Source organism: Vicia villosa, linkage group LG7 (assembly GCF_029867415.1).
Source record: "Vicia villosa cultivar HV-30 ecotype Madison, WI linkage group LG7, Vvil1.0, whole genome shotgun sequence".
NCBI lineage: Eukaryota > Viridiplantae > Streptophyta > Magnoliopsida > Fabales > Fabaceae > Vicia > Vicia villosa.
The window spans coordinates 63,433,344-63,505,432 of record NC_081186.1 but is presented as its reverse complement, the minus strand read 5'-3'; the positions used below and the strand labels follow the sequence as shown (position 1 = coordinate 63,505,432).

The window sequence follows — 72,089 nt, the reverse complement described above, 5'->3', positions numbered from 1 at the left end:
AAGATGGGACTTCTGAGCTGCCTGAACAAGAATATGCTGAGGCTACTTCTGAGTCAGACTCAGATGAGGAAATGGAAGATGCACGAGCTGAAGATCTCCCAGAAGATCACCCTGCTGAGATTGCTGTCCCTTTTGGCAGAAATTCAGGTGCCTCTTCTTCTGGTGAAACCTCAGCCCTGATGGAGACCTTGGAAACTCTTCATCAGAATCAAGCTATGCTGGCTTCTCGTTTGGATGCGCAAGAAACAGCCAATGCTGAGTTTCGCTCCTTCATGGCAAGGCAAGCTACAAGCACTGACGGGATTCATGATGTTCTGGCGCGGATTTTGCGTAGGCTAGGATCTTAGTCCTTTGGTCTTTGTAGTTGTCTTTCCTTGTTGCATCTGTTTTCCTGCATTCCTCTCCTGTAACCCTTCTTGTTGATTATCAATGAAAAACTTGTTTTTACATTCCAGTGTTTTATTTGTCGTTTTATACATCTGAATCTTTTAGAATATTCTTTTTGATGTTATGACAAAAAGGGGGAGAAGATAAATGATAAATGATTTGATTAATCTATCAGTTGCTGGGTAAAACTCCCACACATTTACTAACAAGAACTGCAAGTTCTATATGGTTTAAGTGTTTTGCAGGTATAAAGAAGTGAAGAAAATCTTCAAAGCAAACACAAGAAGCAAAACCATAAGAAGCGTTATTCTGTAAAAAGGAATAAGCTTATGGAAACTGAAGCAAGCTGAGTGCTGTCAAGCTTCAGAATCAGAAGCACTGAGAATAGAATTTGATCCAAAATTTGTCTATTTGCTTTGACAAAATTCTATTTGCTCTGATACATTTTATGTTCTGACTCGTTCATGCTGACTTTTGTCGTTTAGTTTTTGTTCTGTAACATTTCAGGATGTAGAGATGCTCTGATGATGCTCTGGTACATTCAACAATGTTCTGATACAAATCTAGCATGAAGTGATGTTGGAAGAAATTCAAAGCTCTGAAGCTGTCCTAAATGGAAGCAGAAATCAGAAGCTGTGAATGTTCTGAAGATCAAAGAAATTCAAGTTCTGAAGCTGTCCTAGATGGAAGCAGGAATCAGAAGCTGGGAATGTTCTGAAGATCAAAGAAATTCAAGTTCTGAAGCTGTCCTGAATGGAAGCAGGAATCAGAAGCTGTGAGTGTTCTAGGGATCTAAAGAAATTCAAGTTCTGAAGCTGTCCAATGGAAGCAGAAGTCAGAAGCTATGAATTCTCTGAAGACAGAAGCTTATGTGATCGTCTCTACCGAAATAATCAGGGAAGTCTTTTATTAAAGTTCTTCGAGTATTTATTTCAGGGGGAGATTATTTATCTCAGGGGGAGATTGTTAATCTCAGGGGGAGACATATTCACATGCTTATGCTATAGCTGTGTAATTTGTCTTTTGCCGTCTGTTCTTTCTGATCGCAAATTCATATCATTTATATATGTTTTTGTCATCATCAAAAAGGGGGAGATTGTTAGAACAAGATTTGTTCTGATCAATTATCTTAGTTTTGATGATAACAATAATATGAATTTTGCTTAAGATAATATGGTACTCTAATCCAATGCAATTTCCTTTTCAGGAAATATATAAAGAGTATGCATAATTCAGCGCTCAGAAGCTTTGACTCAGAAGGTTCAGCATGCAACATCAGAACATGGTCTGGCAGGACATCAGAAGATGGTCGAAGCAGAATCAGAACATGGATCTATGGAAGCATCAGAAGAACATGAGATCAGAAGCACTGAAGTTCTGATGGTATCACGCTCAGAAGCACTTCAAGGTCAGAAGATCAGAAGATGCTTTGCACCAAGCTGTTTGACTCTGATGATATTCAAACGTTGTATTCACAAACATCAGATCAGAAGAAAGTACAAGTGGCAGGCTACGCTGACTGACAAAAGGAACGTTAGAAGCTATTAAAGGCAACGTCAGTAGACACAATGTGAACAAGGCTCGAGGTAGTTGACAAAAGCGTATAACATTAAATGCGATGCTGTACGGAACACGCAAAGCATTAAATGCACTCAACGGTCATCTTCTCAAACGCCTATATATATGAAGTTCTGATGAGAAGCAAGGTTAACCAACTCTGAACAAAATTATTCTGAAAACCTTGCTGAAACTCTGTTCAAATCAAAACTCAGAATCTTCATCTTCATCAAAGCTCACTACATTGCTGTTGTAATATATTAGTGAGATTAAGCTTAAACGTTAAGAGAAATATCACAGTTTGTGATTATAGCTTTTAAGAAGCATTGTAATACTCTTAGAAAGATTACATTAAGTTGTAAGTAACTAGAGTGATCGTGTTGATCAGAATACTCTAGGAAGTCTTAGCTTGTGTCTAAGCAGTTGTAATTAGAGTGATCACGTGGTGGTCAGGATACTCTAAGAAAGTCTTAGCTTGTGTCTAAGCAGTTGTTCCTGGAGTGATCAGGTTGTGATCAAGATACTCTAGAAGACTTAGTTGCGGACTAAGTGGAAAACCATTGTAATCCGTGCGATTAGTGGATTAAATCCTCAGTTGAGGTAAATCATCTCTGCGGGGGTGGACTGGAGTAGTTTAGTTAACAACGAACCAGGATAAAAATAATTGTGCAATTTATTTTTATCTGTCAAGTTTTTAAAGCTACACTTATTCAAACCCCCCCTTTCTAAGTGTTTTTCTATCCTTCACATGGATCTATGGAAGCATCAGAAGAACATGAGATCAGAAGCAAAGAAGTTCTGATGGTATCACGCTCAGAAGCACTTCAAGTCAGAAGATCAGAAGATGCTATGCACCAAGCTGTTTGACTCTGATGATATTCAAACGTTGTATTCACAAACATCAGATCAGAAGAAAGTACAAGTGGCAGGCTACGCTGACTGACAAAAGGAACGTTAAAAGCTACTAAAGGCTACGTCAGTAGACACAGCGTGAACAAGGCTCGAGGTAGTTGACAAAAGCGTATAACATTAAATGCGATGCTGTACGGAACACGCAAAGCATTAAATGCACTCAACGGTCATCTTCTCAAACGCCTATATATATGAAGTTCTGATGAGAAGCAAGGTTAACGATTCTGCACCTAAACAACGCCTATCAACTTGCTGAAACTCTGTACAAATCAAAGCTCAGAATCTTCATCTTCATCAAAGCTCACTACATTGCTGCTGTAATATATTAGTGAGATTAAGCTTAAACGTTAAGAGAAATATCACAGTTTGTGATTATAGCTTTTAAGAAGCATTGTAATACTCTTAGAAAGATTACATTAAGTTGTAAGTAACTAGAGTGATCGTGTTGATCAGAATACTCTAGGAAGTCTTAGCTTGTGTCTAAGCAGTTGTAATTAGAGTGATCACGTGGTGGTCAGGATACTCTAAGAAAGTCTTAGCTTGTGTCTAAGCAGTTGTTCCTGGAGTGATCAGGTTGTGATCAGGATACTCTAGAAGACTTAGTTGCGGACTAAGTGGAAAACCATTGTAATCCGTGCGATTAGTGGATTAAATCCTCAGTTGAGGTAAATCATCTCTGCGGGGGTGGACTGGAGTAGTTTAGTTAACAACGAACCAGGATAAAAATAACTGTGCAATTTATTTTTATCTGTCAAGTTTTTAAAGCTACACTTATTCAAACCCCCCCTTTCTAAGTGTTTTTCTATCCTTCAAGATTGTATGTTATTCTCCATGGAAGTTGTGTGTAGAGATGTTAGGGTTTATGAACAAATGCATGAATTTATGATTTGAAATGTGTTTTAATTGATGTTTCATGATGTTATGATGTTAGAAGATCCATAATATGTGTTATATTTGTGTTTATAACATGTATTCTATTGTTTTTCGTGATAATTGGTGTTTTCCAAGTTGATTGGGTTGAGTTTAGGGGTTTTGGGATGGGTTTCGTATGCTGTTTTCTGTGTTTGGGATTTTCTGAAATTTGCCAGTTCGCGCCGCAAACTATTGTTCGAGCCGCGAACTGCCTGGCAGAAACTCAGGAAAAATTGGATTCACTCAGTTCGCTCCGCGAACTTTGTTGGCGCCGCGAACCCTGTTTTGCAGAACTTTTTCTAAACTTTGAAATGATGTAACTTTTGATCCGTAACTCCGTTTTATGCGCCGTTCGAAGCGTTAGAAAGCTAACGCAATGAACTATACCATGATGTAATGAAATGATCCATATTATATAGTTTCATATTATGTTTATTAGGATTAAGTGATGAACTATGTTGTGTTAACAAATGAAGTATGCTCTTTGCGATGAATTGACATAATTGTGTTGTAGTATAACTTGATGTATGTTTTCTTATGATGATACAATTTTGTTGAGATGATGATAAGTACCTTCCTTATGATGAATGAAATAATGATGTATGTGATGATATGCGTGATTAATAAAGATGTTGTATGCTATATGCGATTAATTGTGTGTATTTTGATATGTATGAGTCGACGATGATGCCATGTGATGAATTAAGAATATATATGTCTTTATTAGGAAGTTGAATATAACGTGTTATGATGATTACTTGAATTAAGGAATATGAAGAATTTGTTGATGTTTGTTGATGTTTGTTGTTGTTGTGCAGTACAATGAATTGTTGTTGTTGTAACATGATGAATCGTTGTTATTGTTGTAACATGTTGATGTTTGTTGTTGTTGTGCAATATAATGAATTGTTATTGTTGTAACATGATGAATTGTTGTTGTTGTTGTAACATGTTGATGTTTGTTGTTGTTGTGCAATATGTTGAATTGTTATTGTTGCTATAACATGATGAACTTGTCGTTGTTGTTGTAGACCCTATGGTCACTATTGATAAGTTATATTATGTTGATAAGAATGAAGTTGAATAGATGTTGTATGTCGATATGATGTGATGATGTGATTGAGATGTGGTAAATTACTATGATACGGTTATTGCCATAGAACCTTGGCATTGAATTGATGTTGTTTAGTTGATGTGGTTATGTTGTTTAAGTTGATTATGTCGTTCAAGATGATTACGTAGTTTAAGTTGATTAAGTGGTTTAAGTTGTGTTTGTGGATGTGCATCATTTGAGTCGCATCCATTGCATTGTTTGAGACGGCCCTTGTGGCAAATGTTTGAGACGGCCCTTGTGGCAAATGTTTGAGACGGCCCAATGGCAAACTGTTTGAGACGGGAGTTTTACTTCAATGGTACCACATGCATATGCATAAGTTTGAGTCACATTTGAGTCGCATTTGAATTGCATTTGAATTGTGTTTGGATTGTTGAGATGATGAGGTGTTTGTTGTGACGTGATAATGATATGTTTGTTGTGACGTATTTGATATCATACTTGTATATTTGAATATGTGATTAATGACCTCGTTTCCGTTTTGAGAGTTGTATTATATTGATAAGTTGTTTTGCGGTGAAACTTGTTGTAAGATGTTATGTGATGTGAAGTGGTGAAATTATGTATGATCTATATCTCATATATTATTTATCATGCATTCCTTTATATTGTAAGATATCTCACCCCTTTGCTGATATTTCCCCTACCATGGGAAATGGGCAGGTACTCAAGATTAGCCGTGGTTGTTCGAGTTCGTTTATGTGAAGTCTTTATGTTGCTTTATGGCAAGTCGAGTTGGTGTCCATTGCTCTGATACGTAGCACTCTGGGGGGATTAGTCGTTATTATATGATTATTGTATTCCATGATGACATTTGTGTTGAGATGAATTTAAAGGTGTTTATAAGTTTAAGTTGTAAGTGGTGAATGAAGTTTTGTTCCGAATGCTATGTATCTTTATTAAATACAATATAAGTATGTTTGTTTGGCTAAGTCGAATTGTGACATCCCATCGTTTGATGAATAATTTTAAATGCACTCTGATTTTCGCTTATAATTGCGGGGTAGATTTGGGGTGTTACAAAAGGAAATAAGAAAATTTCAAGATTCCATCATCCAATGTGGTTGCTGCTGCTCCTACTACCATTGATTATGGTTTTGATTATGTATATCCATCAGAGACCACTTCTCAAATATCTGATATTGCAGAGCAGCTCCAAAAGCTTCTTGTTACTCAGTCACATGCCATGTTTGTCTCCTCTAATAAAGGTTTGAACTCTTCTTGTTTGTCAGATATATCTCCTTCCATATGGATTATTGACTCTAGAGCATCACATCATATGTCATATATATGATGCAAATCATTTGTGTCCTTGAATACTACATCATCAATGTCAATTACGACTGCTGATGGCACTAATATGCCTTTAGCAGGCATTGGTTCTGTCTCCACATCTAATTTTTTCATTTTTTGATGTTTATTATATTCCTAACCTCACTTTGAGTCTTGTTTCGGTTAGTCAATTGTGTGATTCTGGTTACTCAGTTATGTTTTCTTCCACTTCTTGTTGTGTGTAGGATCCTCATTCCGGGAGGCTGATTGGAACAGGCCGTAGACAAGGGGAACTTTATGCTTTGGATGAGTTGAGAATCTTAGATACTACAGCCTTAACCTCTACTTCCACAACTGGTTTATTATCCTCTTTTCGTTTGAATTCTTCGTCTTCTAGTTTTTATTTATGGCATTATCGTCTTAGACATGTCTCTGCTTCTAGATTAAAGTATTTGGCTTCTACTAGAGCTTTGTGAAAGTTACAAACCAGTGATATCTCATATTATTGTGATTGTAAACTTGCTAAATTTCCAGCTTTACCATTTAGTAAAAGTGTTTCCATTTCATATGCATTGTTTGACTTAATTCACTCTGATGTATGGGGTCCATCACCACTTCTTACTAAGGGTGGATCTAGATATTATGTTTCGTTTATTGATGACTATACTCGTTATTGTTTGTTTATCTTATGAAAAATCATTCTGAATTTTTTGACATTTATTGTATGTTTCGTGTTATGGTTAAGACTCAGCATAATGTTGTTATAAAGTGCTTTCGTTGTGATTTAGGTGGTAAATATATCTCTAATAAATTCTCTGAATTGGTTGCTTTTGATGGTATGATTCATCAAACATCCTGTAGTGATACACCTCAATAGAATGGAGTTGCTGAAAGGAAACACTGTTGCATTATTGAGACTGCTCGTTCTCTTTTATTGCCTGCTTTGTTTCCTAGTGAGTTTTGGGGGTGAAGTTGTTTTTATTGCTCTTCATGTTATTAATAGAATTCCATCGTATTTCACATCAGGTTTGTCTCCCATTGAAAAATTGTATAACTCCATCCCTGATTATTCCTCTTTGAAAATGTTTGGTTCTACTTGTTTTGTTCTTCGCCCACAAGTAGAACGTAGAAAGTTGTCTTCTTGTTCTGCTATATGTATTTTTCTTGGTTATGGGGATGGCCAAAAGGTTTATCATTGTTATGATCCTGATGCAAAGAAATTGTATGTTTCTCGTCATATTGTTTTCCTTAAACACATTCGTTTTAACTCACTTTCTGATGATTCTTATATTACTAGTAGTTCAAAACTTACACACATCGATCCTTTTGGTTATAATGATAATGTTTCTAGTGATTGTAATTTTGAGAATTGTAGGACTGATACTATTGTTACTTCATATACTGACTTCCCTCTTGTCCCCGCGGCTACCTAAGAACCTCCTATGACTGTTGATCCTCTGACTCCCCGTTATCCCTCTCGTGATTGTAAGTCTACTCAATTGGTTGATTTTGTCTATTCTACTTTCTCTGCTTCGTTTACTTATTTTATAACATCTATCCATAGTCTGTCTGAGCCTTCTTCATATAAAGAGACTATTCTTGACCCTCTCTGGCAGCAGGCTATGATAGAAGAACCTTCTACTTTGCACAAAACATATACTTGGGAATTAGTACCTCTTCCTCCTGGAAAACGTGTTATTGGGTTTCGTTGGATATACAAGATCAAAACTAAGTCTGGTGGGTCAGTTGAGCGCTACAAAGCACGCCTTATTGCTAAGGGATTCTCTCAACAATATGGTAAAAACTTTTGCTCATGTTGCTAAGATGACTACTATTCACACTCATATTACAGTAGCTGAAATTCTGGACTCAGACACGCGATGTCGAACAGGATGTCACGACATTACTATCTGAATGCTTTTAAACAAATGAACAAGAAGTAAACAGAATAACAACACAAGAAAGTTGTTAACCCAGTTCGGTGCAATCACACCTACATCTGGGGGCTACCAAGCCAGGGAGGAAGTCCACTATAAGTAATATCAATTAAAGGTAATACAGATCAAGATTACTCCTTTCACTTAATATCTACCCAATGCAACTTCAATCTAAAACTACTTAGATCAGAGATCCTACTCACTCCCCCTCAATCACAGCAATGATGAAAAACACTCAACGAATAACAAAAGAAGACACACTTCAAGGACACAACTTGATCTTGCTTAAAAGCTTTAATCAAGTACAATAGTACTCTTGCTTAAAAGCTTCGAGTACTTCTTACAACTCAAACCAAAACACCTAGACCAAGACAATCATCATGATGATTGTTTGGCTTACAAGAAGGCTAGAACGCAAAAACTTAAAACAAAGAACTCTTAAAGCTTCTCAATACAAAAACCCTAATCTGGTCTGCAGCTTCTTCGTAAAATATATAGCCTTCAAAAAACGCAGCAGCTGGGCCTTGGATCCAAATTAGTTTTAAACCTAATAAAACTAATTTCCATAAATCAAGGAACTAAAAATAATAACCATCAAATACGTCCTTGAATCAGATCAGAATCCAACATTTCCAAATAAAGCGCATAGGATCTTATCAGATCACATAACCATAAATAGTAACAGAAAAGAACGTAACAGCTACGAATGTCATGACATCGGCCTTGACATCAGGTAAAGACCTGCATAAGAAAAACTTCACAACAGTAGAATGCATGTCATGACACCAGATTTGACATGATAGAAACACAATGAGTTTTACCAAAAATTACAGCCAATCAACAACATCTACAAACTCCCCCTTTGGCAAATTATTGGCTAAAACACTAATTGATGTACCCAAATAGATATCAGAGCATACACGGCAGCCAACAACAGAAAAATAAATTCTGTAAGCAAACAACAGCCAGCTTGATTAATCACCAGAAATCCAGAAAATATCTATTTAATCAACTGTTACAGAATACCACTTGTCATTGTCAAGGAGAACCAGGAAACAACCAAAATATAAGAAAACAACAATACAACCATATCCATCAACCAAAAAGATCAACAACAACAAAAAAAAACCAAAACCACCAAAACAACCATTACTCCCCCTTTTTAGCCACAAAAGGAGCCAAACACAAACAGAATCAGAGCTAATCATCAGACCCATCATTGTCTTCATCACTAGAGCCACCAGTATTGTCATCACTTGAGCTACTAGTCTCTTCATCAGCATCACTACTCCCAGTATCCTCAGAGCCCTCACCATCCTCAGCCTCTTCCTCAGCCCCACTATCAGCACCTTTGTCTTCATCCATATTGTCACCATCCCTTCCACCAGCAAGATCATCATCTGTAGACTGCTCAAGACTTTGGATGAGCTTTTCAAGCTTCATCTTCCTGTTGTCCAACTCCTTACAAGTCTCTTTCAGCTCAGCAATAAGAAGGGCTTTGTTCACAGACTTGTTGGGTTGTGATGTCCCAGCAGATGTCATGTCATCAGACCTCTGGAGCAGCTTGTAGTGAAAAGACAAAGCACTCTCCCTCTTACATACAGAATCTTTACTTTTCAGAATTCCAGGGTGTTGCTTGAGGATTATCCCACATATCAGGGATGGGAATGCAATGGGGAGCTTGGTAGCAGAGGTACCAGCATGCCTCATAGTTTGATCAAATATGTAGGTCCCATAGTCAAATTTTGTCTTGGTTCCCACAGCATAAATGAATTTACCTAGGCCAACAGCAATGGTAGAAGTGTGATTGGTAGGCACCCAGTTTGCAGCACCAATTTTGTGCAGCAAGGCATACCTGCCATTCAAAAGACTAGCAGACAATTTACTCTTTATGGGCCATTTCTTGACCTTACCACCAGTGATAACATTGCATACTTCATTGTCAGTTACTTCAAGCTCAGGTTGAGCCTCAGCATCTCTACCTAGATATAGGTTGATAACAGCAGGGGAAAAATCTATACACTTTCTTCTAACATACACCTTATGAAAATCATCAGTTCTTCCATCACCACAATCTTGAGACAAATTCGCAATAAATTCCTTCACAAGCATTTCATAGCACTTTGAAAAACGAGTAACAGTCTTAATCAAACCTGCAGACTTGATGAGCTTCATGACCTCTTGACAATCCAGAGCATCATTTGCTAATTCTCTTTCTAGAGCCAGCCTTCTTTGATAAACAAACTTCCACTGGATGGCATTTGAAGCATAGTGCAAGTAAATGTTGTCCAAGGGAACATCACGAACCTTTGTGGAGGATTTTGTGACAGCAATCTTCTTCTTTGATGGGATGTCAGGGACATCACTTAAGACATCGTCTTTAGGGGCAGAAACACTTCTTTCCTTCCTCTTCTTCACAGCAATATTGCTCCCAGTGGTTGAAGGTTCAGCAAGGACCTTCTTGATCTTCTTTATAGTGACCTTCTTTTGATGAGTAACTTGAGGTTTGGAGAAATCTTGATCACAAACCTGTTTGCCCTTACGAGTCTTGACTCTATGAGAGATGCTAGAGATGAGCTCATCATTAGCAATGTCAATAGAATCATCCAGATCATCCAGATTCACCACATCATGCACAGTAGGGCCTTCATTAAGAGTTTCTTTAGAAGGTGCAACAGGAACCTCTTCAGCTTTCTCAGGTTCAAGAATCTCAGCATCTTTAGTACCAGATGTTTCAACATTGATAGCTTCAGATGTCTCAACATCTTTGGCACCAGGGGTCTCATCATTGTTATCAACAGATGTCTCAACATCATCCTGATCTTTGCTAGCATCATCTTGATCATCTTGATCATCTTTGCTGTTCTCAGAGGCAGGAATTTGGGTTAGAGGAACAGATATTCCATCAACCTTGTGCCCTTCATTCAAGATTCTTGTGACAATACCTGCGATCGCATTGTGAACATAAGCAGAGCCCTCTCTACCCTGAGCAGAAAAGGTTTCTGGAACAGATCCACCAGTTGATTTTCTTGCATGCATCTTTCTTGGTAGACTACGAACAGGATCGGTAGCAGGAACAGTGTTCAATGGCACAACATTCAACACAACATCTTGATCACTCACCACATTTGGTGCCCTAGATCCTGATGCTGTTCCAGAGGGAGGAGACGATTTCTTTGAGGGAGAACTCTGAGACATGTTGAGAGAAAATGGAATGCTGGGGAAAGGTTTGTGAATGCAACGACACAGAGAGGTAGCGTGAGTGCTGAAGATAGGTTTTGGGGGAATGGAAATCGTTTGGACAAATTGTAAAAGAGGGGGAAAATACACTTTAATGTGTAATGATAGCAAATATTTGGAGAGAGAAATAATGTTGGCCCCACACCCGGTTAATTGCTATAATCCTTCACAAAGACAAATGCCTAGTTTACTTCTTAGATTTTCAAATTGATTTGCATCCAAGGCTTTTGTGAAAATGTCAGCCAGTTGAAGATTTGTAGCAACATGTTCCAAGGCAATTATTTTATCCTCAACAAGATCTCTAATGTAGTGGTGTCTAATATCAATGTGCTTGGTCCTGCTATGCTGAATGGGATTCTTTGAAATGTTAATGGCACTTAAGTTGTCACAATATAATGTCATGACATCTTGTGTGACATTGTATTTTGTTAACATTTGTTTCATCCAAACAAGCTGAGAGCAACTACTTCCTGCTGCAATGTATTCTGCCTCTGCAGTGGATAAAGACACACAATTTTGTTTCTTGCTGAACCATGAAATAAGATTATTCCCCAAGAAGAAACATCCTCCTGAAGTACTTTTTCTGTCATCAGCACTTCCAGCCCAATCTGCATCACAATATCCAGTGAGAATAGGTTCACACCCATGAGAGTAGAGCATTCCATACTCACAAGTACCATTCACATATTTCAGGATCCTCTTGACTTGGTTGATATGACTGATCTTCGGATCTGCTTGATACCTAGCACACACCCCAACAGCAAAAGCAATAGCAGGTCTACTGGCTGTGAGATACAGCAGGCTTCCTATCATGCTTCTGTATAAACTTTGATCAACACTAGTTCCCTTTTCATCTTTGGACAATTTTAAGTGAGTAGGAGCTGGTGTTCTTTTGTGAGTAGCATTTTCCATTCCAAACTTTTTGACAATGTTTTTAGCATCTTACTCTGAGAGAGAAAGATTGAGTCTTCCATCTGTTTAACTTGCAGCCCAAGAAAATAAGTTAATTCTCCAACTAGGCTCATTTCAAATTCTGATTGCATCTGATCAACAAAATGTCTAGTCATCTTGTCTGACATCCCACCAAACACAATATCATCCACATACATTTGAGCAATCAGGATCTTTCCTCCTTCATCTTTAACAAAAAGAGTTTTATCTATCCCTCCTTTCCTGTACCCATTACTAGTAAGAAACTCAGTTAGTCTCTCATACCAAGCTCTAGGGGCTTGTTTCAGGCCATAAAGAGCTTTTCTTAGTTTGTACACATAGTCAGGATGGTTTGGATCAGCAAAACCTTTAGGTTGCTCCACATAAACTTCCTCACTCAAGTATCCATTCAAGAAAGCACTCTTCACATCCATCTGGTATAGTTTGAATTTTAGAATACAAGCAACTCCTAGCAGTAATCTAATTGACTCAAGTCTAGCAACAGGAGCAAAGGTTTCATCAAAGTCAATTCCTTCAACTTGAGTGTATCCTTGAGCAACTAGCCTTGCTTTGTTTCTGATAACAGTTCCCAGTTCATCTGACTTGTTCTTGTAAACCCATTTTGTTCCAATGACATTAGTACCTTTAGGTCTTGGTACCAGCTCCCATACTTCATTCCTTTCAAACTGGCCTAGTTCTTCCTGCATGGCATTAATCCAGAACTCATCTGTTAATGCTTCCTTAACATTCTTAGGTTCAATTTTTGACACAAAACAAGAGTTTGAAACTAGTTCTCTTGACCTTGTAGTAACTCCACTGTTGAGATCTCCTATAATAAGTTCACTAGGATGATCTTTTTGAACTCTTATAGATGGACTCTTGTTAGGAGGTTCAGTCTCAGACTCTGTGATAGTAGGACTGCAATCATCTTCTCTTGTAGATCCTTCAGCTGTAATATCCCAGAATGTTCCGACATCTTCTGTGACATCTGCTTGATTGTGGACATCATCAACCACAACATTTATGGACTCCATTATTACTATGGTTCTTGAGTTGAACACTCTATAGGCTCTACTGTTTGTAGAGTAGCCCAGAAAGATCCCTTCATCACTCTTGGAATCCATCTTCCTTCTGTGATCTCTATCAGCAAGAATGTAACACTTACTACCAAACACATGGAAGTATTTGACAGTGGGTTTTCTTCCCTTCCAGATCTCATATAGGGTGGTAGAGGTTCCTTTTCTTAAGGTAACTCTATTATGGACATAACAAGCAGTATTCATGGCTTCAGCCCAGAAGTAGATAGGAAGATTCTTAGCATGGATCATAGCTCTGGCTGATTCTTGAATGGTTCTATTTTTTCTTTCAACAACCCCATTTTGCTGTGGAGTAATAGGGGATGAAAATTCATGATGTATTCCTTCAGAGGAGCAGAAATCAGCAAACTTTTGATTCTCAAATTCCTTTCCATGATCACTTATAATTCTCACAACACCATTTTCTTTTTCTCTTTGAACTCTTTGACACAGGTCCTTGAAAACATCAAACACATCTGACTTTTCTCTGATGAAGTTTACCCAAGTGTATCTGGAGTAGTCATCCACAACCACATAAGCATATTTCTTTCCTCCAAGACTTTCCATTTGCATTGGTCCCATCAAGTCCATATGGAGCAGTTCAAGAACTCTGGAAGTGGTCAGATGTGTAACCTTTGGATGTGACATCCTGGTTTGTTTTCCTACCTGACATTCACCACATATTCTTCCTTCATCAATTTGTAGCTTAGGAATTCCTCTCACAGCTTCCAGAGAAATAATCCTTTTCATACCTCTTAGATGAAGGTGGCCAAGTTTTTGGTGCCACAGCTTTGCTTCTTCTTCTTTAGAACATACAGTTGAGTAGCTGGATTCATGGGACACCCACAAGTAGCAGTTATCTTTGGATCTGACTCCCCTCATTACTACTTCCTTTTCTTCATTAGTAACCACACACTCAGCTTTAGTGAAGTTGACTTGGTATCCTTGGTCACAGAGTTGACTGATGCTTATGAGGTTAGCAGTCAGGCCCTTGACCAACAAAACACCTTCTAAATTTGGCACTCCTGAACAGTCTAGTTTTCCAACTCCTTTGATTTCTCCTTTAGCTCCATCACCAAAGGTTACATAGCTAGTAGAGTGATTCTTGATATCAACAAGCAGATTCTTGATTCCAGTCATGTGTCTGGAACATCCACTGTCAAAATACCAATCTTCTTTGGCTGAAACTCTAAGAGATGTATGGGCTATTAAAGCCATATTTTTAGGTTTCCATTGTTGCTTCTGGATGGGCATGATCTGCTTAGGTTTGTAGTAAGGAGCTTGATCTGGGTATCCATATAATCTGAAGCAAAAGGGCTTAATGTGTCCAAATCTTCCACAGTAATGACATCTCCATCTTTGAAACTTTCTCTTCATTTTACTTTTGTCTTGATGTTGAGTCACATGTTTTGACATTGGTTTCAACATCTCAGTTTCAGGTTTAGCTCTGCTACTATCTTGGGAATGTTTCTTTGCACCAACAAATCCTATACCAGACATATCTCCTGAACTTTTTCCAATCTGCAAAATCTCCTCCAACATATCCGAGCCACTGTTCAACATTTTTACAGATTTTGACATCTGATCAAGTTTGGATTGTAACATGATAATTTCACTGTTTAGTTCAGATATAGTTTTACTAAGTCCTTTGTTATCAGCCTCCAACTGAACTATGTATTTCTTCTACTTTTCACCTTGTTGACAAACTTCAGCACTTCTGATACACAGCTTTCTGTAGGAGGCTGCCAGTTCTTCAAAGGTTAGCTCATCTTCACTAGAGTCTTCATCAGAATTACAAACCCCAGTAAGGGCTGTGACATGTTTGGCTGATTCTTCTTCAAAGTCACTCTCAGAATCTTCATCAGACCAGGAGACTGACAATCCTTTCTTTTGTTTCTTGAGATAAGTAGGACATTCAGCTCTAATATGTCCATACCCTTCACATCCATGACATTGAATCCCTTTGCTGTGATTGTACTTTTCTTCTGGTTTTGCTCTTCTGCCAGAGTCATAAGATCTACTGGTGTCAGATGAGATGTTCTTGGCATTAGGTCTTGGCTTCTGATCCATTCTTCTCATTATTTTGTTGAATTGTTTACCAAGCATAGCTATAGATTCAGATAGATTCTCTTCTCTACTTTCCTCTGCTTCTTCTTGAGAGTTGGACACAAAAGCTATGCTTTTGTTTTTCTTTTCAGAATTGTCACTGATCCCCATCTCAAAGGTTTGAAGAGATCCAATTAACTCTTCTACCTTCATTTTGCTGATGTCCTGTGCCTCTTCTATAGCTGTAACTTTCATATCAAATCTCTTAGGTAGGGATCTAAGGATTTTTCTCACCAGCTTTTCATCAGACATTTTCTCTCCCAAAGCTCCTGAGGTATTAGCAATATCAAGTATATTCATATGAAAATCCTGAATACTTTCATCATCTCTCATCCTTAGATTTTCAAACTTCGTAGTTAGCAGTTGAAGTCTTGACATCTTCACTTTGGAGGTGCCCTCATGAGTAGTCTTGAGGGTATCCCAGACATCTTTGGCTAGTTCACAATGATGTACTAGTCTGAATATATTCCTGTTAATTCCATTGAATAAAGCATTTAAAGCTTTAGAGTTGGCAAGCGCCAATGCCTCCTCATCTTTGTCCCATTCTTCCTCTGGTTTAAGAGTTTTCTTGCCATCTTTATCAGTAATGACAGGATGTTCCCATCCTTTGTTTACAGCTCTCCATGCTTTACTATCCATGGATTTCAGAAAAGTCACCATGCGAGGTTTCCAATAATCATAATTGGAACCATCCAGAATGGGTGGTCTAATCACAAATCCACCACCTTCTTTGTCCATAGTACCAGAAAATACTGTCCCTAGATCTCACCCAGTAAAAACAGGCAGGGTGCCTGCTCTGATACCAATTGAAATTCTGGACTCAGACACGCGATGTCGAACAGGATGTCACGACATTACTATCTGAATGCTTTTAAACAAATGAACAAGAAGTAAACAGAATAGCAACACAAGAAAGTTGTTAACCCAGTTCGGTGCAATCACACCTACATCTGGGGGCTACCAAGCCAGGGAGGAAGTCCACTATAAGTAATATCAATTAAAGGTAATACAGATCAAGATTACTCCTTTCACTTAATATCTACCCAATGCAAATTCAATCTAAAACTACTTAGATCAGAGATCCTACTCACTCCCCCTCAATCACAGCAGTGATGAAAAACACTCAACGAATAACAAAAGAAGACACACTTCAAGGACACAACTTGATCTTGCTTAAAAGCTTTAATCAAGTACAATAGTACTCTTGCTTAAAAGCTTCGAGTACTTCTTACAACTCAAACCAAAACACCTAGACCAAGACAATCATCATGATGATTGTTTGGCTTACAAGAAGGCTAGAACGCAAAAACTTAAAACAAAGAACTCTTAAAGCTTCTCAATACAAAAACCCTAATCTGGTCTGCAGCTTCTTCGTAAAATATATAGCCTTCAAAAAACGCAGCAGCTGGGCCTTGGATCCAAATTAGTTTTAAACCTAATAAAACTAATTTCCATAAATCAAGGAACTAAAAATAATAACCATCAAAGACGTCCTTGAATCAGATCAGAATCCAACATTTCCAAATAAAGCGCATAGGATCTTATCAGATCACATAACCATAAATAGTAACAGAAAAGAACGTAACAGCTACGAATGTCATGACATCGGCCTTGACATCAGGTAAAGACCTGCATAAGAAAAACTTCACAACAGTAGAATGCATGTCATGACACCAGATTTGACATGATAGAAACACAATGAGTTTTACCAAAAATTACAGCCAATCAACAACATCTACAGTAGCATTTGTTCATCAGTGGCATATTTCTCAAATGGATGTTAAAAATGCATTTTTTAAATGGTGATCTTCAGGAGGAAGTTTATATGGTATCCCCACAAGATGTTTCTCATAATCAAGGGGAAGTGTGTAAGTTGAAGAAGGCATTATATGGTCTGAAACAAGCTCCACGAGCATGGTTTGAGAAGTTTACCATTGTGATTACATCTATTGACTTTCACTCTAGTGATTATGATTCTGCTTTGTTTGTCAATACTACTTATCATTTTCGTATTTTACTCTCACTATATGTTGATGATATGATTATTACAGGTGATGATATGGATGGAATTAATGATTTGAAATTGGAGTTAGCAAAACAGATTGAGATGAAGAACCTAGGCATTTTGCGCTACTTCTTGGGCATTAAAGTTGCCTACTCTCCTAGAGGCTATCTTCTCTCCCAATCTAAGTATATTGCTAATATTCTTGAACAGACTTGTCTTTCTGATACTAGAATAACATATAGTCCTCTAGATTTGAATGTGAAATATGTTCCATCTGATGGTATTCCTCTGTCAGATCCCACTTTATATCGTTATTTAGTTGGCATCATGGTATATCTTATGATTACTAGGTATATCCACGGAAAGAACATAAATATTTTGGTTCCCTAAGTATATCTACCATTAGAATTTATAATTGACAAAAAATGACTATATTGCAATGTTAAATAATGCATACATAACACTGTGAAACTACAAAACACATCGAAAGAACTATCGTCGGCTAAATCTATTGGCGGTTCCAACTTTGACTTTTCCTTATTCGCTTCCTTCTCGATGTTGTTTAATCTTTCGAATCTGTGCATCCTATCAACAAAAAGATCTGGCCACATATCGGCATCTTTGGAATAATGAAGCACCCAATTCGGTAATGTAGGTGATATGAGGCATCCCGGTTTCAAGTAAACTTGCACAAAGTGACTTGATTTTGAAAGCCATTCAATACACATGATGCGATCATTTGGATTTGTAGTGGTGCAGTGCGGAGGGGGGAAATGTTTCCGAAAAACCATAATGCGTCAAGTCAATGCACACCCTATCATACACGCATGCAATATTTTCATCCATTTTGACACTGGTGAATAAACGTCCAACCAAGGACCAAGAGCTTTGTTAACCACTTCAAATTTAACTTCGTCGCCATATAACCGCGTGTACGAGTTTTTATGTGTCTTGAACTCTTGGATAAGTTAATGATGGAAAAGCGTATGGCTATCCTCTCCATTACCATGCAACGTCGAGACAGCCCGGTAACTGCAATTACCGTCCTCCGCAACATTGATGATCCATTCGATGTATTTGTGCATAAAAGCCGACATCTCATCGATGAATGATATTTTCGGTGGAATGGGCATCTCTTCGGTGATTGGAATTTTCGGCAGAATAGGTATCGAAGGATGTTTGCTTATGCGAGCTCCTTTGTTTGAAATTTTTGAGTTTTTTAAGATTTTGGAGTCGGTGAGTCGGGAAAAAGTTTATCGATGTGTTCACAATATGAGTCGAGTTGTCATTCGGTGTAGGTATAAAGAAAGAACTGATTATATAATTTCCTAGTGAAGAGTATTTCAAAGGATGATCCTCATTGGTCTAATTAATGTATTTTTAATAAAGAAAGAACTGATTATATAATTTCCTCTTATCATATTGATGAGTAACTATGAAGTAATAATTTGAGTGACATAAATCAGCATTGGAGAGATATTATGGAAAAGATATTGTTTAGCAGGATTTCATATAAAGGTAGAGAACTCATGTAAAGGCATACTGGTATAGAGGTTATAATTTCATATGTATAGAGGTAAAGAAATATGTTAAGGTATACATGTATAGATCAAATAGGCAGAGATCAAATAACGCTAATTCAAATGCATGTATACATGTATAGATATATGTAGAAGCAACCTTGAAGAAATGGAGCAATTTAATAGTGAACTACATAAAACAATTTAATATATTTTGATGAGTTTATATATGAGACCTTTTTCATTATCCGGCGTAAATCATGTGCCAAGAGCCCAATCTCTAGGTATGCACTATTTTTCCCAGAAGATAAACGAACCAAGTTTGCCGTCATGCTCTATTTCAATTTCTATTTTATACCTAGCCAGCATAAAATGAAAATTACACATGTACTCATAAAGATGAGGAAGAAAAAGATGATTACATAATTCTGAATTAATTACAGAAGGAAGAATTGATTACAGAAGGTAAGGTATATGACATACTTGGTTATAGGTGGAGCATTAGACTCCGAACAGTCGCAAAACCAGAGTTCACCAGAGTTCACCAAGTGACTTGTTAGTTTTATTATAAGTGCAAAACCAGAGCATTAGACTCCGATTAGCCTTGAATTGTTTAGTCATTCCAATGGTGTTGCAGTATGATTCTTATAAACAAAACATCAGAACCATGGGTATGTTTTATTTCCTATAAAATCAAAATCAATTGCTAAGTATTGATGCAGACTTCAGTAAGACAGATCATCTCTTCAATTGACTTTATGTCTTTATGAAATGAGAAAGATTTGTCATCAAAAGGCATTTGTGAACCAGATTGTATCGTTAGTGTTTGTGAAGCAACCGGGAATGGGTTCCCCGCGTCAAACCTGTTAAGAAATGTCAGAAACCTTCTATTAATATAATTGTGACAAACATGGAAAAATATAATGCACAATAAAATACAAATTCTAAGTAACACACTTGTTCTTGAACTCAACGACTTGGGGATGTTCAAAATTGATCAGTAGCTTGGATCCATTCCAAGCATTGGAAAGATTAAGTTTGTCACAACTTAAGAGCACAACTGAAAACAACTTAAAAGATGGTACTGAGTACAATTCCAAATAGTGTGAAAATAATAGACAAGGTTAGTATAAAAAAGATCAGTCAATACCAACTTAAAAGTACATCCTGAAAAGAATGTATTTTTAATATTTCACAACTTCATAGCACAACTCAAACCAAATTAAAAGCCTGTTCTGAATTAGTTCCAAATAGTATGAAAATAATCATGAAAACAACTAAAAGCTAAAATGAAAAGTACTTACAAACTGGGACTCAAAACAGTTCAAAATAATTCCCAAATAAACATCAAAACAACATCAGAGTTGAACCATGAAAAGAAAAAAAAAGGTAAGCGCAATAATGAAAATAACTTTAAAACTGGTTCTCTTCCCAGTTTCAAAAGGATCACCAAACCAACTTAAAAGCAAAAGTGAAAATAACATACAAATTTGCACTCAAAAAACTTCAAAATAGCTTCAAAGAGAAGCATCAAAACAACATAATAGTGAAAATATAACGAAGTGATGCTAATGTTAATGAGAATCCACAGTAGAATATAGGGAATTCACACAATATCCTCAGTTAAAGTACTCAGACAAAACTAATGATTTTGTAATATATTGAAAAACTACAACAATTTCATAGTTCCAACCACTATTAGATAAGTAGATCAAACTTGAGAAATACTCCCCACACCCAAATCTTGAAGCACATCATCATATCATTTAAGAGCTTGTTGTTATCAAATGACAAACAATAATTAGCCCACACACTCTTACTGCAAATAAATTACAACAATTTCAATCATAAAAATAAAAATTTCAATAAGCAAATATCACCAAGAAGGAAACACTCATAGAGTCGCATATGAAGATGTAAAACGGAAGAACTCGAAAGGGATGAAGAATGATGTTACCTTACGGCTGAGAAAACTGAATCGGCGGTGGTATTTTGCTCTAGAGGGTTTATGCGACGAGGAAGAAGTCTGATGGGATGAAGAATGAAATGAAAGTGATATTGGTTAAGGTATGAAAATCCGTGCCTCTGATGAGTCTGGAAATACGTCGAGCTTGATGAAGGGTTTGCGGAGGTTACCGGATCAGAGAGAGAGAGAGAGAGAGATGAACATTGGTTTTGTTAGGGTTGAGGGAGGTAAAGAGAGACGAGAATAGAGGAAGAGAGAGATAGGTACACAACTTTCAAAATTCAAAATGAGCGGAAGAAATTGTTTGCCCGATTAAAAGACCAAATTGTGAAACCCAATGGATATTAGGAAGAATTCAATAGGAATATTGGAAGAGGAGTGCCACTTGGAGGAATGAAAAAATGTAATTGGTGGAAATAAAATTTTGATTTAGCAAATTACAATAAAGGACTTTTTTAAAGTGTTGCACCCCAATTTTTGAACTCTGAGATCTCATTATTTTCTAAGTGTTATGATCATTATCATTATCATTTATCATCATGCATATTTTATTTACTAACAAAAAAAATATAAAAAAAAAAAGAAAAAAAGTTTGTTGCTTGTGTTTTAAAGACAGGAGAATGATCCAAAGAAAGTTGAAGAAATTAGGGTTTTGAGGCCCAAAAGAGGTTCAACATTCTCTCAAGATTCAAAGGTTCCTTCAATCAATATTCAAGTCCAAGGATGGCTCGTTTTAAGGCATACAACTCTCAAGATCGCCCGAAGCGCCAAATTAGGGTTTTGACCTAATTTCACCAAAGGATTGACTTTTAATCAGGAGATGATTCCAAGATTCAAAATATGATTCAAAGTCCTTCAAATCAACATTATAGTCCATTCATGTCATTCAATTGAGAAGAAGACCTTGATTCATTGAAAGATCGCAAAACTGCAATTCATCGGGAAAAAGTCAACTGCATTCAAAAATCAAGATTTTTGGTCAACATCAATTATTTGAATTAATATTCATTATTTGATCAAGGATTGATTATAATTCATCAAGAAAAGTTCAAAAATCAACAAAACTCAAAATTGCAAAATTAGAGTTTTTGACCTAAAAGTCAACTGAACTTTGACCAGCCATAACTCTCTCATAATATATCAGAAAAATTCCAACTAAAGCTCATTCTCAAGGAAATTCAATTCTATACAACTTTGATGTTGGGCCCAAGGTCAAGAAATGCTTCCGCATAAGAGATATAAGCCAAAACATTACAGGTCATTTTCAAAGTCAACAAAAAGCAGTTTTTTGTCAAAGCCCATATCATCAATATAACTTCTCCAAATCCAAAAAAGCTTCCAAAGTGGCTTGTAGAGGACATCTTGGGATTTCCAAAAAGTACAAGAACACCTTCATAGGATCAAAATTGAGGGAGATATGCCTTGATGAAGTTCACCTTTTTTGGAAAAATGCATGAAACAAGTAATGACCAAAACTTGATTTTTTTTTCAAAAAGGTCAATTCTTTTGTGATTCAATCTTGATTCTCATATGTTTAAAGACATTCACAATCTATCCATGGTTCATGACATTTTATTTCATTTTTGATTAAATTTTATTCATTTAAAATTTAATTAAAGTGAGATAATTCAAAGATATTATCAAAGATTCTCATGTGATGCAAGCAATGACATATTCCAAGCATCTAAGATAAGATTTTAAGATTGAAGAGAATAACACTTGAGTGCTTAAACCATGGTTAAGTTTTTAACCTAGCATAAAAGAATACTCCATTCTTTTTCCACAAAATCAATCATGGTTTTTTCCACTTGTTTGGCCTATAAATAAAAGCTCATTTCTTCATTCAAAAGAGAGCCAAAAAAGCAACAAAAAAATCATCAAGCAACAAGAAGAACAACAACAACAAACACCAAAGTCATAGCTTAAGAATTTTATATTTTTCAAAAGTTTCAAAAAAACTTGTAAAATCAAGGCTCATTCAAATAGTCACCTTCAATCCATTTTAATCACTCTATTCCACTCTTGGGACATCATAGAGTAGGTACAATGTAGTTTTGAACATGTAGTAGTGTTAGGAGTTCATGAATTAAAAACTCCATATTTATGCATATTTTCAATTTCTCAAAAAAATATTTTAATTTTAGTTGTAAGTTGATAAAATGTTTAACTAATTTTTAACATAAAATATTTTATTTTTATTTATAATTACTTTATTTTGCTTAATTAATTAGTAACTATGTAAATATTGTTTTTTAATTATTTTCAACCAATCAAAAAACTCCAAAAATATTTTCCTTTTAGATTTAGGTTTATATTTTTACAATTTAATTTTTGACATAAAAAAGAATATTTTTCTTGTTAAGTTTAATTATTTGTTTAATTAGCTTTTAATTAACTTAAAATCAATCCAAAAATCACAAAAAAAAAATTAGTTTATTAGGTTTAATTGACTAAATATTTTAGACTTATTTTTAGACTTAATAAATTAGGTTTAGAGTTATTTCTATCACTTAGACTTTTAATTTAATTAAAACATCAAAACAAAAAAACAAAAAAAATGAATTAGGTTTAATTTGTTTTATATTTATTTTTGTATATTATTTGATATTATTTCTTATCTTTTTCTTTGTCCCAAATCAGAATAAAAGATCAAATATGGCAGAGATTGTATGCAGTTGGTTTAAGACTTTTGGAAATTTCTCGTGTAGTCGCTATGATTCTATCAAGCTTCTGATAAATTTTCATTAACTTTAAATCCGAGATCATCATTCACTCACCATCGATCTTCACTAACATCGTGGATATACTTGACTAGCTTCAAGATGATTCACGTGCTAACATACTAACAATTGACTTTAATTTCCGCATTTTATTATATTGTTCTTTATATTTCTTGTTTTATGCTTTATTTTATCATTCATCATATTTATGTTTATGTTATTTTCTCTTTGTCCATTTGGACGTATTATTTATATTTCTGCTATTTTCTCTTTGTCCATTTGGACGTATTATTTATGTTTCTGTTATTTTCTCTTTGTCCATTTGGACGCATTATTTATGTTTCTGCTATTTTCTCTTTGTCCATTTGGACGTATTATTTATGTTTCTGTTATTTTCTCTTTGTCCATTTGGACATATTATTTATGTTTCCGCTATTTTTTCTTTGTCCATTTGGACGCATTGTTTATGTTTCCGCCATCTTCCTTTTGTCCACTTGGACCATATTTTTACCTTTGAGCTAAAACATTAATAATCAAGATAAAACTTAAAAAAAAAAGCACTTTGCACACTTGCACCTCTATGGTTTTCCCTCTTGTTACTTTTTTTTAATCATACCATCATTTAAGAAAAGTATTAAATGCATAGGAAAGATCTTATAAATTGAGGGTAGGTAACTCCTAAATTGCTTGCTCAAACAAATCAATTTCAATTGGGCCTCTCCTTGAGTATAAGCCCCAACACCTTCATTTTTAAACAACGTATTTTTAAAACTTCTCATCTATTTCCAAAACTTTCATCTGGTATTTGAAGGGCATTATTCCCGGTGAAACTCTTTAGAGACCTATGTGACCTAGTGTCCATCTTCACTTCTTCTATTTTCAAATCAATTTCAAAACGGTTTTCAACCAAACTTTCAATCACTGTTTTCACAAAACAAATTTCAAAAGATAAAACTTTGTAGGCATCTGCCAAGGATCATTACAAGGTTTTTCAAATCAAAAGTTCAAATACTTTTCATACCTCGTTGTCAAAATAACATAAAAAAATGATATTTGTATACATCCGCCAAGGATTATTACAAAATCAAACCATTCAAAAAATGATATTTGTATACATCCGCCTAGGATTATTACAAAGTCAAAACATTTTCCAAACACACACTCTTACACCTTTTCAAGCAAACAAAATCAAACAAGACAAAAGTGATCTAAGCAAAATTAAGAGCCCATGGATAACCATGGATACAAAGGGTGCTTAAAACCTTCCCTTTGTATAACCAACCCCCCGAACCCAAAATTTGTCAAAAGGTCTTTTCTGTTCTTCTATGCCTTTCCTAAATATTGGATAAAATAAAAGTCGGTGGCGACTCTTGCATTCAAAAAAATCCACAAACAAATATTTTTTGCTCTACGGAAATCGAAAAAAATAGCAAGGAGTCAGTTCGCAAAAAAAACGAGTTTACATAAACGTAATTACTTTTTCATTAAGGGTAATTTAGGGTGTTTGGTTGTGTGTTTAATTCTTAGTTAGGTAGTTGATTTATAGCATTTCAAATAACTTACAATCCTTTCAAAGTTCAATTTTTATAGAAATTGAAAAACCCTAACAATCTAACATACCTCTTTTCTTCCTTACAGATTTTATGTTTCAAATCTGAATTAGCTATGGTCGATTCTATACTTTCCTTAAACCCTCCAAAAACCCTACACACAACGACTCCATTCAACAATCCCATTTCCCGATCTGCGTGTAGCTTCCGAGCGAGAATCTCTTTCAAACCGAACAAATTCCGAATCCCAGCTATTCGGGCTTCAATGGCGCGAAAAGACAGCGAACAACAACCTTCTGTTGGAGACACTTTCCTCAATAATGCTCGCAAAGGCCAAGTTTTTGATGCCATTACAACATCCCTCACTAATTGCCTCTCTGAAACTAACCTGCATTTGATAGTTCCTGCTCTCAAATTGAAAATTCGCGGCAAAGTTAGTATAATGTATTTCAAGCATTGTTTAGTTTTGCTTAGTTTTGTGTATTTGGGATTTGTGGCAAAGTTAGTATAATGTATTTCAAGCATTGTTTAGTTTTGCTTAGTTTTGTGTATTTGGGATTTGTGAGTAGGTTAATGTAATGTTGGCAGGTTCAGGATATTTATGATAGCGGGGATTATATTGTGTTGGTTACTACTGATCGTCAGAGTGCCTTTGATAGGGTTCTTGCTTCCATTCCTTTTAAAGGCCAGGTCAGAGTTTCTTTCATGTTCTGTTACAATCAATTTTAAAATACACTTGTAAGATTAGGATGGTGTGGTAAAAGAATGGACTTTCATTAGATGTCGGTGTAAAACTGGTTTACGTTGGCATTGTATGTTGTTTAAACTTTTGTGATGAAATGTTGATGATCCAAATCCTTTGTATGATTGAATGTGGGATGGAAAAGTAGCTAGATGGTATTGAAACAATGGAACCTGTGGGAATAACTGTGATATTCTGTTATTAGTTATTGTTAGGAAACAATTAGTTCAGAATTTATGTAATGGCAAATTAGAAATTATCTTATTGTTTTATCTTGCAATTGCAGGTTCTCAACGAGACAAGTCTGTGGTGGTTTGAGAGAACGAGGCACATAGTTTCTAACGCAGTTGTATCAGCTCGAGATAAAAATGTTATAACAACAAAGAAATGTTCAGTTTTCCCTGTGCAGTTTGTTTGTTAACACCACCATTACTAACAGCAACGCTTATGCAGAACCAGTAGAAGAACCCAATACTGAAGCCCAGCCCAACAGAGGAGAAAGACCCACCCGCATAAAGACAAGGCCCAAGTATCTTAGCAATTAAGAATAAATTAGTTTTACCAAGCTGTACTATCCTAGGATTCTAGAAGGAATACAACTCATCAAATAATATTGTTGTTATCCTTCATTCCGTTAGAATATTTGCAAGGATCCACTATCAATCCCTACAATTTAAGCTAGCCCTTGGATTGATTGTGAGAATCTATCATTTGTTGTACTAAAAGTGATATTTAAAGAGTAGTAGAATGATGAAAAAAGCAAGCAATATTTCACTAGTTACTATAATATTCAGGAGGTTTCCTTGTCCTAAAACTCAAGGAAGTTCTTGCTCTAACAATTGATGCTTTCATTGATCCTCCCTTTCCTTTTCCATGGCTGGGCGCCCCACAAATGCAGAACGTTTGGATGATTTAACTAAAAAAGTTGATCTTATCCTCAACCAACTCGCAACCCTCACCACCACCCCAACACCACCACCACCCACCCCACCACCACACCCCCTCCCTCACATAAAGCTTGAAGTCCCCCGTTTCAATGGCACAGATGCCATGGGATGGATCTTCAAAATAACCCAGTTTTTTGATCATCACATAACACCAGAAGAGGAGAGACTTACCGTAGCTTCCTTTTACATGGAAGGCCCTGTTTTGAGCTGGTTTCAATACATGTTTCGTAACAACCTTATCACCACCTGGTTCGAACTCTTGCACGCCATTGGAGTTCGCTTTGCCCCAAGTTACTATGACGATCCCAGTCAAGCCCTTTTCAAACTTTCCCAACGTGGTACCCTTAACCAATACCTCCACGAATTCGAGAGACTTGCCAATAGAATTGTTGGCCTCCCAACCCTCTTCATCCTCAGCTGCTTTATCTCTGGTCTCTCTCCTGAGATCCGCCGTGAGGTACAAGCCCCCCAACCCAATAACCTATCACAAGCCACTACCTTAGCCAAAATCCAAGAAAATAAATTGGAGGAACGTCGTCGCGGCTTTAAACACAAAACCACAACTACATCAAACAACCCACCATCCACCGTCATCTCCACCACCCCTAACACAAACCCTACACAACCACGTCCACAATTCCGAAAATTATCCTCTGAAGAAATAACATCACGCCGAGAAAAAGGACTCTGCTACAATTATGAGGAAACATTTATTCCAGGGCACAAATGTAAAGGTCGCTTCTTCCTCCTTGTCTTAGATTAACCCGAACTGGAAACCTCACCACCTGAACCATTCATACCAATTTCCCCTTAATCAGACACCTTTACAACCACCACCGACAACCTTGACAGTCAAATCAGCTTTCACTCCCTCTTCGGTTCCGCCGCTACCGCCACCATCCACATCCTTGGCCAAATCGCTAATCACTCCATCACAGTCCTCATAGATGGTGGTAGCACTCATAATTTTATACATAGTAGAGTTGCCAAGTTTCTCAACCTTCCATCATCCCCTGTGAACACCCTTAAATTTATGGTGGTTAACGGTCATCTCTTAGAATGTCAACACATATGCCATGACGTGGCATTAAACCTTCAAACACACCCTTTCAATGTTGACTTCTACGTCTTACCTCTCTTTGAGGCTGATATCATACTTGAGGCCCCATGTCTCAAATCATTAGGCCCAATTGTTATGGACTACTCTTCCCTCACACTCTCATTTACGTACAACAATAACCAAATTCTCCTTAAAGCAGATGCCAACCCAGGCCCAATTCCCATTTCGGCCCACCAACTAAAACGCTGCGTCCAAACTAATTCTGCATCTGAATTTTTTCACATTCAAATTATCCAACCCGACCCACCCTCCACTCCACACCCTATTCCTTCCATCAATAAACTCCTTCTGAAACATTCAACCATCTTCAACCCTAACCCAGATTTACCACCTTCACAAAATACAGACCACCGTATCACCTTACAACCATCCTCTTCCCCAGTCTCTGTTAAACCTTACCGCTACCCTTTCTCTCAAAAAAATGAAATCGAAAAATAAGTCAAGGAGATGCTCCATCATAAGCTCATACGACCTAGTCGCAACCCCTTCTCTTCTCCAGTTCTCCTTGTTAAGAAGAAAGATGGAACATGGTGTTTCTGTATGGACTATAGAGCTCTTAACGCCATCACCATACGCGATCGCTTTCCAATGCCCACCATTGACGAGTTGCTCGATGAACTTAGTGGTGCCTCATGGTTTTCTAAACTAGATTTACGCCAAGGGTTTCACCAAATACTAACTAATGCACAAAGCGGACATTAACAAAACAGCCTTCCGAAATCACCAAGGACATTACGAATACCGTGTAATTCCTTTCGGACTCTGCAACGCACCCTCAACATTCCAAGCAGCCATGAATGAACTTCTACAACCTTTCCTTCGCCAGTTTATCGTCGTTTTCTTCGACGATATACTAGTTTATAGCATCTCCCTGGAACTCCATCTTATCCACCTAGAACAAGTCCTCACGAAATTGCTTGAAGGCAAATTCTTCCTCAAACTGTCTAAATGCTCTTTTGCCCAGCGCCAACTTGTATACCTAGGACATATCATCTTTGTTAATGGCGTCCAACCCGAACCCTCCAAGATCCAAGCTATTCTTGAATGGCCATAACCCAAATCCATTAAAGCCTTACGTGGTTTCCTCGGCCTAACTGGTTTTTACAGAAAATTTTTCAAAGGATACGCTTCAATTGCTGCACCCCTCACAGCCCTACTTCGTAAAGATGCGTTCATATGGTCACCCGAAGCCCAAGCATCCTTTGATCACCTCAAAGTTGCCATGACACAAACTCCTACCCTAGCCTTACCCAATTTCTCCATTCCTTTTGACATTGAGACCGACGCTTCAGGAAATGCTATGGGTGTTGTTCTGATGCAAAATTCACATCCCATTGATTTCTTCAGCCAACCTTTCTGTAAGAAACTCCAACGTTCCTCCACCTATGTTAGGGAAATTCATGCCATCACTACCGCTGTCAAAAAATGGAAACAATATCTCTTGGGACACCGATTCACCATCTTTACTGATCATAAGAGCCTCAAAGAACTTCTCTCGCAAGTAATACAAACTCCTGAACAACACACATACCTTGCAAAGCTTCTCGGCTATGATTATTCAATCCAATACAAATTTGGAAAGAGTAACATAGTCGCCGATGCATTGTCACGAGCTCCAGAAGGCCCAGGTACGCATCTATCCTTTCTCTATTCCTCACTTCCTCTTTCTTGACCATCTCCGCCAATCTCTTCAAACTAGACCCACCTTCCACAAACTCTTCAAAGACATCCAAAACAACCCTTCATCACACCTAAACCATAAAATCCACCAAGGTCTTATTCTCTACAAATACTGTATTTGGCTAGACCAAAACAGTCCCTTCTGTACACAACTACTAGAAGAGTTTCATTCCACACACTTAGGAGGTCACATGGGCATCACCAAAACCCTTGCACGACTCAAATCTAATTTTTTTTCTAGGAAGGCCTTAGAAACAGTGTACAAACCTTTATCACCAACTGTCCCACTTGCCAACAAACCAAACATATCACAAAGAAACCAGCTGGCCTCCTTCAACCCTTAACCATACCTTCAGCAATCTGGGAAGACTTATCCTTAGATTTCATAACTGGTTTACCCACTTCACACTGTTTCTCTGGCATCCTTGTCGTCGTGGACAGATTTTCCAAAGGAGTACACTTAGGCGCCTTACACACCCATTTCACAGCATTCAAAGTTTCCACTCTATTCATGGATATGGTTTGCAAACATCATGGTTTTCCTAAGAGTTTAGTCTCAGACCACGACCCAGTATTCATTAGCCGCTTCTGGCAGGAACTCTTCAAATTGTGTGGTACAAAACTAAGAATGAGTACCGCTTACCACCCTGAAACATATGGACAGACCGAAGTTTCCAATCGCGTCCTAGAGCAGTACCTTAGAGCAGTACCTTAGAGCATTTATGCACAAACAACCCAATCAATGGTATACTTACCTTGCCCTTGTTGAATGGTCATACAATACTTCAATCCACTCCTCTACTGGTTATTCACCTTTTGAGACCACCTTTGGGAAACCCCCACCTAACATCCCTCACTACTTGTTAGGATATTCTACCATAGAGGCAATAGATTCACTCCTCACTTCCACACAACTCCTCATCACCAAACTACAAAACACCCTCTCTAAGGCACATGCACGCATGAAACTTTATGCAGACACTAAACGATGCGACGTATCATTCAATGTAGATTCATGGTTCTATGTCAAACTCCACCCTTATCGTCAGAAGTTTGTCCATACTTCTTCCTACACCAAGTTATCACAAAGGTTCTATGGTCCTTTCAAGATTATAAAACGAATTGGACCGGTTGCCTATCGTCTGGACCTCCTAGCATCTTCCAAAATTCACCCAGTATTCCATTGTTCCCTTCTCAAACCTCATCACGGGCCAATCAACCCCACTCCCCCAACCTTACCCCCTACTTCCTTCAACAATCATCCCATCATCACACCTCTATCAATTTTGGATTCTAAATAGGATGCATCAATAGATCCCCCCACTCGTATGGTTCTAGTTCAATGGCAGGGACTTAATCCGGAAGACACTAGCTGGGAATCTTGGTCACACATTTCAGATACTTATCACCTTGAGGACAAGGTGATTTTCCTAGGAAGTGGTGATGTTAACACCACCATTACTAACAGCAACATTGATGCAGAACTAGAAGAAGAACCCAATAGTGAAGCCCAGCCCAACAGAGGAGAAAGACCCACACGCATAAAGACAAGGCCCAAGTATCTCAGCAATTATGAATAAATTAGTTTTACCAAGATGTACTATCCTAGGATTCTAGAAGGAATACAACTCATCAAATAATATTGTTGTTATCTTTCATTCCGTTAGAATATTTGCAAGGATCAATTATCAATCCCTACAATTTAGGCTAGCCCTTGGATTGATTGTGAGAATATATCATTTGCTGTACTAAAAATGCTATTTAAAGAGCAGTAGAATGATGAATAAAGCAAGCAATATTTCACTAGTTACTATAATATTCAGGAGGTTTCCTTGTCCTATAGCTCAAGGAAGTTCTTGCTCTAACATTGTTGGTGAGTCTTTGCGGATACAAAGTTGTTGTTTTTTTGCATGTTTGGTTAAATACTAAAATAAGCACTGCTATTGTTGTTTCTTATTACATTTGTATCTTCAGTGTTGTGCTCTTTTTCTAAAGAATAGATGACTTTAGGCGAAATCTGTATATTTTGATTGTTGGGGGTGGTTCTTGGAATCCTAATTCCTCATTTTCTTCATCTTTTAGTGGTTCTTATACCCTTTTCTTAACAATACATTTGCTTTGTAAATTTCCTTGAAACTCTTTGTGTGAGTCAGAGAATTATTTTTTATGCTCTTTGAGAGAAAGATGAAAATTTTGGATATGGTCTTTCAAATCATTGGTAGAATTTTTTTTTGAGATTTCATAAAATTCATTCAAGGATTTTTGAAGAATTTCTATTTGATGGTGAAATATTTTTGATTGTGAAGAGAAATTTTGAGGTTGGTGTAATAGTTTTGATGACCCTCAATATTTAAGATAGAAGAAGAAGATGTGTATGGAATGTATGACGGAGTATTTAAGGTTGTGAGTATGGAATAATATGATTTAGTGGGGGGGGGGGGGTAAATGGGAAATGAATTTGGCATATTTCATGGGAGAGATTGAGTGCACGAATGAAATCACCGGTTGTTAAGATGCTAACTCATAAACCCTAACAAAATTATGAAAATCCTAATCCTAATATTCTAAATCTAATAAACAATAAAAACTATCTAATAAACTAATTTTTTTTTTCATTTCTTTCTTTTGTTTCTCAAATATGTCAAAGAGACTACATTATATAATGTCACTAATCGATAATTAAAAAAATTTAAAAACTAAAAGCTCAACTAAATAATTAAAAAAAATCCAACTAAATAATAAATAAAAAAGTCTAACTAAATAATAATTTTATATCAAATTGTGATCACTTAAAATACTATAATTAACTAATAATTTTTATCTCTATAAAAAAATGAAAAAAAATCTAGTGACAGATATTTTCCTCGCTAAATCAATCACAAAATTAAAAGTTATATATAAAAAAAAATTTGACGCCGTTTGAGATATTTGGATGGAAAATTTTTTTAAAGAGAAAATGAGTGATGCACTGACAGTGTAAAATAGTTTTACACTGTCAACCAATCACAACCATGTATCCAATTAAAACACTTTTTTAATTTTGAAAAAATTTAATGACATGGTAAATTGATGGTTGTTTATTGGATGAGAGTGTAAAACTATTTTACACTGTCAGTGCATATCCATTAAACCCTTTTTTAAATTGATTATTTTGACAAAAGTAATGGTTCCTTAAATATTAATAATGACATTATTTATTTTATTATTAACAATTAGTATAAAAGGAGACATTATGTGAAAAAAAATTAAAATAACCATGTTTAATAAAAATAATACAGAAAAAACCAACTTTTCGGGATATTTACCAAACTGTCTAGGTTTGGGACACCAGTTAAGTGAATGCGCCATTTCAAATGGCGCATATGGACCTTACTAGCCAAATGAAATGGCGCAAATGAAGAGAAAATTAGGGCACATGGATTTCAGCCATTCCATTTGGCGCATGCATGCATGTTGCAACACATAGGCGCCATTTTATTTGGCTCCTATGTGTTGTTCCTTTTTTTTTGAAAATTAACCCGTTTCGGGTATTTTCGCGCACCGTTTTTGATTCCGGTCTATAATGTAATGTTTGCGTTGTCGATTTCGATTTTTAACTAAAGCACAATTTATTGATTAAAGACGGAGGAAAGGTTACAAGAGGTGGTAAGCGTAACTGTTACATTGTCTTAAAAAAAATACAGAATAGATTAATCTTGCGTCGAGGTTGAGCCACGACTAGGGCATCTTTTTCTATTGTGCCCCACCTGACGGCAAATGCTGCATTTTCGTTCCATTTTGTCGTGGACGTCCATTTCGGTTCTAATCCGTGTACTATTGGGATGCCCTTTTTTCTTTCGCCGCATTGCGTCGTTGTGCCTAACTACCTCTCCATCATACTCAGGCCAATAATCCTCCTTGGCCACCACAGGAAACGCAACACTGTAAACTCTGAGCAAGGTCTGAGTCTTGTAAATCGGAGACAGTAGTGATTTAGCGTCGCGGTGCGCATATGCACATGCAGCTATGACGTGCGAGCAAGGCATACGAAAAGCTTGAAACCTTCCACAGTCGCACCAATCTTCGTCCAGAAGAACCCTATATTGTTGTCTTGGCAATCCCTCATTGTGGTCAATTGTCTCGCGCACACTGAACATGCGATTGAATCGGTCGAAAGAAGTTACTTGATGAGTGTTTGCTTTTGCCGATTGCTGTTGCATAAATTTCATGCAACTATCACTTAATAGTTGACCAGATTGCCTAACATCACCCCATTTCCTGCCTCTCGTTGAGAAGAGTGAAGCCATCCTAAAGTATGTAGCCTCCACTAGTGCTGTGATTGGAAGGTTACGAATGCCTTTGAAAACGCCATTCATGGATTCCACGAGATTTGTCGTCATATGGCCCCATCGCACGCCATTATCGTAAGCCCTTGTCCATTTCTCCCTAGAAAGGTTATCTATCCAACTACCTGCCTCTGGATTTGTCATTACTATCTCACTCCGATAATGTTGGAACGTGGGTTGAGTCAATGCATAATCAGCATTGACTAGGGCCTTCCTTAGATGTCTGTCCTTGATCTCCCGCATGAAGTTCTGGGCGATGTGGCGAATATAATAGACGTGTTTTGAATGGGGGTCATGCCATCCGTTTGCTGGATTATTATAAGCACTCTCAATGGAAGCGTGCCTATCAGAGATTAAACATATGTCAGGCTGAGGAGCAACATGTTCTCGGAGGTTCCTTAGAAAGAAACTCCAAGCCGCCCCAGTTTCACCTTCGACGATTGCAAACGCAACTGGAAATATATTGTTGTTCCCGTCTTGTGCAACCGCCATGAGCATGGTTCCTTTGTATTTGTCGTATAACCATGTCCCATCAATTTGAAGTATGGGTTTACAATGTGCAAATCCCCGTACGCAAGGTTTGAACGCCCAAAAAAGCCGATGGAATATTCCATTTCCTTGGACAGGGTTTCCATCCGGGGCATGCGCGGGCAGTGTCTCAAGAATAGTAACAGTGCCAGGTGCGTAACTATGTAGCACATTGAGGTATCGGGGAAGAATTTTGTATGACTCCTCCCAGTTGCCGTAGACTGTCTCAATTGCCTTTGTTTTTGCAACCCACGCCTTTCTGTAAGATGGAGTGTAGTTGAAGGTTGTAACGATATGCGAGATAATATTTTTGACCTTCAGAGACGGATCAGAACTTATTAGAGGCAAGATCTCCTGACAGATGAGATTGGCACTGAGTTTGGTATGATCCTGGGAAGTGTTAGGGTTTACACATGTGTGTTGCTGTGTAATCGACCCTATTTTCCATGCGTTACTTCTCTTCCTATAAGAAGCCAACAGTCTGAAGCCACACTCTGGATTCTTACAAGTGATTACATACCGTTCCAGGTTTGAACGATCTACTTCAAAATCAACGTTGTGCGCCATGTGCCATTTTTTTATTGTTCTAAGACAAGCCTCCTTAGAGGGAAACTTGTCTCCTTCCTTTAATTCATCGTCAGTTTGGATGTACGGTGTGAAGAAGATGTCGGGCGATGATTCGTCACCTTCTAGGTTCAGGTTACTCATATGTGTTGGAGGTGCGTACACATGAGCTGGAGGCACCAACGTTTGTTGCTCGTCGTCGGATTCCTCGTTGACCATGTCGTCAAATTCAGTTTCCAGATCTTCTTCTTCCTCGTCTATGAGATCAACTTCTTCTTGCTCGTTGGCTGGTGGGTCTATAACTTGTGACTGGACAATCTGAGTTTCTTGTGTCCCAACCTATAGAGTAACGTACAACTCGATGGAATCCAAGCCAGAGTATTCGTGGGTTGTAAACATATCTTGCAGGTCTTCGTCAGTGGCAATCTCCATCTCATAAAACTTGACGGTGTTGTCGTCATTGAAAGAGGGACATTGGTAAAAAACGTTTGCGATAGGACCCATTGCAATCTTAGCGTATAGTCGCTGAATGAAGTACGAAAAGTTTGCTCTTTTGCTTAGCAAAAATGGAACAACCTGAGTGTTTCTCATCACAAAACCGGCTATTTCATGAGAGCAAGTCTCACCGTTTAGATGGGCATGCACAAAGTACTGTGTAGATGAAGCCATTTCGACGGGGAAGTGTGTGGGTGTTTTAAGATGAAGTCAGATTAGGCAAAATTGCTAGTGTGAGTTGTAATCTTTAGAAAACATAGGGTGTCATATATATGGTGGTTCTTACAGCTTTGCATTGTATCAACACACGGACACACTGATCTAGGTCTGCCAAAGGATTCCAAATTGATTATAAAAGACGGACACACTGATCTATGTCTGCCACAAGATTCCGAATTGATTATAAAAGACGGACACACTGATCTAGGTCTGTATATATATATAAACATATTTTAATAATTATATATATATATATATATATATATATATACATAAATATTAAATAATAATTATATATATTTGAATTAATAATTATATTTTACTGTATATATAAATTCATCTATGTATATAATTAATAATTATGTATTTTAATTAATCCACGTATCCGTTAGGGTAATTGATGTTCAGACGACAACAACTAACACAACAACCACATTTAATTTAATTCAATGATCCGGCGTTGACAACACAAAAGACAAACACGCTGATCTAGGTCTGCCAAAGGATTCCAAATTGATTATAAAAGACGGACACACTGATCTATGTCTGCCACAAGATTCCGAATTGATTATAAAAGACGGACACACTGATCTAGGTCTGTATATATATATATATATAAATATTAAATAATAATTATATATATTTGAATTAATAATTATATTTTACTGTATATATAAATTCAGTTATGTATATAATTAATAACTATGTATTTTAATTAATCCACATATCCGTTAGGGTAATTGATGTTCAGACGACAACAACTAACACAACAACCACATTTAATTTAATTCAATGATCCGGCGTTGACAACACAAAACAACCAGTGAATCACGATATTACAATGCAAAAAAATAAAATAGCACAGAACAACTGGTAGTACACGCTCACTCATTGCAACAAATAAACAACACTTAATCTAAACTACTCAAGTATCACTGCAAGAACGAGTGGATTATCAACGCCTCGGTTAACTTCTCCACTGTGTGTCCGAAACATTAGATCCACGTCCACATCGTCTTTCACACGATCCCAATAATACATGTACGTGCCTTCAGGGTTATTATCCGTCAACGTAATGTATGGACATCGGTAATCTATCTGTTTAACTTTCCTGGTTGGACCATCCAGCTGACGAAACCCAGTGTTGACGGCTCTAACAATTCTCTGGAAATTCCAATGGGGGTTAAGGCAAACCCGCATGTGACTAGCTTCCTCAAAGAAGACCACCACCACGACTTAACACGTTTGAGGGGATGGGTAACCGACTTTACAACAGCGGTTTTCCGGATAATTATGGGGGCGTCGACGAATTCATAGACAGCGATCCACGAGACATCCCAATTACAGGCACAGTGACACAAACCCAGCAAGAAGCACAAAGGGGCAGGGGTAGGGGTAGAGCTAGTGAAAGGGGTGGTGCCAATATTCGCGGCGGGATCAACGATCGCGGCAAACGTGTCATAACAAGACGAAATTGCGGAACGGATGGCTATCTTGGCGATGGACGCCATTGATCATTTTGTTGTATTTTCTTTAATCAATTGTATCGTTTCTCTAATTATTTGTAATCGATGTTTCGTTTCTTTATTATATTGAAATCGATGTTACATTTTCGGTTTACAAAATGTCAATTTGTGTTTTGTGCACTACATTTTTTAGGCTAAAAAAATATTTTGAAAATTTATTTATACATATATCTTAACAAATAAAATAAAAAAGGATTTTTAAAAATAAAAATATTAACAAATGTTAACTAAAATAAATATAAAAAAAAAGAAAAAAAAAGGATTTGGCCTTATGCGCCAAATGGTTTGGCAATTAGGGCAAAACCCTAAACTTATGTGCCATTCCATTTGGCGCAAACACCCTCAATTTTAGGGTTAGCCAATTGGTTTGGCGTATGCACTACGCCATTTAAAATGGCGCATTCACTTAACCGGTGTCCCAAACCTAGACAGTTTGGTAAATATTCCGAAAAGTTGGTTTTTTCTGTATTATTTTTATTAAATATGGTTATTTTAATTTTTTTTTCACTAAATAACTTATGTTCCTCTACTCGAAATCTAAAAAAATGTGATTTTGCTCCTCTCTTCTTCTAAAAAAAATTAAACCAAACAAACTTTATTAGAAATATTCTTCTCCTCCCCCGCTCCCCGCACCTTCTAAACAAAAATTAAACCTCTCCTCCCCACACCTTCCATTCATTTACCTCTAACCAAACGCAACCTCCAGCACGTGCCCTTAAAACTCAGTTCCGCCTCCTCCCTCCATCAGCTCCGCCGCCGTTCTTCTCGGCTACCTCATTATCTCAACCCCGCTGCAAGCAACATTGTCAAGCAAGCCCTCACCGCGCCGCAAGCCCCGTAACTCACTCCTCCCCTTTCGTAATTTTGTTTCATATCTCTATAACCTCACCCCCTCTATTTCTTTTCCCATTTTCCAACGAATTTTTCCTCTCTATTTTTTTCCCATTCTCTTTGCATTTTGATTTCGTTATTGCTTATTGATTTCATTCCATTTTCGTTCTTATGTAGTTTTTTTATTCACTATCTCTCCATTTCGATGATTCAAAACTCAATTTTTAATTTTGTTTTATTTTCAAAATTCAATTTTTAACTTTTACTGCAATTGAAAAACCCTAACAACCTAACATACCTCTTTTCTTCCTTACAGATTTTATGTTTCAAATCTGAATTCGCCATGGCCGATTCTATACTTTCCTTAAACCCTCCCAAAACCCTACACACAACAATTCCACTCAACAATCCCATTTCCCGATCCGCGCCTAGCTTCCGAACAAGAATCTCTTTCAAACCGAACAAATTCCGAATCCCAGCTATTCGGGCTTCAATGGCGCGAAAAGACGGCGAACAACAACCTTCTGTTGGAGAGACTTTCCTCAACAATGCTCGGAAAGGCCAAGTTTTTGATGCCATTACAACATCTCTCTCTAATTGCCTCTCTGAAACTAACCTGCATTTGACAGTTCCGGCTCTCAAATCGAAAATTCGCGGCAAAGTTAGTATAATGTATTTCAAGCATTGTTTAGTTTTGCTTAGTTTTGTGTATTTGGGATTTGTAAGTAGGTTAATGTAATGTTGGCAGGTTCGGGATATTTATGATAGCGGGGATTATATTGTGTTGGTTACTACTGATCGACAGAGTGCCTTCGATAGGGTTCTCGCTTCCATTCCTTTTAAAGGCCAGGTCAGAGTTTCTTTCATGTTCTGTTACAATCAATCAATTTCAAAATACACTTGTAAGATTGGGATGATGTGGTAAAAGAATGGACTTTCATTAGTTGTCGGTGTAAAACTGGTTTACGTTGGCATTGTATGTTGTTTAAACTCTTGTGATGAAATGTCGATGATCCAAATCCTTTGTATGATTGAATGTGTGATGGAAAAGTAGCTAGATGGTATTGAAACAATGGAACCTGCAGGAATAACTGAGATATTAGTTATGGTTAGGAAATGATTAGGTGGAAGATCATTTCTACCCGGTGGATTGATGCTTAATAAATATTAGGTAGCGTTCAATAATCTGATTGCTTTATCTTGCAATCGCAGGTTCTCAACGAGACAAGTCTGTGGTGGTTTGAGAGAACGAGGCACATAGTTTCTAACGCAGTTGTATCAGCTCCAGATAAAAATGTTACAATAGCAAAGAAATGTTCAGTTTTCCCTGTTGAGTTTGTTGGTGAGTTTTTGCGGATACAAAGTTGTTGTTTTTTTGCCTGTTTGGTTAAATACTTAAATAATCTGTGTAAAATAGTTGCTGTCACCATTTAAAATTATCTGAATTTACTAGTATACACATGTTGTCTTGTACCTTTTCTTCTTTGTTGAAATTGAAATTCGATGTTTAAAGTGTAGTAAAATATTTCAATTATTTTAAAAGTGGAAGTTGAGGACATAGTAATCATCTGTTGATATATGTTGCTGCTTTGTAGCTAGAGGGTTTGTTACTGGAAGTACGGATACATCTTTATGGACAGTCTACAATAAAGGCAATCGGAACTATTGTGGAAATATCCTACCAGATGGTGAGAATGGAGATTTCAAATTCTTTTGTAATTATTAATTTTTTTTATCCCCCTGTGTAATAGGATATTAACATATGACAGGAATGGTTAAAAATCAAAAGTTACCGAAGAATATACTCACTCCAACTACCAAGGCTGCAGATCACGACGTTCCAGTAACTCCAGATGAGGTATGCTGCCTAGTTTTTCTTTTGCTACTTGTTATTGTTCTATGATCGAATTTGAGCTTCATATGCAATTGAAATGAACAATGAAAGGAAATGTTGGATTTGGAGGGAAAATGAGACAATACGAGAGTAGCAAACCGTTTACCTAGTGATCTTCCAAGTTTTTACTTCCTCTAATGTTGTGTTTTCTTACAGATTATAGAAAAGGGACTGATGACTAAAGCTGATTATGCAGAAGCGAGTGAAAAAGCATTACGCTTGTTTGAATATGGACAGGTAATAAATTTATTTGTCCAGGGCATGCATTCCCCTTGCTTTAGTGCATGCTTGACCTTGCCATTTGATTGACTTTGCAGCAAGTGGCCTCGGAACACGGCCTTATTTTGGTAGACACTAAATATGAATTTGGGAAGGCAAATGATGGATCTATTCTATTGATTGATGAGGTCGAGCGCTATCTTTGATACATATTGGATTTCACGTGCACTCACATGTTAACTTTATTAAGCATGTAAATATCAATGTGATAAAGTTTCTATGTTCCAACCTACAGGTCCATACTCCTGATTCAAGTAGATATTGGATTGCCAATTCTTACTTGGAGCGCTTTCAAAATGGTCTTGAGCCTGAAAATGTTGATAAGGTGTTTTATATGCATCATTGTTTTCTGTCTTGATTTGATATTGCTAGTGTAAAGATTTAGTGGATACATTGGCTTCCATTTTCCTATGTTCTATTTTTATAGGTTATAGATGTTGAGCAACTTGCTAATATTCTATAATTCAATTTTTAGGAGTTCTTGAGGCTGTGGTTCAAAAGTCACTGCAACCCTTATGAAGACGAGGTAATTTACACTTTCTACTGCTAATGAATTAACTTATAGCTTTTAAATACGCATCTAATCACACGGGTCACTTTCATTTAGGTCCTTCCTGATGCTCCTGAAGATCTTGTTTGTGAATTGGCTTGGCGGTATGTTTATGCTTCTTTGCATAAGTTCATACTCTCTAAAATGTGAATCAAGATGTGGTTGATTTTTAAGTGCACAATTATTTGCCTAGATCATTTAAACGAGCATTGTTCAATTTTTCTGGACAGGTACATTTTCTTATATGAGACTATAACGAAATCAAAGTTTGAGGTGCAATCAACCGAGGTAATCCATAAACCGATATTTTTTAATGTACATAATTTAATGCAAATAATACTAATATATCTATGTTTCTTCTTGTAGGAGGCGATACACGACAGGATTTCACGAAATGTTGCATCTGCACTATCATCCTTAAAGTAGCTCTGGAATTTTAGGAGTTCACTTTAGCACTAAGTATCCCATGCTAAAGTATATATTAAAAAATCTAAATTAATCAGGGAAAGTATCAGAAAATAAGAGGTTTAACTTTTCTAATCAGCGTAACCTAATAAAAGAGCTGTTTTTTGAAAGCAGGATTAAATGAGTCCATGTATTTTAGCTGGTGACAGCACTCTAACAATGAAAGTTTTTTGGTCTTGTAACTCAGCCATAAACCTGGGTGCTTGTAAGCATAATTGTACAATTTTTTGGTAATGGTTTCTTATATTTGTGAAAATGCTTGCTCGTAAGTTTAGTTCTGTTATAATTTTGGATAGAAAGGATGTATTATGTCAGTATAAAATAGTTTTAAATTGACATTTGTTGAAATTATTTTTTATGACATCACCCACTAATGCAATTGCAGTTTGAAAAATGTATGGTTTCCTATTGTAAAATAGGCCACCTGACTCTAGCATGACAGACTTGATTCAATAAGGGGATTGTTATATAGAATTTAAAATCTAGACACACTTAATACTCAACAAGTTCTATCAAAAACACAACAAAGCAAGTGTTTAAAACAAATGTGGGTTTCATTGTCCAAAGTTTTTATGGAGATTAAAATTCAAGCGTTTTTGTTTAAGTATTCGCGATATTCAACTTTGGTAGGTTTGGAAGAGGGGGCCAATACACTTGTGCGTCAACATCTTATTAAAGAGAACGACATATAAGGAAGATTACATGCGGTTATAAAAAAACGATATAGTGAAATGATGCTCTCATTTCTAGTAGAAATAATCAAGCAATGATTGAAAAATGGATGTGTTTTCATGTAATGGATCATCTTACAGCAAGTGCATAACATCTTATTAAAGAAAACGACATATAAGGAAGATTACATGGGGTTATAAAAAAAACAATATAGTGAAATGATGCTCTCATTTCTAGTAGAAATAATCAAGCAATGATTGAAAAATGGATGTGTTTTCATGTAATGGATCATCTTGTAGTAAGTGCATATGATAGAGTCAACATCGATCTGTCAGGATATGGTTTCTCAAAAACTTTTTCCCAGTGCGAAGTGACCAACCAACAAACTATGTTAGATGAATTTTCTGTAGTGCATACGATAGAGTCTACATCGATCTGTCATGATATGGTTTTAAAAAAAAATCCTCACTACAAAGTGAACAACCAAAAAACTATGTAAAATGGATTATCTATATTGCATGAATTTAAAAATATAGGCATTTTGTACAACAAGCTTATTTGAAATCAGGATGTCTTCTACCACAGACATTCATATAGTCGAAAACTCATGCCGAAAAAATAGTAGATAAATGAGAGGATTTTTTTGATAAGATGAATGAGTTTGCCAAAGTGAATGAAATTGAAAGATAGTCAAATTAAAAAAAGTCTAATGTGGAAGAACCCATATATTTAGGTGGTGACACAATTCTTGATGCGTTTTATCTTGTATTTTAAGTTATGTGTATAAAAGTTGGAATTTTTCAAGATGTAACATTGACACCATGTTTGACATATTTTAGTTTATATATTACATTATGTGTTTAAAATTTGGAATTTTCACAATGTAACATTGTCAAATTACATCCGAAGAGTTACACAATGAGTTACACTCGCTCATAACTTCATTTCGAATAAATATTTTTTAAAATCAACCATTGAATTGAAACATAATATCATATAAATCATACCTATATAGTTTGAGATTAATCTATAATGATTTACCATACTATCAAGACATCCAAAGAATAACGTCAAAATAATCTTTCATATAAAGTTAATTTTGATGTAATTAGTTGATATAGTAACTCATTATATATTATGTGTCAATCTAACCGTTAATTTTAAAAAATATTTATTCGAAATGAAGTTATGAGGGAGTGTAACTCGTGTAAATCTTGGGGTGTAATTTGATCCCTCCTAATGGGGGCCTTAAGTTTTGAAATTATAATTAAAAAATTATAATATTAAAATAATAAAATATATAACTATTAGCGAAATTTATAATCGATTCAATGTTTGTGGCCCAGCGGCTCGGCCTTTGCATTGAAAGGATAAGGACTGCAGTTTGAAACTTAGTTTCTACCAAATTTTCCGTTATTACTTATTTTACGGGATCACTTCATTCTTGCATTGCATTAAATGAGTACTCGATCAAATAATCATATAAATAGTCTATTTTTTTACGAGAAAAATAGGCTATATATATTTTTAATATGATCGTTTGATCAATTATTTTAACGGTTGAAATTTGGTGTCAAATCGAATTAGTGTGATTCAACTTTATTTTTAAAAGTCAATTAAACCACATTAAATTACACACTTTTTTATCTTGCAGTTCAAATTACTTTTTACATCAAAGTTGCTCAAACCAAACGCGAGCATCCTAATTAGTATTGATATTTTTGTGGACAAAAATTTATCTATATCAATGTTCTCTATATTAAATATTTCTCAAACATTAGATGATTCACAAGTACAATTAAGTACAATTGTGACCTATCAAAAACATCTAAGACCAAAGGATTATATAGTATGTTATCTCCTCATCTATGAAATAGATATACAATTACATTCAATAATTATATGGAATGTCTCATCCTTACACGACACAAGAGGCTGATGGAGAGGTCCTTAATCCTTATTCCATCTCATTAGGAGTTACCAGTTGCAAAGAGAATTCCGTTAATTTAAGTTGAAAGTTAAGTATATGTGACATGATGACTAAAGTTATTCTACTATTTACTACTCACAAAAAAAAATCCCGCGAGTTCAGTGCACAGAGCACGACCATTAAACGACTCCCATCACACGTTGTTTACCTTAAACCATCGCAATACCGGTAATACTCAAAACCCAAACCCACCGTTCTAAAGCCCCGAAGCCGAAGATTTGAGTTCATCGCCACCGAAAACCACAAACTAACTAGAGACAAATAAACTTCATCTCAATCTCACAACTACATCATTACATTCACAACCATTTTCCATCTATGAGAAGGTTCACCTTGTTATCCCCGGCGAGTAATCGATCAAAAATCCCAAAACCAATTTCAATTATTCCTCCTTATTACGCATCGTTTCTCACTTCATCGATTTTTTCAATGCAGCATCGACGCCATTTTCTCTCGTCCATTGCTTCAAAATCTCTAGTTGATAAAGGAGATTCGTTCCGAAAATTCTTCTCCTCTCATCAATCGTTGTTGCTTTTAGCATAGTGGTAGGCGATTGATCCAAAAATTGGTATCAAAGCAGGGTTATGGGTTCAAATCCCCCTACTGTAACTAGGGGAGATTGTTGGATTTATTTATGCAGCACCAGCTGTGCATTTAAATGGGCTTAACATCCCAACCCATGGCGCCTACTTATCTTAGGCGTAGCCCATTGAGGGATTTTTGCTATAAGTAAATATAGTTGTGCCCTCACTAATAGCAATTGCTTTTAGTGCGGTGGTAGGCACTTGATCCAAAACATGTCAACCCTATGGTTACCATAGAGGTATCATTCCCTTTGACCCACACGAATCTATCTTTCCAATCTTCGTAAGGCTCTACGTAGAGTTCCAATAAATGTCTACCTGATAGAGTGCACAAAGTTATCTAGTCACAATTGGGGAAGATCTCTATGCCAAAGAAAGAAAAAAAGACTTTGACAGTAGGGGACACCCAAATTACAATATATAATTCGGAAGCCCTAAGAATGCTTCAAATATTGGATGTGATCAAGGAAGGGTTGACAATAATGGTCTCCATGAAGTCTGCCTTAAAAGGCGTAAAAAGAATCAGAACCCCCAACTCGTGAATAACAGGAAGATGAAAGTAAAATTAAAGAGAAGATGAACCACTCATGGTGGCCATGTTGGCTCTTTCCATTTTTGAATAGAGCTCTAGGATCACGCCCTCTTCGTGCCATGTGCTCGAAAATTTGATACCCTAACAGAACCTCTTGATCATGTCAGAACTTGAATATAGATAAGCCATGTCTCGAACATGAGCATATTTGGTTTTCTTCATAGCCATCAATTTTTAACTAAAGGGAAATGGCTAAAAAAAAGCAACACGTGTGCCTTTGGGAGAAGGACGAAACCCGTAATCCCTTTTTCATATCCGAAGCTTTCCTATGTTTGTAAATTTTCCCTGAAGAAATAATGGAAGTTCCAAAAGGGAAGGAAGGGAAAAAGTTTTTCCTATCAAATATATCAGGGCCCTTGATAGAAATGAAAAGACCAATAACACAAGCAACATACCCACTTTATGGACTAACTGTTGCAGGAAATGGAAGGATTTCCACTCGTTAAAGACATATGTAAGAAAAAAGGTTAGGGTGTTTTTCCCGATAAAATCACCAATAGTTGTATTAAATGCCATACACACTCCTTTCACACTAAACAATCAAGATTTCATAACTGGCTGACTTTTTGACATCTCTAAGGTTATTCGAATGATGTTTGACATACAAGTTATTCAGTAGACACATGGTAAGAGGGTGATGACTTACCCTCAACTAAGGCACTCGCCTCTAACTGAAGGACTCGCCTCAACAGAGGGACTCACCTCTATCTAAGGGGCTCACTCTAACTTAGGAACTTGCCCTAACAGAGGGACTAGCCTCTAGCTAAGAGACTCGCCTTAACTAAGGGACTCGCCTCCAACTGCGAGGTTCAATCAAAAGAGACGAGGAACTTAAATGCGGCGGCATAATCTTTCGTGCTTGAGAGACTATGTAGTGATATATTTGTCAGGGCCCCCAAATGGGGTGACATATGTCTCTCACCGGGTGTCCGCCCTAATGACTTGTCGCCTAGAGTATAACACTCACGTGGCAGGGGGCTATCCCTAAGGGGAAACATGGATATTAACGTTTATCCAACTCGTAATCGCATGTGCAAAGTCATGTCCACGACTCCCGAGAAAATAAGTAGTTTATAACTTTCCAAGTCAAGAGGGAGTGATTACCACTTCTGGGGAGTTCCTTGAACCCTAAAAGATGGGAGTTGACTCCAAGAAGGCAGGAAATTTTTGATGAAAAATGCTTTAGTAGGAGTTGACTCATTCGACGTGGGAGTCTACTCATAAGAGCTGGGGAGTCGACCCATGCTGCCTGGGAGTCGACTCCAAATAGACATAATCAAAAGAATGAAAAATGCTACGGAGGGAGTTGACTCACAACTCGAGGAAGTCGACCCATTCGTGCTGTGTGTCGACTCCAAAAGTCTATGTGTCAACTCATTATGGACAAAAGGTTTGGTTTTTATTTTTCAGCAGTGGGAGTCGACTCCTAACATGGATGTGTCGACTCCTATTATAGTTTTTCATAAAAATTCATATTTTTGACTTGTCCAATTGTCCAAATGCTTTTGACTTGTTCTATTAGTGTCATAAGATGAAAATGCAACCTAGACATAGAAGGATAAAGTCCAATATATAAATACTACATATTACCTAGTTTTGACATCATTCAAAACATCTAAGAGAGGATATTGCACTCACACTCTATATGCATACCATGTTGTAGTTCGCGCGAGGTAGTGAGAGATAGCACAAATATTTTATTACTCTTTTAAACATTTTGTTTTATACTAATTGAACTGTCTAACGTTCATCTAATGATTTTTGGAGTATGAGGACACATTGAAATGTATAAACCATGGTAGAAAGATATCAAAGAAGTTGCATCATGATGAACCATGGTTTTGGGAAGTCTTGGAACTATATGGGCTGAAGGACTTTGGTTGTACTGGATATAGTTTTACTAACCATGATCTATTGTCTGCATTTGTTGAGAGATGACACACAGAGACATCGTTATTTCATTTTCTGATCGATGAAATAACTATCACCCTTGATGATGTATCATGCTGTTGGAATTAGACTCTCAAACCTTTGAGTAATTCCTTATTGTTAAAGATGACAATGAAGAAAATAATAACAAAAGTAGGATTAGGGTTTGCGGAAATTAAAAGAAAAGAAGAAAGTATTTTCTGCAGAGTTTCTCTCTGCCCACAAACTGTGGAAATTCTGTTATTCACTTGCAACTGCAACTTCTGTGAATACAAGATTAATGACTTGATTACAAATAATGAGGGTTACTCCCTATTTATAGATTTAGGTTAGCCTTCTCCCTAAGCCAAAGCCCAAAACTATAAAAGCCCAAAATACCTATTTTGGAACAAATCAAATCTAATCTATTTTAAATCTAAATCAAATCTATCTAAATTTAAAACAAACTTATGTGTAACAAATGTTACACACTTCGACACACCTTGTGTTCGAGTAACAACCTGCCTCGACACAAGGAATTACAAATTAACACACCACCTAATTCATTGTGTCTAAGCTATCCACATTCATCATAGCTCTTAGTCTTCTGAATATTTTGACCAGCACTCCCTTCGTCATGATATCTGCAATCTGATTCTCAGTTCTACAGTGTTCCAAATTAATCTTCCCTTTAGCTACCTGCTCTCGAAGATAATGGAACCTCATTTCGATGTGCTTGCTTCGACCATGTGCTATCGGGTTCTTCGCAAGATTGATAGCTGACATGCTGTCGATCTTCATGGTAATTGCTCCATGATCTTTACCTATTATCTCTTCGACCAAGTTCACCATCCATGTTGCTTGACATGCACAAAGAGAAGCAACTATGTACTCTGCTTCGCACGATGATAGTGCCACTACTGGTTCCTTTCTCGAACTCCAAGCAACTGGTGCACCACCTAGCATAAACACATATCCTGCTGTGGATTTTCGATCCTCAGCATCACTACACCAACTCGAGTCGGTGTAACCCACTAATTTGCATTCTTTTCCCTTATCAACTGCAGGAAACAGAATGCCATAGCCGAGAGTTCCTTTTAGATACCTCAGTATCCTCTTCGCCGCTGCTAGGTGTGATACCTTTGGCTTCTGCATGAATCTACTTATAATACCTACACTGTATGCTAAGTCAGGCCTTGTGTGACAAAGGTATCTCAATGACCCAATAAGTCTTCTGTATTGGGTTGGGTCGACATCTTCTTCATCTGGGTTCTTCGACAGTTGCAATCTTGTTTCAGCGGTGTCGAAGTCGAATTGCATTCTTCCATCTCAAATCTCTTGAGAATTTCACTGGCATATCTTCTTTGTTGCATCATCAATCCTCTATTACTCTTCTTGAATTCAATACCAAGGAAGTATGAAATTTCGCCCAAATCTGACATTTCAAATTCCTTGCTGAGATCACCTTTAAAGCCTTCGATCTCTTTCTTGCAGCTACCAGTTATCAACAAGTCATCGACATAGAGACATAGTATAAGCGATTCACTCTTGCTTCTTCTTACATATACCCCATGTTCAGTTGTGCACTTCACAAATTCTTTCTCCCTTAGGAAACTGTCGATCTTCTTATTCCAAGCTCTTGGAGCTTGCTTCAGCCCATACAATGCTTTATGCAGTCTGTACACTTTTCTCTCTTCTCCATGTTTCACAAACCCAATTGGTTGTGCAACATAGACTTCTTCGTCCAAGGGTCCATTCAGGAATGCACATTTAACGTCCATCTGACACATGTGCCAATTGTTCATGTTCGCCAGACCAACAACCAACCTGATCATTTCGATCCTGGCAACAGGTGCAAAGACCTCATCAAAGTCAATTCCTTCCTTCTGAAGAAATCCTTTTGCCACAAGCCTTGCCTTGTATCGAGTCACTTCACCTTTGGGATTACACTTCACCTTGTATACCCACTTCACATCAATTGCCTTCTTGCCTTGAGGCAATTCGACAAGTGACCAAGTATTGTTGTCTTCGATGGACTTCAATTCTTCATTCATAGCTTTCGCCCACTTTGAATCCTTCAATGCCTCAGTTGCATTGACAGGTTCGACATCTGCGTAGAAAGTGTAATGTACCAACTCACCTTCATCATTGACTACATCATCTGATGTAATCACACATTCTTGCAACCTTGCAGGCATGTGTCTTGTTCTCTGAGGTCTGCCAGAACCTGCATCACCTCTGACTTCTTCTTGTCGAACTTCTTCTCTTTCGACTTCAGTAGCTGGTTCGTCATAAAGAATTCTCACTGAATCCTTCTTGTCATTTTCATTCCAATCCCATTCTTTAAGTTCATCTATGATCACGTCCCTACTGATCACTACTTGCTTGTTCACTGGGTCGAACAACTTGTATCCTCCAGTCGAATGATATCCTATAAATATCATTTGACTCGACTTGTCATCAAGTTTTCTTCTCAACTGATCCGGCACATGTCTATGTGCTATAGATCCAAATACCTTCAGATGGCTCAAGCTAGGCTTCACACCAGACCAACATTCTTCTGGAGTAATTCCTTCTAGCTTCTTTGTCGGACATCTGTTTAGAATGTATGTTGCAGTCGACACTGCTTCTCCCCAAAATTCTTTAGGTAAATGCTTGCCTTTTAACATACTTCTTACCATATTCATGATGGTTCGATTCTTCCTTTCTGCAGTTCCATTCTGCTGTGGAGTGTAGGGTGGCACCACCTCATGCACAATCCCTTCTTTCTCACATAACATGTTGAAGTCTTTCGACACATATTCTCCACCACCATCAGTTCTCAAAACCTTGAGCTTTCGACCACTTTGTCTTTCGACCATAGATTTGAACTTGGCAAATACCTCGATCACTTCACTTTTCTTCTTGATCAGGTAAGTGCATAGTTTTCGACTAAAATCATCTATGAATGTAACAAAGTATTTGTTACCTCCATTCGAATCCACCTGGATAGGACCACATACATCAGAGTATATGATTTCGAGAATAGCCTTCGACTTACTTTCTGCATCCTTGCTGAAGCTATTCTTGTGCTGCTTCGCCTGCACACATTCCTCACATACCTCATTTGGAATGTCGATTTCTGGCAGTCCTGAAACCATATTCTTTCTTTTCAACTCTCTGATGTCATTGAAGTTGAGATGGCCTAGTCGATAGTGCCATATCCATTCATCTCTGCTAGCTGCAGTTGCAAGGCACTCGTGCTCCATCACATTGAGTTCGATCTTGAAGGTTCTATTTTGTGACATAGGAGCCTTCAGGATTAACCTCCCACTTGCGTCGACAACTCTCATCATCTTATCTTCGATCGAAACCTTGTAGTTCTTTTCGACCAACTGCCCAATGCTGAGTAAGTTGCTCTTCATGCCTGGTATGTACAACACATTGGAGATTACTGACCTCTTTCCATCTTTCCTCGTAATCATTACATCACCAATACCTTCAGCTGCTAGAGTATTGTCATTTGCAAATTTCACCATATTTTTCATCGAGGGTCTTATGTTGACAAACCAATCTTTTCTTCCAGACATGTGTGATGAGCATCCTGAATCCAAGTATCATTGGTCCTTGAATTTATCTTCATCTTTTGTTGTGACCATCAACAACATCTCTTCTTCTTCTTGTTTTGCAAGCTTTGCATCACTTTCTTGACTTTTATTCTTTTCTGGACAAACTGTTGAATAGTGACCATACTTCTGACAGTTGAAACATTGAATGTGACTCTTGTCAGGCTTTCGACCACCACCTCTTCCTCTACCTGCAGCACCACCTCTTTGGTTGCCTTGGTAAGAGGGCTTTCTTTGATTTGACCAATTTCCTTCTTGCTGATTTCGACCAGTCGAATTGTTGTAGCCACCTCTACCTTTATTTCCAGTCCAGCTTCCTTTGCCTTTCTTTTCGTTTGCTGACTGAGCCTGCAGAGCCACATCGCTCTTCGACTTGCCCGCAGCTCTTTCAGCCATTCTTTGTTCATGAGATTCAAGCGTCTCTTGAAGCTCTTCTTTTGTCAATTTCGACAAGTCCTTCGACTCTTCTATGGCTACCACGATGTGGTCGAACTTAGGGGCCAAAGACCTCAATATCTTCAAAACAACAGCTTTTGTTGTTAACACTTCTCCACATATCTTGATTTGATTCACTAGTTTCGTAACCCTAGTGAAGAAATCAGTTATGCTTTCACTATCTTCCATCTGAAGCAATTCATATGTTCTCTTGTGAGTTTGTAACCTCACCTCTTTCACTTTTTCTGCACCTTCAAAAGATTTTTCAAGAATCTCCCATGCTTCTTTTGAAGATTCTATATCACTAACCTTTTCAAAATTATCTGAACTCAGACATTGATGGATTATAAAGAGAGCTTTATAATCTTTCTTCTTCAATTCTTTATAAGCAGCCTTTTCTTCCTCCTTCGCACCTTCTGCAAGCGGTTCTACCCCTTCTTTCACAAGATCCCAAAGATCTTGACAACAGAATACAACCTTCATCTGCTTGCACCAATTCTCATAGTTATCTCCTTTCAGAATTGGTAGTGTTGCTGGAAAATGCCCATTCGGATGATTCATTGCCATCGCCATTCTTCTTGCCTTGAATCGATTAACCGGAGCTCTAGATACCAGATGCTGGAATTAGACTCTCAAACCTTTGAGTAATTCCTTATCGTTAAAGATGACAATGAAGAAAATAAGAACAAAAGTAGGATTAGGGTTTGCAAAAATTAAAAGAGAAGAATAAAGTATTTTCTGCAAAGTTTCTCTCTGCCCACAAACTGTGGAAATTCTGTTATTCACTTGCAATTGCAACTTCTGTGAATACAAGATTAATGGCTTGACTACAAATAATGAGGGTTACTCCCTATTTATAGATTTAGGTCAGCCTTCTCCCTAAGCCAAAGCCCAAAACTATAAAAGCCCAAAATACCTATTTTGGAACTAAATCAAATCTAATCTATTTTAAATCTAAATCAAATATATTTAAATTTAAAACAAACTTATGTGTAACAAACTGTTACACACTTCGACACACCTTGTGTTCGAGTAACAACCTGCCTCGACACAAAGAATTACAAATTAACACATGCCTCATATATTTTTCAAACATATAAAATTTGTTATATCACTCGAGAATGAGTATACCTGAAGTCATCGATCTTAAAGTAACATAATTAGGGGCTAATTCAAATAAAGTCAAAGAATAAATAAAAGACACATGAGGATGTAATACTAGATTCTCATTTCTATCAAAAAAATTATAGAGTATCCCATCCCTACATGACACTATAATTAGAAGCAGATGACACTAGAGTTAGAAGCAGATGTTAAGGAAGCTCATCAAGAGTAATAGTTTGTAGGGTTTAATATACTTCACCCCCTGCCATTATAGCGAATTTTGGTTTGAGCCCTCTAAAGTTTTTTTTTATTAAAAGCCCCTTATAAAACATAAATCCTGGATTTACCACACCCTTTTGATGGAATAAGGTGTGACACAACAAGGGGGGTTGGATTGTGTCCCTTTTAAAATTTATCTTAGTATTTAAAAAGGTTTCCTTTAATAAGAAGAAAGTGATTAGTAATGTCTTTAGAGGTTTAAATAATTAGTGTTAATGTGTGTGATAAAATATAGTGTATGAATAATATAAGAACAAGACAATAAATAAAGAACACAAGAAAACTTATCCTGGTTCACCAACTTGGCTAGTCCAGTCCCCACACCCTGTGAGATTATCCTTTATCAAATACTTCTTACAATGGTTTTTTCTTCTATGTATTCTTAGCCTCACCACGCTTACACTTCTGAATGGTATAGCTTACAGATAGCTTACAAAATGATTGGTTTGTATATCTATGATATACTTTGTGATCTTAGTAGGTTTACAATAAGTTCCTAAATACTCTCCATCTGGCAGTGAGTATTTAAATATAGAATGTGTATGATAACTCTTAATATATTTTGATCACTGTATGGTAGTGAGAGCTAAAGATAATATATAGAGAGTATGATTGCTTTGTGAATAAAGACTTTGGTTTTCTTTGTATGCTTATGGATATTTTTGGTGCATGAGAATGAAGCATAAGTCTTGTATTTATAGAGCAAAGCAAAGTGAGAAGGAAGTGCCGAGAGTTTCTCATGAGAAGTGCTGGCAGCTTTGGACTTGGTCTTGGCTTGACTTGGTACTGCTGACAATCTGCAAGTTCTGACATTTGACCATTTCAACAAAGACTTATTCTTGGAAAAGTAAATCTGGAGGAGTAACTCTGGGACGAGTAACTCTGGGACAAGTAACTCTGGGACGAGTAACTCTGGGACGAGTAACTCTGGGACGAGTAACTCTGGGACCATGATTCTGGAGAGTAACTCTGGGGCCATAATTCTGGAGAGTAACTCTGGGACTGTCATTCTGAAGAGTAACTCTGGGACCATAATTCTGGAGAGTAACTCTGGGACTGTCATTCTGAAGAGTAACTCTGGGACCATAATTCTGAAGAGTAACTTGTTTAACTTCTGAGAATCCATATGTTCTTAAAGCTTTGTTCTTTGTCAGCTCAATCTTGAATCATCATTTTAACTCTTTGTTTGATAGAGACCATAAATTATTTAGATGATTAATTGATGAAATCACTTTGGAGTTTCTTTAGATAAAATAGTTTGTAATATTCAAAACATTAACAGAATATGTTTCAACATTCTCCCCCTTTTTGAATGGTGACAAACTTTTTATTTTAATTTCTTTGAGTAAGGACTTTGAAACTCCCCCTGAAAAGATGCATACTTTGAAAGGGCAAATGCTCCCCCTCAATGTTAGTTCATATATAGTAAATAAATTTATCAGCATTTGAAACACATGTTGATTAGATAGCAGTTTTTGATTAATGTTTGAGGAACAATATATTAATTTTACATCAATATTTTGATACACAAACACAAAAAGATCCTAGAGGATTACTGCTAAATATAATGCAAAGTCCTAGTGAACTAAAGATAAATAAAGTACAAAGAACTTAAACAAGACAAAGCTTTGGTCAAAGCTTGTTCTCCCCCTTTTGTCAAACATACAAAAAGAAAGGGGGCACCAAAAGATAGAGAACGAGAAGATTAAGAACCAGATTGTTCATCATCAGATGTTGCCTCAGAAGATAATGGCAGAAATGGAAACTGAATCTGAGAGGGATCTGGAGGAAGCATTCCTGGAAACCTCGGGCATACTTGTTCAGTGACATAATCAATCCAGAATTTTTGGTAAGCCATTAATTGCTTTTGGAGAGCTGTGTAGGATCGAAGGTTGACGCCCTGATGGGGGTTAACCGTTTCAGATGAGGTTGCAGATCGAGGATAAACGGGAGGGCGATTACCAATGCTGGGGAAGTTGTTAAAAAATGAGGATGTGATGGAAGTGATGGGAATCTGAGGAAGGGTATTGGAATTATCGATGGTGTTTCTAGGAGGTGATGAGTCATATCTCGGAGCAAGCAGTGTTTGAACATTGAAGGAGTTATCATCATCTTCCTTTGGAGAAGAAAATATTGGAGAGTTTGTTTGGAAGACATAAGGATCAGGTTGTGGAACAGAAGGCATGGCGTGTGATTCTATAGGATCATCTTGTTCAGATAGATGAACGGAGTTATTAAAAAAAGCTTCAATCTGAGCAGTGAGATCATTGGAGTCTGTATGATTGATGGAGGAGAGTTGAATTCTTCTAGGAGAAGGTTCTTTTTAAGAATTTGGAGAGTTCAGAGGTGAGGTCGTGGAGAGAGGATTTGTTGTCATAGTAGGGGAAGTGTATGTGGCAACATGGGGAATAATTGAAGTTTGTTGATTTGAAGTGGGTGGAGTTAATAATTCAGCCTCAAGCATGGATATGAGTGAGGACAGCTGAGCTGAAGCAGGAGTGTGAGGAGATATTGGTGAGGGTGGTTGATGAGCTGAAGCACTAGGAGGACTTGAGAGAAGGTTTTCAAGAGCGAAAATGTTGATCATGTCAGTGTTAGAAGTCTCTAGGGTTGGAGGACTTGAAACATTTGAGAGAGTTTCAGTTTGGAGAGAAACCGGAGCTTGAGTGATGACAACTGTTTGTGGTGAGGATTCTACTGGGATTGGTGATGTAGATGTGAGGTCAATGCATTGTGTGGTTTCAGGAGATTGTTTATCTGTTTCCTTTTGGTTTGGAGATACGGATTTAGAGGCATCAGGAGAGATTGGTGAATATTTTTGTGGAGATTCTAGGTCAGCAGTGTTTGGAAGAGCTACAGATAGAGGAATGGGGGAATTTGTGGTCAGGCTGTTTGGAGAGTTAGGAGAGTCAGTACCTGTTGTTAAAGGCTCAGTTGGAGCATATTGTTTGACAAGACGCCTGCGCTTGGATTTGGCCTCAGGTTTAGGTGATGGTGCACGCTTGAGGGAAGGAATTTTCATGCGCTTCAACTTGGAGGCATCCAGGATTTTGTTGATCTCGAAGGAGTCCTCATCATCCAGAGGAACATTGAAGTGCTTGAATATTTTGGTAAGAAGCATACCATAGGGGGCGCTTCTTGCTCTCAGACTAGTGTGTTTGAGATAGTTGAGCACCAAATATCCTATATTGAGAGGGGTTTTCTTTGAGAAATGGTAGATGACAAGTAGGTCTTTATCAGTGACTCGTTCCATACTTCCTTTTCTTGGAAGGATAGTGTGAATGCATAAGTTATGAATGATATGGCTGAGGGGTTCAAGGTTGGCAGACACAAAACAGTGAGTTTGATGTTTGGTGATGGAGAGTCTGTAGGATTCAATGTCTAGGTCATAAGATGAGGGCCAGTCATCATTAAAGAGATGAAGTCCATTGTTTGGGACATGCAAAATATCACAAAGGAGCTCTGGGGTTAGGGTTATTTGACGACCCTTTACAGATGAGATGAGCTGTGTATCACTTTCAGAGGGTTTAATAGCAGCAAAAAAATTTCTAACTAGTCTAGGGTAGAAGACATCAGAGAGTTGGAGAAAGTTGGTCCAACCTGTGGCTATTGCAAGCTCGTTTATGTGGTATCCCCAGATAGAGTAATTATCCAAGTTGACGGTTTTGCCGGCCACGATAGGAAGGGAGCGCCATTTTTCATTATAGAGAGCACGAACATCATCATCAGATATGAATTCGTTGGTTGAGATTTCAGATGGGTGGTCATAGGCTTGGAAAGACGATGAGACGAGAGAGGTTCCTTCGCTCGATTGAGTGGAAACGTGTGAGGAGGATGGTTTGGTGGGTTGAGGAGCAGAGACGATCTGGGTTGAGGGAAAAAGATTAGGGTTTTGAGATTCTTCTGTAGTTTGCTCAGAGGGAGTTGGATCGTGAGAGATGTTTGCATGTCGAGCTGAGCGACGGGTGGGAGTGGTGGGTGTTGGTCGAGAGTCAGTGGTTTTCATGGTGGTTTTTTGTCGAGTGGTGGTGGTGCGGCGCTTGGTGGGTGGTTTTTCCATGGAAAGGGTTTTCTGTGTTTTGGACGGAAGAGAGAATGTGGTATCAGCAAATGGAACAATGATAGTTATAAGTTTGAATACCATCTGAAAGGTTTAAGAGAAATTAAGTTGAATCATTAGAGATTATTGGGAAGAGCAAGGATTTGATGGGAAGTTGGTAGAGGGTGTACTGATTTGATTGGTATGGGAAGAGGCAGCTTTTTTGTAATGATGAAGAGATATAGAGAAACGAGAAAGACAAGGAGAAACACACGTGAATTTCTGAAAGCTCCAATATAGGCCTTATTTTAAAAAAAAACTAATATATATATATTACTAAGAGCAAAAAAAATGTATATGTACTCAAGAAAAACACACGTGATATTATTAATTTTTTTGTTTTTATATTTGTTATTTTATTACCTAATATAAAAAATATTTACTTAGGTATTTTGATAATAGATAACTTTGATTTTAGAAAATTAAATCTATCTTCCACTAGAGGTTTGGTGAAAATATCTGCTAATTGATTTTCTGTATCTACAAAAATGAGTTCTATATTTTCTTTCTGAACATGATCTCTAATAAAATGATGTTTTATTTCAATGTGTTTAGATCTCGAGTGTTGAATAGGATTTTTTGACAAGTTTATAGCACTAGTATTATCACAAAAAATTGATACCCTGGAGTATTGAAGTGAGTAGTCTTCTAGTTGATTTTTTATCCATAAAATTTGTGAGCAACAATTTGCGGCAGACACATATTCTGCTTCAGTTGTTGATAGAGCAATTGTATTTTGTTTTCTGCAAGACCATGTAATAAGAGCTTGTCCTAGAAATTGACAGGCTCCACTTGTACTTTTTCTTTCTATTTTGTCTCCAGCATAGTCAGCATCACAGTAAGCTATTAAGTTGATGTGATTTCCTTTTTCATACCATAAACCAATATCAGTGGTACCAACGAGATATCGAAAAATGCGTTTGACGGCCGTTAAGTGTGATTCCTTAGGGTCAGTTTGAAAACGTGCACAAAGACCTACTGAAAAGACAATGTCAGGTCTACTGGCAGTTAAATATAATAATGAACCAATCATACCTCGATATTCCTTTTCTGATACAGATAGTCCTTGTTCATCTTTATCAAGATTTGAAGATGGATGCATAGGTGTTACCATAATTTTTGCTTCATTCATTCCAAATTTTTTTAACAAATCTTTAATGTATTTTTCTTGACATATAAAAATGCCATTTTTGAGTTGTTTTATTTGTAAACCCAAAAAGAAGTTGAGTTCACCCATCATACTCATTTCAAATTCACTTTGCATCAGTTTTGAAAAATCATCACACATTTTTTCATTTGTTGACCCAAATATGATATCATCAACATAAACTTGAACTATTAGTAAGTCATTTTTGTGTGATTTTTTGAAAAGAGTTGTATCAATTTTTCCTCTGAGAAAATCATTTTTAATGAGAAAAATACTAAGTCTTTCATACCAAGCTCTAGGAGCTTGTTTAAGACCATATAATGCTTTTGTTAGTTTAAAAACGTGATTAGGATGAGAATGTTTTTCAAAACCAGGTGGTTGATGAACATATACTTCCTCGTTTAGGAACCCATTTAAAAATGCACTTTTTACATCCATTTGAAAGAGTTTAATATTTTTATGAGCAGCATATGCTAAAAGAATTCGAATAGCTTCTAACCTTGCCACTGGTGCATATGTTTCATCATAATCTATACCTTCTTGTTGATTATAACCTTGAGCTACGAGTCTAGCTTTGTTTCTGATTACTTTTCCATTTTCATCAAGTTTATTTCTGAACACCCATCTTGTACCAATAATAGTTTTATCTTGAGGGTAAGGAACTAGTTTCCAAACTTGGCTTTTCTCAAACTGAGATAATTCTTCTGTCATGGCTTCCATCCAAGATTCATCTTTTAATGCATCATTGATATTCTTTGGTTCTACCTGAGATATCATTGCCATGTTATTAGAGTTATCTTTAAAGAAATTTCTAGTTCTTACCTGATCAGAGGTGTCTCCTATTATTTGTTCATGAGGATGATCAGTTACACTTTTCCATCCTTTTGGAGGATTTGTTGTAGGTTGTTCAGAGTTGTTTTTAGCTTCTTGGATAATGTTCATAGTGTTGCTTGTATCTATTGGTTGAGTGTTAGGAATTGCTTCTAAATCGGTTACTTCATCCTCGTGAGAATTTTCTAAAGCTGCAACATTTAGTTCATCAAACATAACATGCATGCTTTCTTCTACACATTGATTTTTCAAATTGTAAATTCGGTAACCTTTTGATGTTGAGGAATAACCAAGAAAGATGCCTTTGTCAGATTTTGAATCAAATTTTCCTAGAGAATCTTTGTTGTTAAGAATATAGCAATAGCATCCAAAGATATGAAAATATGAAATATTTGGAGTTCTATTTTTCCATAGTTCATAAGGAGTTTTCTTCAAAATTTTCCTTATGGTTACTCTATTTAAAACTTAGCAAGAAGTATTGATAGCTTCAGCCCAGAAATATTTTTCAACATTTGATTCATTTATCATAGTTCTAGCCATTTCTTGTAAAGTTCTATTTTTCCTTTCTACAACACCATTTTGTTGAGGTGTTCTTGGACAGGAGAAATTGTGAGATATACCATTTTCATCAAAGAAGGTTTTAAAGGAAATATTTTCAAATTCTCCTCCATGATCACTTCTTACAGCAACAATATTTGAGTTTCTTTCATTTTGAACTTTTTTGCAAAAGATTTTGAATGCTTCAAAAGAGTCATCTTTATTTTTTAAGAAAAGTACCCATGTGTACCTTGAGAAATCATCAACAATGACAAAGCCATATCTTTTTCCACTTAGACTTGAAGTTTTTACAGGACCAAATAAATCAATATGAAGGAGTTCCAAAGGTTTGTGTGTTGACACAATATTTTTTTAATGAAAACTACTTTTGACCTGTTTGCCTTTTATGCAAGCTTCACAAATTGAGTCTTTTTCAAAATTGAGTTTGGGAAGACCTCTAACAAGATCTAATTTTGAAAGTGTTGAAATATTTTTCATACTTGTATGACCACATCTTCTGTGCCATAGCCACTTATCCTTTTCCCTAGATAAAAGGCAAGATTCAGATGAAAGATCATCTAAATAAAATGTGTAAAGATTTTTGTGCCTTTTTCCTAGAAAAAGAATTTTGTCAGAAGATGGGATTTTTACAATGCATGAATTTTGATTAAAACTAACTTCATAGCCATCATCACATAGTTGACTAATGCTAAGAAGATTGTGTTTTAATCCTTCCACATATTGCACATTGTTTATAAAGATATTACCTTTTTTACCTATGGAACCAATACCTTTGATTTTTGCTTTATCATTGTTTCCAAAGGTTACAGTTCCTCCTTCTTTATTTTTGAAAGAGACAAAACTTTCCCTATCTCCAGTCATATGTCTTGAGCAGCCACTGTCCAAGTACCAAGGCTTTTTCTTGAGGGTCAGAAGACATTCCTGCATTATGTGTTAGTAATCTTTTAGGTACCCATATTTCTTTGGGTCCTTTGTTGTTAGAAATATGATCATTTGATATATTGGTTTTCTTTTTGAAATAACAATGTTTTTCAAGATGATTGGTTTTCTTGCAATAACAACATTTTGGTTTGATAATGTTTTTCTCCTGTAAAATAGTTTTTTTCTTTTGTTTGAGTCTTGGTTCTATTTTTATTTGGAAGAAAAAAATTCTCATAAATCATTTGATTTTCAGATTGTTTAAATCCTAATCCAGCTTTATCAAAGACCCCTGATTGAGATCCCATTATTTTTTGAAATGTTTCAGTAGATTTTACAAAGGAGGTTATATCTTTGGTGAGAGTTTCTACTTGATTTTCAAGACTTTCAATTTTATCTTGATTGTTAAGAGGTTTGATTTTTTCATTAATAACTTTCTGATGTAATGACAAATAAGAATATGCCTTTTGTAACTCCTTAATGGTTTCTAAATGTTTTAAGTTGGATTTTATTAGATCTTCTTTTTCAGTTTTAAGAGTATGAATTTGTTCTCTTTGAAATAAGCATTTTTGAGTTAAGATATTTGAATCTTCTAATAGGTTGTCAAATAAAATTCCTATTTCTTTGCAAGTATAACAGGAGTTTAGTGTACTTACCTCTTCAGAATCGGAGTTAGTCATCAGGCATAGGTTAGCTTCCTCATCTTCAACTTCAGAGTTAGAGTTCTCTGAGTCATCCCATTGTGCAAGCATAGATTTCTTTTTAGAGGAAAAATTCCTATGAGTTTTGAGTGGGCATTCTGTTTTGAAGTGTCCAAGTTTGTTGCATCCATAACATGTAATCTTGCTTTTATCAATCTCAGGTTTCTGGTAATCTTTCCTGGGTTGAAATGACTTTCTGTTTTGATTTCTTTTTAAAATCATTTGTTGAATTCTTCTAGAGATTAAAGCCAAATCATTTTCATCCTCAGATAGAAATCCGGTCTCTTCTTCAGTTATTCCTTGTGAGGTGGAGATTTGAGATGCAGAATTATGAGAGGTTTTAAGAGCTATCATTTTACCTTTTCTTTGTGGTTTATCTTCATTGAGGATACTTTCATGAGCACGAAGAGATCCTATAAGTTCTTCAACTTGTAGAATCTTTAGATCTTTTGCTTGTGAGATAGCTGTTACCATAGGTCTCCAAATCTTTGGGAGACATCTTAGAATTTTTCTAATTCTTTCATGAGCAGAATAAGCTTTTCCCAGTGATCTTAGTTCATTGACAATTATAGTGAATCTAGAGAACATTTCATCTATGGTTTCTTCTTCCTTCATCTCAAAGGTTTCAAATTTCCTGACTCCTAGATCAATTCTTTCTTCTTTAACATGATTTGTTCCTTCATGATGTATTTTGAGAGCATCCCAGATTTCTTTGGCAGTTGTGCATTCTTCTATCCGGTCGTATTCTTCCCTGCAAAGAGCACATGATAATATAAATTGAGCTTTAGAGTTTAGTAGTACCTTGTCGTTTTCTTCTTTTGTCCATTGTGACTGAATTTTTGGAACTGACGCAACTGTGTCTGTTGCAGTAGTCATTGGTGTGTAGTTGCCATTTTCAACCACAGACCACATGTTGTTATCTTGAGATAGTAGAAACAATCTCATCTTACCTTTCCAGTAGTAGTAGTAGTCAGAACCATTAAAGTAAGGAGGCCTATGTGATGATCCTCCTTCAGCTATAAACTTTGTATCAGCCATTTCCTGTTTGATCGATTAACTCTAACACGGTTAAGTGTTCTGTATATTCAGAGCCCGGTGCTCTGATACCAATTGATGGAATAAGGTGTGACACAACAAGGGGGGTTGGATTGTGTCCCTTTTAAAATTTATCTTAGTATTTAAAAAGGTTTCCTTTAATAAGAAGAACGTGATTAGTAATGTCTTTAGAGGTTTAAATAATTAGTGTTAATGTGTGTGATAAAATATAGTGTATGAATAATATAAGAACAAGACAATAAATAAAGAACACAAGAAAACTTATCCTGGTTCACCAACTTGGCTAGTCCAGTCCCCACACCCTGTGAGATTATCCTTTATCAAATACTTCTTACAATGGTTTTTTCTTCTATGTATTCTTAGCCTCACCAGGCTTACACTTCTGAATGGTATAGCTTACAGATAGCTTACAAAATGATTGGTTTGTATATCTATGATATACTTTGTGATCTTAGTAGGTTTACAATAAGTTCCTAAATACTCTCCATCTGGCAGTGAGTATTTAAATATAGAATGTGTATGATAACTCTTAATATATTTTGATTACTGTATGGTAGTGAGAGCTAAAGATAATATATAGAGAGTATGATTGCTTTGTGAATAAAGACTTTGGTTTTCTTTGTATGCTTGTGGATATTTTTGGTGCATGAGAATGAAGCATAAGTCTTGTATTTATAGAGCAAAGCAAAGTGAGAAGGAAGTGCCGAGAGTTTCTCATGAGAAGTGCTGGCAGCTTTGGACTTGGTCTTGGCTTGACTTGTCACTGCTGACAATCTGCAAGTTCTTGACTTTTATTCTTTTCTGGACAAACTGTTGAATAGTGACCATACTTCTGACAGTTGAAACATTGAATGTGACTCTTGTCAGGCTTTCGACCACCACCTCTTCCTCTACCTGCAACACCACCTCTTTGGTTGCCTTGGTAAGAGGGCTTTCTTTGATTTGACCAATTTCCTTCTTGCTGATTTCGACCAGTCGAATTGTTGTAGCCACCTCTACCTTTATTTCCAGTCCAACTTCCTTTGCCTTTCTTTTCGTTTGCTGACTGAGCCTGCAGAGCCACATCGCTCTTCGACTTGCCCGCAGCTCTTTCAGCCATTCTTTGTTCATGAGATTCAAGCGTCCCTTGAAGCTCTTCTTTTGTCAATTTCGACAAGTCCTTCGACTCTTCTATGGCTACCACGATGTGGTCGAACTTAGGGGCCAAAGACCTCAATATCTTCGAAACAACAGCTTTTGTTGTTAACACTTCTCCACATATCTTGATTTGATTCACTAGTTTCGTAACCCTAGTGAAGAAATCAGTTATGCTTTCACTATCTTCCATCTGAAGCAATTCATATGTTCTCTTGTGAGTTTGTAACCTCACCTCTTTCACTTTTTCTGCACCTTCAAAAGATTTTTCAAGAATCTCCCATGCTTCTTTTGAAGATTCTATATCACTAACCTTTTCAAAATCATCTGAACTCAGACATTGATGGATTATAAAGAGAGCTTTATAATCTTTCTTCTTCAATTCTTTATAAGCAGCCTTTTCTTCCTCCTTCGCACCTTCTGCAAGCGGTTCTACCCCTTCTTTCACAAGATCCCAAAGATCTTGACAACAGAATACAACCTTCATCTGCTTGCACCAATTCTCATAGTTACCTCCTTTCAGAATTGGTAGTGTTGCTGGAAAATGCCCATTCGGATGATTCATTGCCATCGCCATTCTTCTTGCCTTGAATCGATTAACCGGAGCTCTAGATACCAGATGCTGGAATTAGACTCTCAAACCTTTGAGTAATTCCTTATCGTTAAAGATGACAATGAAGAAAATAAGAACAAAAGTAGGATTAGGGTTTGCAAAAATTAAAAGAGAAGAATAAAGTATTTTCTGCAAAGTTTCTCTCTGCCCACAAACTGTGGAAATTCTGTTATTCACTTGCAATTGCAACTTCTGTGAATACAAGATTAATGGCTTGATTACAAATAATGAGGGTTACTCCCTATTTATAGATTTAGGTCAGCCTTCTCCCTAAGCCAAAGCCCAAAACTATAAAAGCCCAAAATACCTATTTTGGAACTAAATCAAATCTAATCTATTTTAAATCTAAATCAAATATATTTAAATTTAAAACAAACTTATGTGTAACAAACTGTTACACACTTCGACACACCTTGTGTTCGAGTAACAACCTGCCTCGACACAAAGAATTACAAATTAACACATGCCTCATATATTTTTCAAACATATAAAATTTGTTATATCACTCGAGAATGAGTATACCTGAAGTCATCGATCTTAAAGTAACATAATTAGGGGCTAATTCAAATAAAGTCAAAGAATAAATAAAAGACACATGAGGATGTAATACTAGATTCTCATTTCTATCAAAAAAATTATAGAGTATCCCATCCCTACATGACACTATAATTAGAAGCAGATGACACTAGAGTTAGAAGTAGGGATGGCAACGGGTGCCCGCGGGTGCGGGTTTCATACTACCCAAACCCGAACCCGAAATTACCACCCAAACCCAAAAGCTATTCGGGTGATAAAATAACACCCACGCCCATACCCGTTGGGTTCGGGTTTTTTCACCCAAACCCGTACCCGCAACAAAATACATAAAATATATTTTTCCTACAATTTTCTTACAACTTTCCACAAATATATATTATATATATATATATATATATATATATATATATATATATATATATATATATATATATATATATATATATATATTTTATTTATATATATATATATATATTATATATAATATATATTATATATGTTATATATAATATATATTATATATTATATATTATATATTATATATTATATATATAATATATATATATATAATCGGGTGTGATTTCGGGTTTCGGGCGTGGGTTTCACACTACCCAAACCCGCACCCGAAATATCGGGTGGCACCCGAACCCGAACCCAAACCCAGTCAACTCGGATTTTCACCCGTTGACTCGGGTTCGGGTGCGGGCAGGCCCCGCGGGTTTGGGTCTCTTTGCCATCCCTAGTTAGAAGCAGATGTTAAGGAAGCTCATCAAGAGTAATAGTTTGTAGGGTTTAATATACTTCACCCCCTGCCATTATAGCGAATTTTGGTTTGAGCCCTCTAAAGTTTTTTTTTTATTAAAAGCCCCTTATAAAACTTAAATCCTGGATTTACCACACCCTTTTGATGGAATAAGGTGTGACACAACAAGGGGGGTTAGATTGTGTCCCTTTTAAAATTTATCTTAGTATTTAAAAAGGTTTCCTTTAATAAGAAGAAAGTGATTAGTAATGTCTTTAGAGGTTTAAATAATTAGTGTTAATGTGTGTGATAAAATATAGTGTATGAATAATATAAGAACAAGACAATAAATAAATAACACAAGAAAACTTATCCTGGTTCACCAACTTGGCTAGTCCAGTCCCCACACCCTGTGAGATTATCCTTTATCAAATACTTCTTACAATGGCTTTTTCTTCTATGTATTCTTAGTGTAATACGGTGAACTGACTTTTATATAATCGAAAATGTCGCGGTTAAGCATGAGTCGCCACCGACTTTTATTTTATCCAATTGGAAAGGCTAAAAGAACAGAAAAAAAACCTTTTTGAAAGAGATTGAGTTCGGGGGGTAAGTCATACAAAGGGAAGGTGTAAGGCACCCTTTGCATCCATGGTTATCCATGGGCTCTTAATTGCTTAACTCACTTGTTTGTTTGAAAAGTTTGAAGTGTCGTGTGTGAAAAAGATTTCGTTAAGGTCTTTAGCTTGTAAATAAGCGTAGCCTTGTTTGAAATTGTTTGAAAAGGAGGTGTGAAAAGTATTTTGAAAGTTTGATTTGAATATGAGCAAGCAATTAAGAACTACCTACCCTAAGATTGTCTTTCGTGTTCTTTAAGCCTTTCGGGCGAAAGGGTCTATCCGTACCATGAGAGGGCAGGAAGCCTTTCAATTGGATGTTAAGGGTCATCGAGAATAATCGTTCTCCACAAGACTGTCCCTTGCCATAAATAGGGCAGGTAGTCTAAGGGAAAGATATAATAGTCATTAATCTTTTTAGGCATCATGCGAGGATACCTTAGCAATTGGGACAATCATCATTACCGAGGCAACATCGAGGGACAAGATCATTTACTATTAAGGCAACTTCGAAGGAACTATGATCTTATGATGATTTTTAATCTCTGTAGGCAACCTTGCTTTAGGTATCCTCGGAATCGAGGGACTTGACTATTTAGTACACTTAGAGGCAACAGGCAACAATTAAGGCAACAATATAAGGCAACAAGAGGGATTACCCTAAAGGTGTGTGGGTGCAACAATCACGTGGTTCAATTCGAATATTTAATCTTGTATGTAGTTATCTTAATTCTATTAAAGGCTTGCACTCCCTAAGATTACTAACCACGCAGTTTAAAATTGCAGAAATTAAAGGCAGAAAAGTAAAAGTCCTACGTTATTACGTTATTACAATAAACACCTGCGGGCAGAAAATAAAAGGCAGAAAATTAAAACCTAATTTAACTATTACATGGCTTTGGGGCAGATACAAAATAGGGGAAGAATTGGGCGCGAAAATAAAATCTTACAAATTAATACCAGCACAAGGGCAAACACAAGGCAGATAAAATAAGGCAAAATTAGAAGGCACATGCGACAATCACAGAGTATGGGGTGAGAAAAGAATGCGCGTTTGAAGAAATTCAATGTTTAAAAACAAATTGTGGTGTTCATAGTGATAAATCTTAAATCTTAGAGAAAACCTGAAATTACGATTATAGTTAATTTTAACAAGCCTAAAAATAAAAATAAAGTTAAATATTATAAACCTAAAAATTAGAATAGTTAGTCTAAAAATCCTAATTTGATTAACTAATTTTAAATATTATTAATAATTAATCCCTAAATATAAAATTACTAAAAAACCTAGAAAAAACTAAATTATGTTTCTTACTTAAAAAAATGTTTTGTTAAAAAGAGAAAAAAAAAGGTTTGTTTTAATTAAAAAGGATTTTTGTAAAATTTTTAGAGGAAAAAGCATAAAAACTAGTTATATAAAATAAAATAAATAAAAATTTTAGGAACCTGGGTGCTGGATCACGTGTGTTGACCTTGCGAGGGTGTACCATGGAGCGCTGCTTTCTAGGCTCTTGGATCTGAATCGTTGGAGATCTTACGGTCGCAGCATGAGGATGCATCGTGGTCTTGAGTACATCTCCAGCACTGAACCTGCAGGCAGCTTGTAATATTCATAATGCAAAAAACATCGTCGCTGGTGAGGCTCGAACAGAAGTTCTCTCGCTCGCTCACCAACAACTCTCACCAACTGTGCCAATTTACTGAATCGTTAGTATAATGATCACATGAATATTAATATAAGGTTCAAAGTTTTAAACAAAACCAAAATCAAATGACCAGAGCTGGAGCCCACGCAAGCATGAACGGCGAATGAGAATGAGAGAGAGATTCCAGTAACGTTGAATGGCCAAGCCCTGAATCCATCCCCCACTAATCATCTTTTTTCTAAAAACTCAGATAAACAGATTAATTCTAAGTAATGTTAATATCAGATTCAATTAATAATACATAAAACTAACATATTTTCAAAAGGGATTAAGTTAGAAACGGTAGACTCAAATTCACAAAAGTTTTATCCTCCTCTTTCGATTAAAGCGGCGACGGTAGAAATCTTTCCGTCCACAAACCTCTTCGTTCCTCTTACCGGTGAAACGGCGGTCGGCTTCCGCTGCGTGTGGTGGTGGTGGTGTCACTTGGTGACGTCGGAGATGGAGCGGTCGTGAATGGTTTCAGCCACGTCGGCGTGTGTCCTTGCGGGTATTCCTTCGGAGAACAGGTTCCAGCTATCGGTGGATCTCAATACTCTTTCTGTCTTATTGTCTTTTTCTTTTCCTGCAAAATTGAAATTAAAAGGATGAGTGTGAATAGTTTTTTTATTTTTTATGATTTAAAACAAGGTTTGTGTGGAAACAATGGTGATGATGAATTTAGAATTCTTCAAGGATATATTGATAACAGATTTTGGAATCGGTGTAAGAAGAAGAATGAAATTTTTTTACGTGAAAGTGTTGTCCCTATAAGGGTTGTTAGTGTTAGATTTTATAAAGAAAAATTAGGTTAACAAATAAGGCATGGGATGATCAAACATCAATCAATGATTAAAATTCTAAATCAAAATATAATCTGAATTTTGATAATTAATTGATATTTTCCTAAAACAAAACCTACTTGTTCCCCAAAATAATAAAAAGTGCTGCTAATAGAGAAAATATGATTTAAAATTTCCTTTTTTTGAACTTTTTGAATATTTTATTATTTTTGGTGATTTTTTGACTAAAAATGCATAAAAAGTTAAAATTGCTTATTTTAAAAAATGCTTATTTAATTAATAGAAAAATTAAAAATAAAATGATAAAAAAAAGGCAATTTTTGAATAAATGGAAATAAAGTTAGAACTAAAATTAAAAAGAAAGTAAAAGGGAAAATGTTAGAAGTGGGATTTGAACTCGGGACCTCGCGCTAATGAAGCTTTCACGCTCAAATTCTTACCAATTGTGCCAATTCATTTATTCGAAATAAAATGGTGTTCGTAAGTATATGAGGGCAAATTTTGGGGTATGACAGCTGCCCCTGTTCAATCTTCTTAAACCTGAAGATGTAGATTGACCTGTGTGCCAGTCGGAATCTGAAGGTGGAAGAGGATTGAACACTAGAATACCCAAAAATTTGCGCTTGCTGATGCAGGGAATAATGTTGGAGATGGGCTTAAAGATGCCATCCAGATGTTTTAACAAGATGTTTGTATGAAGCAGATGCTTTTCAAACTGAATCATATGCATTGATTATGTCTTAAGGGGAGATTCATCAAAATGAAGTAATGTCTTATAGAAGACTACCTGAAGAGATTCCTGAATAGGGTAGATTACTGACTGATGTAAAGGAGGTTAGGCTTTAAACAAAGCTCGGGGAGAAGTGTCTTATAGAAGATTAACTGAGAAGCTCCTTGAAAGGACAATAGATGTTTTAGAAGAGATTGGATAAATGTGTTAAAGAAGATTACCTTGAGAGGTTGAGATATGTCTTAGAAAAGACTAACCTAGAAAGACACATAGAAAGGATATGATATGTATTAAACAAGACTACCTAGAAAGGTCGATAAACGTCTTAGAAAAGACTACCTAGAAAGGTCGATAAACGTCTTAGAAAAGACTACCTAGAAAGGTCGATAAGCGTCTTAGAAAAGACTACCTAGAAAGGTTGATAAACGTCTTAGAAAAGACTACCTAGAAAGGTTGATAAACGACTTAGAAAAGACTACCTAGAAAGGTTAAGAAACGTCTTAGAAAAGACTACCTAGAAAGGTTAAGAAACGTCTTAGAAAAGACTACCTAGAAAGGTTGATAAACGTCTTAGAAAAGACTACCTAGAAAGGTTAAGAAACGTCTTAGAAAAGACTACCTAGAAAGGTTAAGAAACGTCTTAGAAAAGACTACCTAGAAAGGTTGATAAACGTCTTAGAAAAGACTACCTAGAAAGGTTCCTATAAAGTACAAGAAATTCTTTGAATTATTTTTGGAGAAAGACCTGGAATGAAGCATCAGAATCGTATTTATGTCTTGAATGAGCGTTAAGATTGAATCGTTGATACAATCGTCTTTGCACTGTATCAGGATGATAATGTTCTTTTAATTGTGAAATAACCTGAAAAGGCAAAATTAGTTTTATGCAATGCCATGATGCATGTATTGTGTGATGAGGTTCTCGAAATAAACGAGAATGATGTATGTTATGTATGTATTATGAATGATGCATGGATGGACTATATAGTCGAAGCATATTGGTAACTTTGCATAGCAATTGCTGCTTGAGAAAATAAATCTCTGTATGCTGCTGGAGATGATTACAAGGTGATTGTGTTGAGAATTCATGTCTTCCGTTCGAGGATATCCAACTGGGGATTTTTATTACCGCTTGGGGATGAAAGTAGCTTGAGTGATTTGATTCTGATGTATCCTGACCGGAGACCAGAGACTAGAATAGTCTTTTGAGTGTCTTCTTCTAATGGGGATAACGAGTTTGAATAAACCCTGTTGGAGAAGAAGATTATGTCGGAGAACCGACAGTATTGGAGATGTAAACTGTGTTGGGGAACTAAGTATCTGTTGGGAAGAGAATATTTGAAGATAACTTCTCGAGATTTGCTATGTGGGGATATATTGCGAACACTGCTCTGTGGGAAGATTCCCAGAGATTTCAACCTTTCATTGCCCCATGTCTTTGAGTACTTGCTGTTGGAAAACATTTTTAACCATACATGGTCCTTCATTTGAGGGAGTCTACCTGCCCCGGGATTCAGTAACCTGATATTCTTGATGCTTGAGTTTACTGGAATTAGAACTTTGAGGGAGAGACAGATATTGACACCATCTGATGCTCATAGCTAAACAACTTTTGCTGGGATTTGTGACTGATGCGACATGCCCCTAGTGATGGACTAGCCCTTTTGATTGTTCTACGCCTTTGAGACATTCTATGAATCTTGACTTGATTGCCCCAGATATCTGAACGCTTACTCCATGGAGTATTTCGACCGCTTTTGTGCCCCTGAGGGTGATCATAATTTGAGATGTTCATGCTCGAACTCAACGGAGTTCTGAAGACAACTTGTCCCTTGAGAGGATTAAACTTTTCATCTACAGCTCATGATGGAAGCTTTCCAGGTGTCAAGTACTTGTTCATATGCAAAAAATGTTTAGTATGAGAAATATAATTCTAATGCAAAGTTCATGTTTGTCTTAAAGTTTAGAAGAAGAAATTTTTGAAAGGATGTTAAAACATCAATTTTTTTGTGAAAGGTGGTGCGATACCAACTCAAGCGTTTAGCAAAAACTCCTAGGAGTCGCTTTACCGTATTCTCGTTACAACATGCTTTCGAATTAACCCTGCTTCAATTAGGACTTTTGAGGGTTGTAACGTGGTCAGGTTCACGATTTTTAGAAAAAAGGATTTTTAGGCTCAAATTTTTATTGGTGCCCACCCCCTTCGTGATGTTCTCCAACCTAAGTTCAGTTAACTCGATGCGAGCATTCATCCTTCAAGAGGAGTTTGAGGTGATTGAGGAATCGATGAGGTGTTTGGACATGGCAATCACTTTACCTTTTGTATTTGGTGTCTGATCACACGACTTTGTTCTTTTGTTAAGGGTCTTTTTGTTTTGCAATACTTTCCTGGAAAAATTCTTTTGAATTCCGAGTTTGAAGTCCAGTGGGATGCCTTAACTTTTGCCTAAGTCATTTGTTTTCAAGTTATTGACTTAGCGGGCTTTCTTTTCTCTTTTTTTTTTGAACAAGTCGTGTGATCCTGAGTCTTTTGACTTGTTGAGATGATAATGACTGCTTCATTTCTTGGTTGATGAGGGATAACTATTGTGGTATTGACTTTCCTCAACCTTTTGAAGGGTAACCATTGTTGTATCCTTATATGCGTGCTCCTGATGAATTTTGAATGCTCAACCAGGTTAACTGAACACTACCCTGCCCCTGGGTTAAATATGAGGGTTTTTCATATAGAAAAGAAACTCCTACTTCAAGGCTCAAAGGGGTTGACAAGGGATTAACTTCCTTATATCTCCAGTGTTTGAGGATTTGAAACAATGCCTGTACATCATCAACAGGGTTTTACTCGAAAGCACACTATTTGAGATTATGAGTATTATATGCTCGTCATTCTCCCTTCGGAGTTATCATGCTTTCGTCGAGAGTTTGGCATCACAAGCAAATAAAAACATGTTAGAGCGAGAGCAAATGAATTTTTTCAAGACAAACATATTCAATGCATCATTATTATAGTTCAAAAATAAACAAGTATGACATATAAGCAGTATTGAATCAAAACAAGAAAGACTATGCATAAACATGCATGATGATGTAGAGATTGTCAAAGTTGAGGAGATTTTCTCCGTATGGACTTATTGCTTCAGAAGACCTATTGAGTCGAAGGAGGACTTCAAATCTGCCTTGCAGGTGTGAATGTGATAACCTTTGTGTCTATTAGGTCATGAATCTTGTCTCTGAATGGCTGACAATCATCAATCGAATGGTCAAGTGCCCCAGAGCGGGAGACAAGCCAAGTGTTAGTATTTGAAACTCTAGATTACTTTTAGGAAGAAGATTCTGACGAAGTCACACAAGAGTTGCAAGTGTCCAGCTCCAGGGAGAAT

The 72,089-nt window shown here is 36.6% G+C and overlaps 2 protein-coding genes across 2 annotated transcripts; both read left to right on the top strand.

The window, feature by feature from the left end:
- Positions 1-25,469: 25,469 nt before the first annotated feature.
- Positions 25,470-26,367, top strand: LOC131619201 (phosphoribosylaminoimidazole-succinocarboxamide synthase, chloroplastic-like). Its single transcript, XM_058890324.1, has 3 exons — positions 25,470-25,637; positions 25,793-25,894; positions 26,233-26,367. The coding sequence occupies exons 1-3, from the start codon at positions 25,470-25,472 to the stop codon at positions 26,365-26,367; spliced, it is 405 nt and encodes a 134-aa protein (XP_058746307.1).
- Positions 26,368-37,942: 11,575 nt separating this feature from the next.
- LOC131617316 (phosphoribosylaminoimidazole-succinocarboxamide synthase, chloroplastic-like) lies at positions 37,943-41,663 on the top strand. The gene is made up of 13 exons (XM_058888628.1): positions 37,943-38,187; positions 38,498-38,842; positions 38,930-39,031; positions 39,394-39,523; positions 39,777-39,869; positions 39,951-40,039; positions 40,232-40,312; positions 40,393-40,482; positions 40,590-40,679; positions 40,830-40,880; positions 40,962-41,008; positions 41,135-41,192; positions 41,271-41,663. The coding sequence occupies exons 2-13, from the start codon at positions 38,525-38,527 to the stop codon at positions 41,328-41,330; spliced, it is 1,209 nt and encodes a 402-aa protein (XP_058744611.1). The 5' UTR covers positions 37,943-38,187; positions 38,498-38,524; the 3' UTR covers positions 41,331-41,663.
- Positions 41,664-72,089: the final 30,426 nt, after the last annotated feature.

Coding starts and splice junctions, on each gene's coding strand:
- LOC131619201 (XM_058890324.1), top strand. CDS start 25,470: ATGGCGCGAAAAGACAGCGAACAACAACCTTCTGTTGGAGACACTTTC. Junction 25,638..25,792: donor AATTGAAAATTCGCGGCAAA/GTTAGTATAATG, acceptor TAATGTTGGCAG/GTTCAGGATATTTATGATAG. Junction 25,895..26,232: donor CCATTCCTTTTAAAGGCCAG/GTCAGAGTTTCT, acceptor TTGCAATTGCAG/GTTCTCAACGAGACAAGTCT.
- LOC131617316 (XM_058888628.1), top strand. CDS start 38,525: ATGGCCGATTCTATACTTTCCTTAAACCCTCCCAAAACCCTACACACA. Junction 40,483..40,589: donor CTATTCTATTGATTGATGAG/GTCGAGCGCTAT, acceptor TCCAACCTACAG/GTCCATACTCCTGATTCAAG. Junction 41,193..41,270: donor TTGAGGTGCAATCAACCGAG/GTAATCCATAAA, acceptor TTCTTCTTGTAG/GAGGCGATACACGACAGGAT.